The sequence below is a fragment of the Lathyrus oleraceus genome, chromosome 1 (assembly GCF_024323335.1).
Source record: "Lathyrus oleraceus cultivar Zhongwan6 chromosome 1, CAAS_Psat_ZW6_1.0, whole genome shotgun sequence".
Taxonomy (NCBI): domain Eukaryota; kingdom Viridiplantae; phylum Streptophyta; class Magnoliopsida; order Fabales; family Fabaceae; genus Lathyrus; species Lathyrus oleraceus.
In genome coordinates, this window is record NC_066579.1 from 435984191 (window position 1) to 436056279 (window position 72089).

Genomic DNA, 72089 nt, shown 5'->3' on the forward strand with positions numbered 1-72089 from the left:
CTGGACGTTTCAGCATCTTAATTATGTCTTCGACAGATCTTGAAATCTTCGCATCTAACTCGATCGCAGCTTAGTTAGCCTAGGACGAAATAATCTCCACATAACCATAAAATCTTCGTCGGTCTTCAACTCAATAAGGTTGTATTTCACCATTTCAATAGTATCAATACAATCTTTATGAAACTCAATCTTTTTCACCTTTTTGTTATCAGTATCAGGAAACAATTTATTCAACGTGGATATCAACACAGCGAGAGATATGGTGATATTCAGAAGCCGGAACTCCACAGGAGGTGCAATTCCGTTGAAGTACACTTCTGCCTTAATAAAAAACTGAGAAAAAGATATTTTGAGATGTTTTTCTCAACAACATGTAACCCCTATTTATACAAATTTAAATTCATTATAGACCATATAAAACGGTCGGTGCAATCACAGCCCTCCAGAACTGTCGGCAAAATCCTAACCGTTTGAAATCTTATAAAATTGAACTACCGAAAATTTTACTTTGATTGAAGTTTCCGATATAACATGGTAATTTTAAAAAATACCGGTAACACTGAAACGTCTCAGAGTTTTTAAAAATTTCAATATTCGTTCATATCGGAAATTATGCATACACTACCAGAAATTTTGGTTGTACCGGAATTTTTGATTTGCCTATCAAAAATTTTATACACAAATTTGATTCAAAATTTTAGCAGGGACACTTTTGAAATTATGAAATTTTGTAGGGGTGTCAGGTACAAAAGAGGGGGTGGCTAAATGACACTAAAGAACACTAAAGAATGATACTAAATGGACTTAGGTTGTGGCGTGTCATCCTTTCTATGAGATATGGGCCGATCTCATTGGAAATAGATGATATCTTTCCTTTCTCTTGAGCCATCTCTCTCATACTTCATCTAATAAGTGAGAATTGACAAAAATTAGTTAAATAAAAAGTATTTTTTAAAAAGTGAGAAAGAAGATAATGAGTGGCTAAGATGATAATTGAACGCAATTTATTCTTATAATATTTTTAACAACAACAACAACTAACTTTTAAAAGTTACATCTATACTTTCCTAACTAGCATCAAACACTTTTAACAAGTATGCACTTAACAAAATAATTCTAGTAATTACAAGAGAAAAGATTACTATAAGGAAACAATCTTAAAACTTTTTTCTGTTCTTGTAATCCATCGTAGATAATGGTGTTGTACTTCATGCAATTGCTTTCATTATCACTATTTTTATTATATTAAGTTTGAATTTCAACACTTTACATCCAATATAAATCTTTATGGTATTTACATCCTAATTGGTTGGTGAGGGTTTTATCTGAATCATTGATGTTTCATGTAGATTGATGACTGACAATGTATTGACAATTGTTATTTTATAAATGAATGACAAAGATTCGTTACTTATAAATAAAATACGCTAAAATAGTTTACCCCTAGGTTGACCGCTCAACCAGGGAAATATGTTGTGAATAAAATATTTAAAAAATTGCACTAAAATATTTTTCCCCTCGGTTGACAACTCAACTGAGGGAATATGTTAAAAAATAATATATTTAAAAAATGCGCTAACATGCACGTTTGGGGTTCGAAGGTGGTTTATCAAAACTTTTTCCCTCGATTGTCAGCTTAATTGACATAATTGATATTTTTTTTAAATTAAAATGTGACGTGAGTATGGTTTATAACTCGTTTGTTCGTTGCCTGAGGTGAAAGCTTTGTAAAAAAATATATTTTTTGTTGTGGTGTTTTTTTAGAAGTGGTATGCATGCAAGTCATTTAGTTTACTCTTGCTCTTTCATTATATGGTTGAAGAAATATTACATGTGTTTTAACATGTATGAGCTTTAGGGTTAGTCTTACTAGTGATTCCTAAAACTATTGTTTAGAAATTATCATAAAGTAGGTAGATCCCTAAAGTTTTTGTTTAAAAATCTAGTTGTTCAAGGGTTTTTCTTGGGGAAAGGAATTGTTTAAGTTTGAGGATGTGATGACAGAATGTCACACTATATTTTTAATGATTAATTTTTTTTTAGTTCCTTTACAAGTGATGTGTTTTTATTTTGTAGGCCTTAATAAATAATCCGAAGAATCATGGAAAAGAACAATCAATGCAAAAATCATTCTAACTAGACAAATTTTAGTGTTTTAGTGTGGAAGTTATGATGAAGAAGCAATGAGGGGAAAGGAACACAGAGAATATAAGAAAATTAGAGAAGACCACTAAGAGTAGACAAATCATGGCACACTTATCGATAGAAACAACATAATTCTCCAGTCAAAGACAAAGTTGCACTTCTTAACCATAACGACAATATCCTAAGATTCTTTCACCAAAGGAATTCAATTTTAATGGTGTGAATCCCGGCGCAGAAAGGATATAGTGCAACCCGATTTTGTGGGTTTTCTGATTTATTTATTAATAGAGAAAAATGTTAGGGTTTAAGGGATCAAATTGTATATGGTGTAAAGTGATTTTCCGAGTTAGAGAAGAGTGAGAACAAAGGCCATCAAGAGGTTTTGGGTCTTCATCATTGTAAGTTTAATTAATCGCTTTCTAATTGAATAACCCATGAATCTCTTAAGGATGATTTGTTAGTTCTCTTAGGTTAAGTTCCCTCTAGAGGATTCTACCCCCACACATGTGATTATATGTAACTTTCTTTGATTTCATTTGTATGAATATCTAATTATATATAACTTTCAATGATTTCTCTTGGTTATGGGGTTATGGGGAAATGTGTTTCTGGTTGTGATGTTCTTATTTATGAGCTTTAAGCGATTCCCCACGCGTATCATCGTAAGAGACTGATCGATGAATTAGCAAGTGTACTAATTTACCAATACAGTAATATCGGGAAATCCTGAAATATCGATCTCAAGGAATGCGTTATATTTTAGAGTTCAATTTTAACTTTAGTTGAACAACAAGGTATTATGTGGTTTTGAGTTTGATTGTTTACTAAAAGATAAAATGAAGACAAATTTAATAGAGTAGAAAATAATAAGAGAAAAGCATGTTAGGAATGAGAGTTTGAACTTGAACTCGTTAAATATCTAAAACTGTCCTTGTAACGACCTACTTTATTCCTACAAATTAGTGGTTCTTTAGCTTTTTTATTCCTAAGTTATTAGTGAATAAAACTATGACTATTTAAATAAATTCCTATGGCCATAGTAACTTGAAAATGAACTCAAGCAATTGATAATCAAGAATAATACAGTTTCTAGTTGATATCACGAGTCCTAGGTTACTGTTGAAAGTCATTCCTAAAAAATAACTGTAAATCAATTCTCAATTTGTCAAAAAAAGTAAATCGTTAATATATAGGAACAAAACACTACAAAAAAAAAAGGAAATTGTGGCGGTTTGAAATATCATATTATGGCGTCTTAACCGCCATAATCAACAAAAATGGTGGTTTTAAAATGGTGGCTCTTGGATCGTTAATTGTGGCAGTTTGAACCGCCGCATTTTTCATATTTGACAAAAAAATAAATAAAACATTACGGTGGTTTTAACCACCCTACTAGAATCTCATAATTGTCATGAACCTTACTTGTTGATTACTTTTCGACAAGTGTACCGATAGTGTCATAGTAATAAAAGATCGAATTCACTAGGACTGTGTTGGAATAAACCAACAATAGTGTAATATAAAGGAAAAACAGTTAATTGGGGGGGGGGGGGGTGTTTCAAGTTTTAGAATGGAAAACAGGTTACGAGTTTAAAACAAAAGTATTAAGAGAATTAGGTTGTGTATTAGAATCCCCTTATCCATAATTTGCACACTTAGTTATACTTTTCCCTATTATTTGATCATTCCTTCTCATATTTGATCGAATTTCACTTATTTTTCTCCGATTCTTAGACTAAATATATGCAATGACGGACTGTCATCACTTGTGTAGAAAATATATTTGCAACATTTATTTATATATTGTTATGACAAAAAGTTATGGTATATATATATATATATATATATATATATATATATATATATATATATATATATATATATATATATATACCCAATTGGTCTTACGGTTCTCAAGGAAAACTTTATTAGACATCAAAGTTTTACTGTAAAAAACTCATATTTCTTCTATATTCATGTAGATGAATAAAGTAGATATATTATCAAAGAACTTATCATACTTGAACACTACATCATAAAGTAAATCATGCAATCAGTGTTCTATCCTATTATCTATTCTAGGAAATTATATATTTTTCTTTCTCTCATATAATCAGTGTTCTATCCTATTATCTATTATAGGGAATCACGTTCTCTTTGCAAACGCCATTGAACGAATTCAAAAATTCTAGATCTAGATTCTAGTGGTTTAGATCCAGATCTTCGATTTTCTACTTTACAACTTCCACAGACCACCGAATCAAGAGTGAATCAACATCAAACTCACGTGTTTTTCTTTCTTGATCTTTCGTGACCTTTTCAAATTTCATAATTGAGAAATGTTCAGAGGCAAACACATGAATTTATCGTTGTCGATCCGATCAAATACTGCTTCCATTTATGTCTATCGGAGACTAGATCTCCAATTTCCTTAAGAACTCCACAAATTAATGAGAAGAAGACTCTCAAACACAAATCTAGGTTACGTCAGGGTATAATGGTAAATTTCATGAAGACCAGACCAAAGATTCACAACCCATCTCCCAACTTAGCATCATCCTCACATTTTCCATCTACAAGGAGACCGATGAATAACAATTTCCAATCGCCCCTCAGAGTCCCTGTTTCAAAGGAAAGAATGGACAAGCTTATCAAGGAGCATTGACAATGTCCAACTATCATTCCGAGTCCAAGAAAAGTCAACCCTTAGGTTGAATCGACTTGAGGTAGATACTCGCTCTAGAATAGGAAGGGAACCAGGAAATATTTCCCCCATAAATCGTATAACGACTCACCGAAGTATTGGACAAGAAAATTCAATGAGGCTAGAAATAAATGGTCGGCCTCAAGCAAAATTCACAAAGCAACGGATCCTCTAACACACGTCAGCAGGAAAATGTAAGGCAGGGTATCTCCTCCCTCGTCCAACTCAGGGAGATGCCTTTAAGAAAGGAGTCTCACTCTGGATCCCTAAGTAGGGTCTTCCACCTCGGAGCCCTACGAAGAGACAGGTGCCAAAGACTCTGGATGTGATCCAACCAAATGAGATACCTCTGAGCGCAAAGAAGTTTCAACCAACATTCCAGGAAGGATATCGGCCAGAAACTTTAGACACGTTTCGACCACTCTATGGTCGCCGATGAAGATTATCTACCTCAAAATTTCATTATTTATCTGTAACGAATTCAATTCATTATTAACCTAAAAAATGTATATATCTTTCTACCTTATAGTGTGCTTCTTTGTCTCTTTCTTCTAGAAAGCCCGAAACGAGGAAATAAGGATAAAGTGTATGATTACATTTCTGATACAAACTTAATGCACTTCTGCAATTCTGATATGACTTTAGCGTATTCCGAGCTCACGGTGTATCTGATAAATAATCAACGCAATTATGCGAGTCTGATACGACTTAAAATGTGCCATTTGTAGGAATGTGTATCTGATACACAATTAACGCATTTATGCAATTCTGACATGACTTAATCAAATTCCATGTCCAATAGTGTATCTGATACAAATTTAAGACATTCATGTGATTCTAATATGGCTTGAAACAAACTCGAAGTCTGGTTGTGTTATCGATACGAACTTAACACATTCATGCAATTTCAATATGGCTTAAACACATTTTGTGCCCTATTGTGCATCCCATATAGACTTAAAGCACTTCTGCAATTCAGATATGGCTTATATGCACATCTCACCTTTGAAGCTTATTAAACCCACTTCAGCATAGCTGCCCTCTGAATCTAGCCAATCATAGGGCGTAGTCGGTGGAGCCTAAAGATGTCTACCTCGATTCGAGCCAAGTCTCGAGGGCTGGGACGAGGATTCTACCCTTGGTCGAGGAATATTCCTCTACGACACATAGAATGGTACAACATATAACTATATAAATTCGACTTCACCGACCCTAGGTATTACCAGGGAAAAGCAAGAAAATTTTAGAGACACGCTCACCATATTATTACATAGAAGTGCGTTGTTTCTTTCGTAAAGCAAAAGACAGTAAAGGATTTTAGGCCAAAAATAGATATCCCGCCATAACTAGCGAATACCGATGGTTCGATCTAAACTATGAAGTGAATAAAAACTTCAAATTGCAAAAAGCATGCCCAAAATTACAGGAATTCGTAAACAACGACAATGTTATAAAAAAGATCGCCATAAGGATCTAAAGTTAAAAATACTTGAAACATCGAGGTAAAATATTTCATTACGAACTTAAAATTATTACACCCATGGCAAAAAGCCTGGGAAATGTTACAGGAAATAAGCACTACAAAAAAATTAAAATCAAGTCGGAACATCTAGATCTAAGGCACCGTGATCACCTCCCTAAATTAAATCGGGAGCGGACTTAAATGGGTGCATCTCCTTGCCTGATCCAGAACTCTTTCTCGGAGTGTGAGAACGTCCCTCATAGTGTTTTGAAAAGCATCATGAATCGCATGCCTCAGGACGACCACCTCGTCCTGAAGAGCTTTCAATGCCTTTGCATCTTTCCTATACTTTTCCACCTAGCGAGCATTTTCCTCAATGGAATTAGAAACGACCTTTTATCGCTTCTCTACATCCCGGAGGGAACCCCTTAGTTCAGTCATGCGAGCCTCCATGGTAGAAGGTGAGCCATGTACTTTCACTACCTCTCGCAAAGATTAGTATCGTTAACTTCTTCCTGCAAGAACACTAGCTCCTTCTTAAGATTAGTGCACTTTAGCCCCATGGCTTCAACCTTCCCTTTCTAAGCATCCATATCTTTGAAGGGACTAATGAGGTCCAATACATCACCCTGTACAACAGAAATAAGAGAAAAATAGAAGTATATTTGAACATGTTGAGAGCAAGCTCAAAAGCCATTTACATCTTATCCCCCTAAGGGAAATTCTAGACGAAGGATAAATTTGACATCGGGACAATAGCAACATCCTCCTCAAGAGTGCGTGGAAGTTGGGAAGAGAAAATATTTGATATCTTTAAGAAATGTTTCACCCCCCAGAAGTGTCATCCAGAGCAACATGAGTCTGTATTGGAGAACACTCAATCCTAGGAGATTGTTGTTCCATTTCCTGAGCCCTTTTGGTCGAAACCGAAGGAAAAGTTAGTTCCCCCACCATCAATGTGGTTGAAACTTTCATAAGATAATCTACCTCGAGCACATGTGTCAAAGCTTCTATAGTCGAGGTAGGAGAAAGGGCCAAAGGAGACGCGGGGGCAGAAGAAAAAGTTATAGTATTCAACGCAACCTGAATATTTTGAGCATCGATAAGGTTGTATAACATGTTAGCTTGCTAATATTATCCCCCATCTCCTCAAAATCAACTACACTTAAGATAACACGAGTATCAATTAGCCTCTTCATCACATCGAAAGAAGGAACCTCATTATGGCCGAACTCATCTTCGTAGTCAAGCCCTTGAAACCAAGATTGTCTTTCCTTCTTCACTATCACCTCATTCGGAGAATGAGAAATTGGTTTGGTATAATAGGAGAAAGAATACCAATTAAAGTGAAGCTTGGAAATATTTTGGGTACCTAACCCGACAAGGGAGGGGAGGATCAACATGAAGGTAACATAAAACAGAGTGAAGGGCTTCACCAATAAAAAACATCTTAGAAAACTGCCCCAATCTAGAGTAAAGGGGTTGAACCACTGTTGGACTGGGTGGAAGTAAATGAGCCCCTGATTGTGAAAGTTACCTGGGGAAGTACACCTCAGATGGAAAAGATCGAAGAATAAATTAAAGAGAGCTTCTAAGACTTGTGCTCAGAGCACAGTTGGAAGACTCTTATATATGCCCATGATCCCAGATGAAGTTGGGAAGATGAAATCTTCAAATGTAGGAGAACTTAAAGCTCAAATTTAGAAAACGGAAGTCGAAGTCCCATTCTTCTAAATAGACACTCATATAACGGGATCATGCAGTCATCGAAAGAGAAACATAGCCTTTTTTCCTCTGACACTGGAAGGACCAACCACTCTGAAGGGTCATTGACCATAATGTTAGCCTCGACAAGGGCAACCTCAATACTCAAAGTTAAGGAAGTACTCGCTACTTTGCATCTACCTAATCATATATTTGCGCATTCGATCGACATCGAAGATTTAAATTCTCCAGCACCTCAGTGTCGGTAGGCTCACAACCTACATTTCACATGTGATTCTGAATGAAATCTCTAGCATGCTCCCTCAATTGCAAATTGACATGTACCTCCTCTTTTGACAATATAGGAGGGGGAATAAGGACCTCGACGTGGGTTATTCTTCCGCCAACATTTGAAATAAGAGCATCTAATGACCCAAAAGAAGAAGTTTCTTTCACCAAAGAAGTCCCAAGCGTCCCTTCTGACCTAGAATCGTCAAATATGGATATAATTTTTAGTCCTACCTAATCATTATTAAGTGAAGGATGTTGAGAATCATGAGACGAACCAGATGAAGCTTCCACTTCTGAATCACTAACTAAATCTACAGTGTTGTCACTCATCCTAACTAAGAAAACAATAAATACTGAAGGAGAAACTTGAGTTAGAATAGTACCTGATTATAAGAAATTGATGAAGCAAGAGGAATGAAAAAGGCAAAAGCTTTAAGCGGATATTTAAACTATTTCTAGTGATATTATTAAGGAAGAAGGAACGAAGAAGTTTCCCTAGAGAAGTAACTAAAATCTGGAAATCTAAAAGGTTGCGAAAACTTCAAAAAATTTAACTCACTCTCTTTATAAGCAATATCAGCTGAAAGATCAAGACCAAATATGAGCACAAATTATAAGATTAATGACTAGAATTCCACTTATGGAAACATACGAAACTCAAGTGCACCTAAGCCCTTCATGAACTGCACCACATCTTAGCTGATCACGTCATCGCATGTGTCATGAATTGGGGACGATATGTACAAGATTAATGACTAGAATTCCACTTATGGAACACACGAAACTCAAGTGCACCTAAGCACTTCATGAACTGCACCACATCCTAGCTGGTCATGTCATCGCATGTGTCAGGAATTGGTGACGATGTGTATCAATGTTGAAACCTCATTAAATGCATTTGTTCCCCATTACTTTTCAAAAAAATTGATCCCCAAAAGATTCGGTTCTATTCCACACTGAACTACGACATGGGGGTCAGTCAATAATGCTTAAGACTTTCCCTGGCTCTTTTAGTGTTCGACAAAGCCTTAGGGGCAACTATTCTAGACCGGCTAAAGACCCAATACATCTCAAGCCCGTTCTACTCAATCCAAAATATAAAAACAATTCACATTCCATTAGAAGGTACACAATCTTTGGTATTCAATTTTACTTTACTCATATTGAGTCTTAAACTGATTTAAGCGTTGAAGTATTAATCATGCAGGTCCACCCCACCACCATAAAGGAGATCAGAGTAACTGTTCAAGATAAACAGTTATCAAACTCTCACCATATCTGGTTCCCGAATGGAACACAAGGTATTGATAGCTCGACATTGGGAACCTCAGGAGACTCATGCCATTGGAGGGCCTCCTCTTTTAAAGTCCCCACCATGAACTCTTGTTTCAGTGAGTTCATCGCTCCAATAATGGTCATTTGTGTGCTAATGACAATGATATGCTATCGAGGGTTGTTCTTTCCATTGAACGTTATCATATTCCACGATTTGAAGTTGTTTGGAATTAGAACGTTCTATATTTAACATAGAGTGGCTTTAGATATATGATTTCTTCTTGCTCATCAATGATCGGTGGAAGTTATTGTTGATGTTGGTCACAGACATTGTTACATTGTCCTACAATGTTACATTTTGACGACGCAACTCCTCACAGCGGATAGCATTTCCGAAATGGTAGCTAGTTCATTTTTGAACTGGTGGCAAACCTGACCATTGTGAATTAACTGGTTTTGGTAGCGTGATTTCTATGAATGTAGTGAAATTAATATGATAAATATTAACCTCTAATAGAGGAGATTTTATTAAGGAAATTCCAATGATTTTAAATTGTGTTGATTAAGTGAAGTCTATCATACCACTATTTTGAACAATATACTTATCATTTATTTCAATAGTGTAACTTTTTATAATTCAAAATAGTCTCTTCTTTATGATTTTAATTTAAATTTTTTAATTATATATTTATTAAAATAATAAAATTTTCATTTTTTTAAAAGAAAAACATATTTTTCAAATTAATATATTATTTATTCCTATAATTTTCAAATGTTAAATCGAGATAAGAGTATAACTTGATTATCAAATGTGGGTGTTTTTCCTTTGGGGCAGAGTGTAGAGTCGCTGTTGATAATCCAGTGATACCAAAGACTTTCTAGCGTTAGAGGCCATATATAAACTATTATATGACAATGAATTTGCGAGAACAAACAAATAACAGAGGTTATAAAATTGAGGTAATATACAATATATATTGCCTTTCTTGAAAGGAACTGCAAAAAGATAGCAACCAAAAGGAACAAGATACATAGGACTTATCAATATGCATAGACTTGACTCATCATAAAAATATTATGTGCATAGACTCGTAGACTAACAAAGGATTGAGAAATGGTCTTGCATTCTTGTTAAAGAAAATATTGAAGATATGTTGTTTCACACTAGATTGTACCTTCGTTATTATGACCCATTTTTTGATGAATTTTATTTAAAATATATATTATTTTTTTATTTGATTATAATTATTAAATGTATTTTTATATTAAAAAGGAGTGCAATGTTTTTCTATAATAGTTAATCTATAATGTTCGGTTCAAAAATAGAAATGATCGGGAAAACGATGAGACAATGTTTTATCTTTCGATACGACGGAGAGGAGGTTCACCTGCAAAGTTAACAATCTAACATTCAAGAAATGAGAGAATAATGAGTGATGTATGAATGATGAATTATTTGAATACCTTAGAATAACACATTTTATTTCTTACATAATGGGAGTGATTAAAACCGTCCTCGTGAGTGTGTTGTGCAATGCGGACAATTGATCTGATTGTTAAATTATCACAAGTATAGGAGTTATTTACTCTAATTGAGAATGGAGGAACATATCTTTGAGGACATAAAGTCATATTTATTATGTGGAAAAGAAAATGTCAATTCAATAGTGATCATTGGTGAAGAAAAAACTACGCACAATTAACTAATTTGTATGTATTTATAGTGCACTAGACTTTTATAAAATGAGAACTCATATTGTAGTATTAAATCATCCTATAGTAATCCAATAGTATGAGTTAACATTATTTCTTCTCATTCGTACACTTTTGTCTTGTGTTAACATTATTTCTTCTCATTCGTACACTTTTGTCTTGTGTTAATATTATTTCATGTTATTACATGATTGACTTCATCCTCAGTTTTCACGTGGAGAAATTACCCTAATGAACTTCTCAATCTCAAATTTTGTTGTCATGGTAATTTCAATTGAACCGGTTTGCACAATTTCACCACAAATAACAAAGTATATGTGGACAATATTGTATATTTTACCGCACACTAGAACAAATCTGATATATGTTAACAATCAATGTAAAAGTATACAGTAACACGTATGAATAGTAACTGTGAACAATATTCGAAGCGGAATAAGGAACAATACAAATAACTCTGATACCACTGTTGAGTAACAAAGTAAGATGAAATAATATGAACACAACTAAAATAAGAGACAAAAGTGTAGGAATGAGAAAAAATAATGTTATCTCAAACTCTTGGAGGATTATAAAATGATTTAATTCACTAAGTTGTCTCTTATTTTAGATGTGTTAATATTATTTCATGTTACTATGTTATCCAACAATGATATCAAAACTATTAGTATTGATCCCTATTCTGGTGCAAATATTATTTATGATTACTATTCATACGTGTTATTGTATACTTTTATAGTGATTGTTAACATATATCAGATTTGTTCTACTGTGTAGTAAAAATATACAATATCGTACACGTATATTTTGTTATTCACGATGAAATAGTGCAAGCCGGTTCAATTAAAATTACCATGACAACAAAATTTGAGATTGAGAAGTTCATTGGGAGTAATTTCTCCTAGTGGAAACTGAAGATAAAGGCAATCCTGAGGAAGGGAAATTGCTTAGAAGCGATAGAAGATATGGCTGAAGATATATCTTATGAGAAATGGAATGAGATGGATAACAACGATGTTGCCAATTTGCACTTAGCATTAGCAAATTCAATTTTATCTTGCCTTGCAGTAGAGAATGAACTGCAATGGGAGTAGAAAAATGACAACACTTCTAAAGATATCACTACTTCTCATATAGATGGAAAGTCTATAAAAGATGATTCTTTTAAAGCAGAACTAGAGCACCAGGTACAAGAACTAGGAGATCCCGATGGTGTTGAAGTTCGACGATCAACACGTCAGAAAAGGAAACTAAATTGGCAGTCAGACCATTTTATGGCAAGCCATGATGCATATTATCTTATAACAGAAGATTCAACCTTTCAAGAGGTTGTGCGTTGCTCAAATGCTTCTTTGTGGATGGTAGCAATGCAAGAAGAAATGGAAGCCTTACATAGAAATAAGACATGAGAACTTGTTGTACTTTCAGAGGGTCAGAAAGCCATCGACAACAAATGGGCCTATGAGATTAAGCATGATGGTAATGATCAAGTGAAAAGATATCATGAAAAAGTGGTGGTTAAAATATATCCTCAAAAGAAAGGAATTGATTTCAATGAAATATTATCTCTGGTGGTTAGACTTACCATTGATAGAGTAGTGTTAGCTATGTGTTGCTTATGATTTGCATCTTAAACAATTGGGTGTAAATACTACTTTTCTTCATGGAGAATTTTAAGAAGAAATATATATGCTCCAACCAAAAGGTTTTGAAGAAAAAGGAAAATAAAAATCGGTTTGTAGGTTGACCACATCTTTGTATGGTTTAAAGCAAGCGTCAAGGTATTGGTACAAGAGATTTGGTTCCTTCATTATTAGCCTTGGGTACAACAGGCTGAGCTCAGACCATTGTCCTTTTTACAAGAGATTTGAGGAAAATGATTTCATCATTTTGCTATTATATGTGGATGACATATTTGTGGTAGACCCCAACAAAGATCGAACCCAAGAATTGAAGGCACAATTAGCTAGGGAGTTCAAAATTAAGGACTTGGGACCCTCAAACAAGATTCTAGGGATGCAAGTTCACTATGACATAAAAGATAGGAAGATTTGTCTCTCTTAGAAGAATTTCCTTTGAAAAGTCTTGCAACGATTCAACATGCAAGACTGTAAGTCAATCTCTACTCTATTTCCTGTCAACTATAAATTATCCTCGGGTATATGTCTTAGCAATGAAGCGGAGATGATTTAAATGTGTCAAGTACCGTATGCATCAGATGTGGGAAGCCTTATGTAAGCAATGATTTTTACTAGAGCAAATATTGCTCAAGCAGTTGGGACGATCAGCTGGTTTATGGCAGATCCGGATAAAGAGCATAGGAATGTTGTGAAGAGGATCATGAAATACATTAAAGGAACCTCAGATGTTGCATTATGTTTTGGAGGACTTGAGTTTGTTGTCAGAGGATACGTTGATTCAAATTATGTAGGTGATCTTGACAAAAGAAAATATACTATTGGTTATGTGTTTACACTTGCAGGAGGAACGGTAAGCTGGTTATCCAAATTGCGGATTGTTGTAGCTCTATTTACTACAAAAGCTGAATATATGGTAGCTACCCAAGCATGCAAGGAAGCTATATGGATTCAAATGTTATTGGAAGATCTCAGACACAAACAACAGAAAATTATTGTGTATTGGGCAATTAGAGTGCCTTGCACATTCCAAGAAATCCAGCTTTCATTCTATGACAAAACACATAGGAGTTTAATACCATTTTGTTCGCGAAGTAGTATAGGAATGAAGTGTGGACATGCAGAAGATTCACACTAAAGACAACTAAGCAAATATCATGATAAAGTCAATCAACGCTGACAAGTTTATTTGGTGTACGTCCTCTCTTGGCGTAACAACATGGAATTGACAAGTTGAAAAATAAATAAATTTGGAAGCAAATGAAATGACTTTAAGTGGGAGATTGTGAGGACGTAAAGTCATATTTGTTATGTGGAAAAGAAAAGATCAACTCAATAGTAATAATTGGTGAAGAGAAAACTATGTACAATTGACTAATATGTATCCATTTATAGTACATGAGACTCTTATAAATTGAAAGCTTATATTGTAGTATTAAATCCTTCTATATTCATCCAAGAGTTTGAGTTAACATTATTTCTTCTCATTCTTACACATCTGTCTCCTATTTTAACTATGTTAATATTATTTCATGTTACTCTGTTACCCAACAATATTCTCGTGTTCGTTTTCACTCTGGGTCATTTGTCTTGGATAATGTGAGCGCAGTCTAGAACAGTATTGATCGACAAAAATTTGATCTCTCTTCTGATCAGGTGAATTAGAATGAGATTTTATCTATGACCGTTCAATTTTTTGTTAATTTTTTAAAATCTTATTTAGAATTTGAAATCATATCAATTTAAGGCCCATTTAACAAATAGTTGGAAAAACATTAAACCAAATTTTATTGAGTTACTTATAAAATCAATACCGCCTCTTAAATGAAGTGGCTATAAAAATGCAAATAAGAGTTTTGGATAATTGTCATGAAACGAGAGTATGCAAACTTTTAAGATTGGCTCTGAAAGGTATTTGCTTCACTTTTTAACTTTTGAGATTGGCTCTAAATTATAAAAAGATTTAATAAAGTATAATATGATCATTTTTAAAATTAATAAGTGCATAGTTTGTATATTGTTATCATACCTTAATTTTGTTCCACCAAATTTTTCCTAATTCATGTGTACCTTGCATCCATTGCATTTTTAAAAATAAAATCAAAGTCAAAATGGAGGTCAATAATGAAAGACTTAGTACATGTTGAGAACAAGGATCGTTTGACCACTTTCATCTTTTCATTGCATTTTGCATTTCGAACTCTTAAGATCATGTTTGAAAAATAAATAGAAAATGCACATTTGTTTTATTTACTATTATCCCTTGCCTTTTCTTATATCCTCATCATTTCATTCTACCATAAATCATATTAATAAGTCATTTAAGTCATGTGACTCATGTACATTTTAATATATGTTCCATCATTTACACCCTCCCATTATCATTCCAAATTAAAACTCAAGGTATATGGAATTCATGTCATAACCATGTTCAGATCACATCACTCATAACCAAATTATTTTTGAACCATCATCTCACCATAAACAAATCATTCTACTTTTGAAATCATGAAATGAAGTTCAACTTTAAGTAAAAGGTGAAGTTCCAAGTGAAAACCATAAACAATATCATACATTCCATCGTCACCTTATCATTATCATATCATACATCATAAAGGAGAAAAAACAATTTAAAATAAAAATAGAGGTGAATTGAAAGAAAATAATTTGAATTAAAGTGAAGATAGTGTTTTCATTACATTGACAATAGGCAAATTACATGGCCTCAATTCACCAACATACATAAATTACACATTACATCTATAACATCCCTTTACCATCTATTTATACATACAACCAAAAATGGAAACAGAGAAATAATTGGAGTGGAGTTGGTTTTGTTGGATTTTGATTTAGGGGAGTCGTGGCCGGAATCTAGGAATTGAACATGATGTATTCATTTGGTCATTTGTGTTCTTCCCATAACCACTGTGTAGATCAAAAAAATTGAGAAAAGAAGTTTGTAAATTGTGATTGTGGGAAATACGAACAGAGAGAAAAGAGAATCTCTGGAATGCCACTAAAGATAAGATAGTAAAATATTGGAGCCAAAATTCAAAATATGACACGCTGTATCAAAATATATTAGATAATTTAATCTAGTTTATTCTTTCGTAGATGAAAGAGACTAGGTGGACGTAATTGTCCTCCATAGTATCGAGTATTTTTATGATAGTCGTATTTAGCCTTCTACGCGAATACTCATCATTGAAGAAATATGACTTAATTCTCCACACAAATTTCATTAATAATTTGGATAAAAAAAATTAATTGGACATAATTATCCTCCTTTGTCCCGAGCATTTGAATGATGGTCGTACTTAGCCTACCGTTCAAGTACTTGTCATCCACTCAAAAACATACTCAACCACTCAAACTTATCTTCTTCTCACCCCACGCGATCGAAAACTTTCTCACAAATAAACAATTTTTTTATCTGTTTTACTGCGATACAAACAAACACTTAAGCCCCCACCACGAGAATGCAAGCAACATTTAACAGCTAGAATGTGACTTAAATATTCGTTCACAAAATCAACCAACAAATACGTGGTTTTCTACCCATAACTGCGTAGTTTTGAGTTCCCCATCGCATCAGGGGATACGTAAGAGCGAGATTCAACATCTCGTCAAGTACCATGACAAAAAACCAAAAAAAAAATCTTTGTCTTGCACATAACTATGTAGCTTTGAATTACTCATCGCACTTGAGAATACGTAGGAGCAAGATTCACAATCTTATCAGGTACCCTATTAAAATACTATTTTGCAATCTTTTCTTTTCAATATTTTAATAACCAGAAGAAAACAATCACGAAAGCTAACATTCAATTCTCAAATCTAACTAAATGGTTCTCGTTGAGTACAACATATGTAATAGGTGATAATACATTCCCTTCGCGTAACCCACTTTTGGATCTGAATTCGGTTGCGACAATCAGTTTCTTTTTCTTTGAAGGTTTTATAGTTATATATTTTTTTCTTTTGAAATAAATAAAATTTGGTGACGATTTTGTTATCATCTCGAGCGTGCAAACGCATATGGTCCTTTTCGCGTTGCGACAATTGTTAGATAATGAGACATATTAATAGCTTTAGACAATAGTGATATTTTAGAAAAGATATAAGTGAATTATTTAAATAATTGATAAGTATAAAATAATTGAAAATTGACTCCATTTATACATCAATTTGAGTGGTATATATATGGATTAAGTAGAATTAGTTATCTTCTCAAGGAACAAACATAACTATACTTTTTTCAAAAGATTTTTTCATCCTCAATTTCCTTAGTGAAGCTTGATACGTAACTCTGATCATCCATGTTCTAATACATACCTTTACAATATGACAAGCAATTAGTTTGAAAAATAATGCACTGGAAATCCAAATCAATGGTTTATGTGTTAGCGAAGTGGAAACTGAAAAAGTTTGCATTGGTTGAAAGAAAATACAATTGGATTTGACTTGTGATGAGAAAGAGTTTTGGGGGGAAATTGTAATGGTCGATTTTAATTGAGTTATGTTTTAAAATTATTTTGAGTTTTATAAGTTTTTATGTGTGTTCTAACAAATTGCCATAGACAAATGTAATTTTGGATATGTCGGTCATTTTGTACCGAGAACATAAGCATGTTCAAATTCCCAAAACATATGAGTACACTTTGAACCTAACCTATGAATGAATTTACAGTCTTCATATATATTATGTGTTCTGCGATGAATTTAAACAAGTACTGCATGTTAAAAATTGCAGGAGATCCACTAAGGGAGCCTTGTTGTATGCTAACCGCAATCTGGTGCACTTTGGTGGCTTAGCGAGAATTCTTGTAGCTAAGCGGGGATGTCTAAAAACCATTTCTACTCTGATGATATGAGGGCATGCCAAACTTTTTTAGAGGGGGTGAAATGGAAGAAATATCAAATTAGGGCCTACGCAAAAAATGTGGGATGCTCTCCAAACTCTCTATGAGGGAACATATGACATCAAGGATTCTAAAATCAATATGTTTATAGAGGAGTTCGAACTATTTTGCATGGAACCCGAAAAATCCATGAATTTCATGCAAACTAGATACCTTCATTTAAACAAAAAATTACGCAACTTGGGTGAAAAACCTTTTCTAACAAAGATTGTAGCAATAAAATATTGAGATCTATGTGTAGGGAGTGGAAATCAAAGGTTATCGCTATTAAAGAATCTAACAATCTTAGTACTTTTGATATTACAAAATTGTTTGGAAACTTAGTCGAGCATGAAAATAAACTGAAATGACTCGTTGATAGCGAAGTAAAGATGAAAAAGAAAGAGAAAGGTAAAGAAGAGAAACAAGATATTTCTTTGAAAGCTTCGTCATATAAGAAGTCAAAGGAAGAAAGTGACAACTCTGACAAAGAAGTTTCTAAAAAGGAAGATATGAGTTTATTCGTCAGATGCTACAATAGATACTTAAAGAGAAACAAGCTAAAGCATACAGACAAAGGACTGGTAAATTTCAGAAATACACACCCGCCTAAGAAAGAAGATAAGAAAAAGGATAATGATAACACATGTTATGAGTGCGGAAAATCAGGACATTTTAGAACCAACTGTCTAAGTCTCACCAAACATCATAATAAAAAAGATAAAGAATTCTACAAGATGAAAGGAAAAAGCTTCAAAGTTTGTATAGCCTATATCGCGTGGGGAAGAAGAGGATGAGAGCTCATCCTCTGATTCTTGCTCAATTTCAGATGATGAGTGTTCCAACCTGTGGTTGATAGCATATAAGAAAGGTGAAACTTCAAAGATATATACTTCTGATTTTGATAATGAATATTCTTATAGTGAATTGTTGAAGGCGGTCAATGATATGTATACTTTTAAGAATATTTCTCTCCAAAAAGAAATGATTTTAAAACTTGAAGAGCATATAAACAATCTTAATCACACTTTGGATACTCTTAAGGAAGCACATACATCTCTAGTTGATGATCGTTATCATGTTTCACTTTAGTTGAAAAGATGGAAATAGTGGATTGTGTTAAGTGTCAATTTTTAAAAAGTGAAATTGAAACTCTCAAAGGATAACTAACACATTATAATTCACCATCTTGTACTTGTTCCAGATCTTCGAGTGATAGAGGGACGACTTTCAAGAAAAATCCTCATGTCACTAGAATAAATAGAAAAAACATTTCATCTAAAGTTATTTGTTATTCTTGTGGTGATAAGGGTTACATTAGACCTCTTTGTCATATTAGGGATGTTCAAGTTCCCAATGGTAAAATGACACAAATTCCTAAGTGTACCTCAACTAATCTCAAAGGACTCAACTAAAATTGGGTACCTAGTTATATCTATTGTTGTTTTGTGCACGAGTGTCTAGGAATCTTTATGATTTCTCAAGACAAGTAAAGAAAGATGGATTTAATCATATTTTTAATCGTATTGTATTCTTTTTGCTTTATTAGTGTTGTTATTTGCTAACGTTACTTGTGCGAAAAGTTTAGTCTTAGATCATCGTAATTGATATGATCGTTTCATTCTCCTTTCGTGTAGTTTCACTTTATTTATCTTATTTTCTTTTAATTGTTTTCATTACATTATGATCATTCAACTATATTTCATTTGCATCAAAATCATGATTTAGTTGCATTAAAATCTTTTTCATTAAATTCACCCTGTATCAAACGATTTTTGCATTAAAGTTTTTTTTAAAGCAAAACATGTTCATTCTAGTTCTAATTTACCTTGACGATATTATTTTCGGTTCTACTAAAGAATCTCTTTGTCAAGATTTTTCTAGTTTGACGTGGAGAATTTGAGATATCTCTTTTGGGAGAGCTGACATATTTCTTAGGATTGCAAATCAAGCAAACCGAAGAATTCACTTTCATAAGTCAAACAAAATACTGCTCAGAGCTTCTCAAGAAAATCAATATGAAAGATTCGAGAAGCATCTTAACACCAATGGCATAAAATATGCTTATTGACAAAGATAAAAGAGGAGAGGATTTTGACATAACCATGTATAGAGGTATAATCAAATCCTTACTCTATTTAACCGTGAGTATGCCAGATATCATGTTTATCGTGAGCATGTGTGCTAGATATCAAACATCACTAATGAATCCCATTTAATATAATAAAATGTATTTTGATGTATCTTAATGAAACCTCCCATCAGGGTCTTTCGTATCTTAAAGGTAGAGCTTGTAGCTTGGTAGGTTTTTATGATTCTTATTTTGCGGGGTGCAAGTCGGATAGGAAAATAACTAGTGGTACTTGTTACTTATTTGGAAGATGTTTAGTTTTTTTGGTACAATAAGAAGCAGCGTAGTGTTGCTCTTTCTACCGCCAAGGCTTAATATGTAGCCGCTGGTAGTTGTTGTGCAAAAATTGTATGGCTAAAGCAACAATTGCTAGATTATGATTAAAAACTTGGCTGCATTCTGATTAAGTGCGATAGTACTAGTGCAATAAGTCTCACTAAGAATCAATTACTTCATTTACCGACGAAACATATTGAGATCCGACACCATTTTCTTAGGGATCATTTAGAAAAAGGTGATTTTGTTTTTTAATTTGTTCACACTAAAAGTCAACTTGCTGACATTTTTACAAAATCACTGTCATTGTATCCCTTTCACAAGATTCGCAGGGATTTGGGAGTCTTAGAGTCTTCGTGCTTTAAATAGAATACATATTTTTTAAAATTTAATTTGTTATATTTTGATTTCACTAACACTATCTTGTATCAAATCATAGCTCTTATTGACCACAATGGTACGTCTCTATAACTTGTGTATCTGATTTTATATCAATGTATGTGTTTGTTCTAGAGTTATGCATTGTTTATTATTAACTTCTTCATTATACCCATTTCATCTCTAACATAAATTCTTGATCTATCTACTTTGCATTTAAGTCTCTTTAAATGTGTATTCCTAATTATGTGCATTTGATCATTTGTATACTTGTTCGTGAATTATTTATGTTGTTAATTAATTCCTTTACATAATAGTTTTAGTCACTCAATTATTTGTTGTTAAATGTTGGTATTACATGTCTATTTGCATTTCGTTGCATGTAGCATGTCTATCTTCGTGTTCTATATCTGATACTTGTTGTTGTATATTTTTCTTAGTTGTTTAGCTCATATGTTATTATGTAATTATTTGTTTGTGGTTGTTCATTTGATTTTTAGACGCATTCCGATCTATATCTTTTTGATGTTGTCAAAAGGGAAGAAATTGTAATGTGAGTCTATAATTGCTTTATGTGTGTTATTTTGTGGCTTGTATGCAATGTTTCAGGGGAAACATAAGTGTTTTTGTGTTTTGTTCAAAGTTGGCTTAATTCCAAGTGAAATTTTGTCAACCATAAAAAAGGGAGAGAATGTACTTACATGTCTCTAATACATTTTGAGGTAGCACCCCAATACAATTATGTTGTTGCTTTTCTTATCTCTTTCATTTTTAATTACTTCGATTATTGAGTCTCCTTCATGATTGCACTTATCTTGAATTGGTTTTGAAATGATTTGTTTTTAGCATGCATAAACCAATATTTATGTTTGAACTTGATCAAGATGCTTTTAGTCAATTGCATCAATCATTGGAATAAGAACCATATATGTTACTAATTCAAGTTAGGTTGAAAAAAAATCTCAAAGTGTTTTGAAAATTATGAAAAATTGAAATTTTGTGTGTTTGATTCGAATCAAGCACATATTCTAACTTGAATAAAATAGAACAGAGGTCAACCAAAAAATTTCAAACACCCTGATTCATCATCATTTACACTTGATTTGAATCAACATTTACACTTGATTTAAATCATACTTTTTTTGGGTCACCTCTAGATGATTTAATTTGAATTATACTTTACACCTGATTTGAATTAGAAAGTTTTCTCACATTTTCCAGTTAGATCTGCTTAAATTGATTTGAATCGGAATTAACACTTGATTCAAATCAAGGGGTCTTTGATTCGAATCAGACTTTGTTCTAGACTCGAATCAACTATAAAATGGGTCAAAACTCTATTTTCTTCTTATTTCACTTCACTTGCTCTTTTGATTCAAATCATGAATTGGTCTTGATTCGAATCTAACTAACTTTTCAACAATTTTTTAGTGCTTAATCTCAAGCACATATAAAAATCCTTTTTGTCATCTTTTTCATTAAAAAATAGTTCATAATCAACAATATGATTTTCTGTGAAACCAACACCCTCGATTTTTTAAAGTTCAAAGCCCTTGCAACGAAACTCATACATATTCAACTTCGATTTGATTTTAGATATTGTTAACGATAGATTGGTTATTGATTGAAGGAGACACTGTCTTGAAACTAGTTATTCTTAAAGATTTGGTTGAGATTCTCAGGTAGCTTGAAAGATTGAGGTTTTTGTCGTTGGTGCTAAAAAATTCCAATGAAAAGAAGTAGGTTCTTCTCTCCAGATAGACTTAGTAGTGATTGCATGGAAGGCTATAGATAAGACATAGTTCTTCTCAAATCTATGGAAAACTTGTCACTCAAGGGATCAGTAGGATCAATGGGTGATTGCTATACACGAAAGCTTGAAGCAAATTAGTGATATTTGAAGATTCACAAAGCATTAATTAAGAAAAGATTACACATAAGAGTTTGGCATTACGTTGTCTACAAGTAAAGATCCTGATATTGGTTTTATTTTTCTCAGCATTATTGTGGATTGGTGAATGTATGTGTTAGATGTGAATATAGAAGTAGAAAGACAATCTAGAGGGGAAGGGGGTGAATAAACCCTTGTTAAAAAATGAAGAGCTTTTTCAAAAATTTATCAGAGAGTTTTAAAAGATGCGAGCAGAAGGTTTGATGCAAAAAATATGAAAATTATATTTTTTGAAACTTGATCATGTTAACACTAATTTGATTCACAAACTCCAAAGATGAATGTGATGATACACAAGTTATACAATTAATTCGGTTGTATAATTCACGAGGTATGTTTATATAACGATTAAATATAGTGAATTCTAACCTCAATTATTTCTAATAATTTATTCGCCAATTCAACTCGATAAGGTATCCAAGTCTAACAAAACCTAAGCTTACGTAATAAATCTCTACCAATTGAATAAACGATGAACTATGCTAGAATTGAAATATCTAAGCATGCAAATACTACTAAAATTAAATGCAAGAGAGAGAGAGAGAGAGAGAGAGAGAGAGATGACACCGATATTTATAGTGCTTCGATGTTTGTCATTGCTTTTCATATGTGGACTCTTAAATGGTTTCCCATTGGAACCTACATTGTTCCTTTTTATTGACAAATATTTGCAAGAGTTCATACAATCCCAATCCACAATAATACTGAGAAAATTAAAATCTCCTACCTGGATCTTGACTTGTATCACTAAACTCTTCTAGTATCACTAATCTTCTCCAAGCCTTCGTGTGTAGAAATCAACCCCTTGATTCTAACGAATCCTTAAGCGATGAATTGTCCGAAGATTTGAGAAGAACTACGCCTTGTTTGTAGTCTTCCGCACAGTCACTACCAAGGCAATATGGAGAAAAGAACCTACTTTTTTCAATAGAATTTGTCAGCACCATTGTCAATCACCTCAATCTTGTAAAATTACCGAAAAATCTCAATCAAATCTTCAAGAACGATTAGTTTCAAGATCGTGCCTCCTTCAGTCAATTACAATTCTCTTGTTATCATGATGTGAATCAAATTAAAGTTGAAGATGCAAGAATTTCGTTGTAAGAACCTGGAACTTTAAAAAATAGAGGTTATTGACTTTTCGCACTGAATTACACAAAATGAATGTCAATCTCTTTATTCATTTCTTGAGAAATGATGACAAAAATGGTTTTATATGTACTTAGATCAAGAACTAAAAATGGTTAAAAAAGTCAGCTACATTTGAATCAAGAGCATTTCATGATTGGAATAAAATGAACAAGTGAAGTGGAATAAACGAAAAATAGAGTTTTAACCCATTTTTCAGTTGATTCGAATTAAGAGTAAAGTGTGATTCTGATCAAATACCCCGTGATTCATATCATGTCTTAAATTTTATTTGAATCAAACTGACTGAGCTAATTGAAAAAATGTGAAAAATTGTATTATTCGAATCATGTGTAAAGTTTGACTCGAATCAATTGTGGTAGAGGTAACCTAGAGTTTTATGATTCGAATCATGTGTAAAATGTCGAATAAAATGTTTTTGAATTTTTTTGGTTTGCTTGTGTCCAAAATGATTTGAATCAGGATTTGTGCTTGATTCAAACCAAACACCCAAAATCCCAAAATTTCAAAATTTTCAAAAGAGTTTGAGATTTTTCTTTCCACCTAACTTGAATCAATTCTATATATGACTCTTATTCCACTGACTCATGAAATTGATTAAAAGTATCATGATCAAGTTCAAACCTAACCAATGTTTTATCCATGCTAAAAACGAATCATTTCAAAACTTGACCCAAAGAGGTGCATTCATGAAGGAGACTCGAATAATCGAAAGTAAATCAAAGTGAAAACGTTAAGCCAAACAACAAAATAAATGTATTGGGGTGCTCCCCATAAATGTATTAGGGACATTCAACTACGGTATGAATTCTTGCAAATATTTGTCAAATAAAAAGGAACAATGTATGTTCCAATGGAAAACCATTCATGAGTGCACGTAGAAAAAATGAGGACAAACGCTGAAGCACTACAAATTTCGGTGTCATCTGTCTCCCTTACTCTTGAATTTAATTTTCGTAGGACTTGAATGCTTAGGTATTTCAATTCTAGCGTACTTTATCGTTTATTCAATTGGTAGCAGTTTATTACTTAAGGTTAGGTTGTGTTAGAATTTGTGCCTAATCTAGCTGAATTGGTGATTAAATTCTGAGAAACAATTGAGGTTAGAATTAATTGAAATTGAATTATAGTATAATCAAATCTCTTGAAATATACAATTGAATCAATTGAATAACTTATGCATCATCAATAAAACAATCGTTTTGTATTTGATAATTGATTAAGTGTTAACGTGATCAAGTTTCAATAAAAGTATAATTTTCATATTTTCGCTTCAAAACTTCCGCGCACATTTTTTGAAAAATCTCTAATACTCTTTTTGAAAAAGCAGTTGATTTTTTCTATTCCCTATTCACACCTAACACAAACTAATCCAAAAGAGCATTTTAAATGTTGTTGTTACTATTAAAATCATATTTTTAAAATCCAAGAAAAAATAAATAGAAAATATAGAGGAAGAGAAGTCGTAGGTGGAAAGCTGCGAGATTTTCCAAAAATCTTTACCCCCAAAGGAATGAAATCATGGTGTAGTCATGTTACCTTAAGAGGATGGAAATGGTATTTGGAGGTCACCAATATTTTACTTGTTTTTTTAATTTGACGATAATAATTATAGTTTCAATTCTCTTCTTTGATTTTGAGTCTGTTAGAGTCTAGTGAGGTATCAAATCCTTCATTTAATAAGTTGTAGAAATACGTCTTCTAGATATCCTTTATATTTTTTTCCTAAACTAAGATTTTGCTTCTCCATCTTTAGCACACTTCACTTGATCCAAATCTCTTATCTTTATTTCTCTTCCTTTAAGAAGCCTAATATTTTTCTCCCTCTTGGTTCCTAGAGATTGGTATAAACCTTCAAAATCTTGGGTTCTTGCTTTACTCACCGCCTTCTTGGTCTCTTTCTTAGTTTTCTTATTATTTTCCCAGCTTTCGACATTTTTACACATATCCTTTATATCCTTTTCCTAAACTAAGATTTTGCTTTCTCCGTCTTTAACACACTTCACTTGATTCAAATCTATTGTCTTTATTTCTCTTCCTTTAAGAAGCCTGCTATTTTTCTCCCTCTTGGTTCCTAGAGATTGATATAAATCTTCAAAATTTTGGGTTCTTTCTTCACTCGCTGCCTTCTTGGTCTCTTTCTTAGTTTTCTTATTATATTCCCAACTTTCGACATGTTTACACATGTACCATTCTTTAATTTTTTATACTCAAACTCTAATATGAACAGTTTCATTCCACCACCATGATTATTTACCCTTAAGTTCAAGACCTCTTGATTCACCCAAAGTCTCCTTAGCTACTTTTCCAATATCTTAGGCCATATTGTTCCACTTATTATCTGCACTTCCTTGTGACTATTTGAAACCTCCCTCAAAGATCTTGTGCTGGAAACTCTCTTACTTTTCACCTTTCAAATTCCATCACTTGATTCATGGAGCTCCCATGTGATCTCTTTTATTCACTCTTCTCTTGACTCTTACATCCATAAGCAATACTCTATGTTGATCAGTTAAGTTTTCTGTCTATATAACTTTACAGTCTAATCAAACCTTCATATCTGACTTTCTAATAAGAAATAAATCTATCAGAGAATATTCCACCCTATTCTTATATTTAATAAGATGCTCATCTTTTTTTTTCTAAAGTAGGTATTAGCTAAAGTACGATCAAAAGGCAAAAAAAACTCCAAGATGGATTTATCCTCTGTATTTATCTCCCCGAGACCATACCCTCATGCACGCCCTCAAAGTTTTCTGTTGTGCTCCATACAAGTCCATTTAGACCCCTTTAGAGAAAAATCTCTAATCCTCAGGGTATATCATGAAATAAATCTTCTAAATCATTTATAAAAAAATTTAAGGTGTTCTGCTTACCCAACCTAAGGTGCATAAGCACTAATAGCATTAAAGGTGTCTTGTTTCACTATAAATTTTAGGACTATGATCCGATCTCCTACTCTTTTCATGTCCACAATATCCTTCTTTCACTATTTGTCTAAGATATCTCCACCCCATTTCTCGATCTAACTTTGCAGGTATATGAAGGCTTAAAATTCGAGTTGTCTAATTCTTTCATCTTTTCACCTGTGTACTTAGTTTCTTGTAGACACACGAAATTGATTTTTCTCCTAACCATACCGTCCACTATTTCCATAGATTTTCCAGTAAGTGTGAATATATTCCATGTTCCAAACAAATCCTACTCTCAAGAATAAACTACTTTATCCACACTCATGAAAATATGAAAACCATTGTTTATTTTCATTGCATCTAGGTGGCGAAGTAGTGACCCTTACTCTTTTAACACTGTATTTGAGACATACATCGCGTGTCTTCCGGACAACGGTCTGACATTCACATTATTATACAATTAATCCATGTCATTTGAGATTAAAATAAAAATTCCGATTGTCGGCTCCTAACACAAATCTCTCCTTAGTAACAATTATCTCATTAAAAACCTTTCTAGAAAACTCAAAAAGATAAAACCAAAAATAAGGTAAAACAAAGAGTACAGTACATTAAAATTGACACAAGTAAGTCCTACTATGACTGAATATAAATCTAAGATAGTAAGTAGACACTTTTAAAGTTATCGAAAACAAAAAAGGGATTAAATAACAATAGGATGTTTTCAAAATACAAGGTAATGTATAATTTGTAATTTACTACTTAACTTTATTTCTTGAACTCCTTTCTCATTGGATGAATGAGGTCTTAATTTTGAGTAATAATGAGGATACATCTTTTATATTAATTCGTTCCTCTGGTGAATCTTCACAGCATCTCAATGCTAAAGCTAAAATTTCATACATTTCTTTCTCATGTTGTGAGACTAAATTGTAATCCACAACTTCCATAATTGAACTCAGCATTGACTCACTAATCCAGCTTTTCAAAGTTAATTTGTCTGAAAACATTTCATTTGTTGGCTTCTTTCCTGTGAAAATTTCCATCAGCATTATCCCATAGCTATACACATCACCTTTAACTGAAATGACTCCCTTAGATCCATATTCTGTATGTCAACATTAATGGTTAGGCAGGTTGGCCTAAAATGGTAAAAATGTGAACGCGTCGAATGATAAATAAAAACTTGATTAGATATAATATGAATTTGAAGTGAAGAAATTACCTGGTGCAGCATAGCCAAAAGTAGCTAAAGTCTCGGTATGAGTTTTGGAATGTCCTTCATCCAAGAGCTTGGAAATGCCAAAATCACTTACATGTGCAACCATATCTTCATCCAGTAACACATTACTAGGCTTCAAATCACAATGAACCACCGGTATTGAAGAACCATGATGGAGATACTCTAATGCAGATGCAACATCTATCATTATATTCAACCTTTGTGAGAAACTTAAACAATAGTTATCAGAGTATAACAATTTTTCTACACTTCCATTTGACATAAACTCCATCACCAAAGATTTGAAATCTTCATTTGAACAACTGGTAAGAACCTCAACAAGATTTCGATGTCGAAGATTGCGCATTGCATTGCATTCTGCATCAAAACTTTTTGAGGTTGCTTCCAATGTCAAGTCAAACACTTTAACTGCTACCATCTTTCCACTAGAAAGATTTCCTTGATACACAGATCCAAAGCCCCCTTTTCCAAGTAAATTACTCTCATTGAATCCATTTGTTGCTTTCACAAGTTCATAATAGGAAATCCTGCCTGGAGCCCCTAAAGTTGATAACTCCTTTTCGATTGGATTTTTAACCATTTTCCTTTTATGCATTAGAATTATTATGCATACAAGAACCAAAAAGCACAAGACAGCAATTATGGATGAACTGCATATGATTAATAACTTATTTTTCCCATTTTTATTACATGGAGGTACTTGTAAGAAAGGATTGCCACAAAGTGCTTTATTATGAATGAAAGATTGAGCTGCAAAGCTTTTGAAAGGTCCTCCATTTGGAATCTCTCCTTGCAATCTATTGTATGACAGATTAAGGTGTTTAAGATAAGAAAGTGACTCTAAAGATTTTGGGATCACACCGGTAATAAGATTTTGAGACAAGTCCAAGAAGCTCAAACTTACCATTTCACCAAGTGATGTTGGGATATGTCCCTCCAATTTGTTGTTTGCTAAGGAGAGAGTTTCTAAAGTTGTCAAAAGACTTATGGTTGTTGGAATGTTGTTTGAAATTTGATTTCCTGACAGGTCTAATAGCACAAGAGCTCTCAAATTCTTAATCTCAGATGGAAGATTTCCAGTTATAGCATTAAGGGATAAGCTTACCTCTAAAATATCTTTGAGATTCCAAAAGGAGGACGGTATTGTAGAGGTTAACCTGTTAGATCCAATGTGAAACTTCCTAAGAGAAGTCATATTTCCTAAACATGTTGGTAACACTCCAAAAAACTCGTTGCTTGTTAAATTCAACTCACTCAAACTCCTAACTTCACAAACCTCATCAATTATAGATCCTTCAAGTCCATTGTAGTCAAGACCTAATGATTGAAGTTTTTGCAACTCTTTAATTGTACTAGGGATTTGTCCATTTAAATCATTCTTACTCAGAGATAATCGAACCAAGTTGCTCATGTTTCCGATTTCTACTGGAATGTTTCCTTTAATTCCACAAGAATTTGCCCAAAAATGTTCTACAGATAAGTTTCCAATGGACTTGGGAAGCTTTAATGGTAAGCTATTCTCTGAAATTTCAACAAGTTTCAAATATCTGCAACTTGTTAGTGAAGTTAGGAAGTTAAATTCAAGAGATTCATCTATTGTCAAATTATTTCCACCTATGATTAGTGATTTAAGGTCTCCTAAATTTCCAAATGAATTGGGTATAATTCCACTAAATCCATTCGAACTCAAGTCAATTATGACGAGATTTGAAGCATTAGATATACTATTTGGAATATTTCCAACAAACTTATTTCTATACATATGTAGTTGTATTAGGCTTGGAAGGCCTAATCCCATATTTGATGGAAGCATGCCTGAGAGAGAATTTTCTTCAAGACGAAAATATTCCAATGTTGAGATGTTGAAGACTTTTGAAGAAATAGATCCACTCAATCTGTTATTTCCTACTTGAAGATACTTAAGTTCATTGAGATTGCCAATCTCCATTGGTATCGAACCTAAAAATCACACGAATGAGAAGCATCACAGTATTGTGATGCATGAAATGCTTAACCATAAAATGAAGATAGAAAATTAAAAGTATACCTGAAAAAAAGTTATCATGTAAAGATAAAATTTGTAACAATGTGCAATTGCCAATCGATCGTGGAATGGTTCCTTCCAAATGATTACCGAATAGAGTAAATTTTTCAAGTTGAGGAAGTTGATGACACATCTCATCTGGGAGAGTTCCATTTAAATCGTTTACGTCAAGATTGATCTCTTTCAAAGAAGAGATGTTGAAGAGGGAGACTGGAATTTCACCTGTATATGTAACATAAAATATGAAATTATTATTCAAAAAACACTTATTGTGTTAGGAAAATCATCTTACCCTCCAAGTTGGTGCTAGTAAGATACAAAGATTGAAGGTTTGTCAAGTTTCCAATGTCTGCTGGCATAGGTCCTTTGTCAAAATTATTGAAAGATAGCTCCAAATCTACCAATTCTTTGCAATATCGCCATACATTCGGCATCTTACCAGAAAAATCATTAACATAAAGATAGAGTAATCTAAGATTTGGAAGTCCTTGACAAACATTTGATGGAAGAATTCCAGAGAGATTATTGAAACCAAGACCCAATATTTGCAAAGATGAGTTGTTCAACATTAATATGTTGCCAGTGAGGAGATTATATTGAAGGTTCAATGTTATCAGCTGTGGAAGATCACCAATTCCTTTTGGAATTTCTCCTTTAGTTCAATATAGACAAAATAAACATATTTAGGATGACTCGTTAAACATAATACGCATCACAACAACTGTAATGACTCCAATTGCAGACGCAACTGTAATTTAAAACCATGGATGTGAGTATATCATACCTGATAAAGAGTTATTTGAAAGACGGATTTCTTGAAGTAAAGACATGTTGAAAATATTTGATGGTATGATTCCAGAGAGTTTGTTATTTCTAACATCCAAAATTCTCAACCTATGAAGTTTACCAACAACATGTGGAATAGTTCCTTCAAGGAAATTTGATTTCCAACTTAGATACTCCAACATTGACAAATTGGATATAGATTGAGGAATAACTCCAACAATATTATTATATCCAAAATCCAAATATTGAAGTTTTGATAAGTCCCCTATCTTTAAAGGAATTTCTCCAACAAAATCATTGTAACTCAAATCAAACCACTTCAATCTCTTCAAATGAAGTAACTCATGTGGTAACTCACCATGGAAACTATTGCCTTGTAGATCAAGAACAAGAAGGAAAGAGAGATTTCCCAATTGAGGAGAAATGGTACCTTGAAGGGCCATGTTACTAAGATTCAATGCATTTACTCTTCCATGATGTTCATCACAAGTAACACCAACCCAATTGCATGAAGAGAAAGTAGAAGAATTAGAGGAAATTGACCAATTACTAAGCATATGATAAGGGTCCAAAGTAATAGATGATTTGAATGAAAGAAGTGCAAATTCATCGGTGGTGATGTTTTTTTTAGTACTCATAGCTAAGCAAGTGAAGAAGTAATAATAGAGTGAGACAGAGAGAATACAGAGCCAATTAGAGTATAGTTTGGCCATTTTCAATATAATATATGCATGAGTCTAAGAATGGATGAGTATATTTATATGAAAATGGCTAAGATGATACTAAGGGCATATGTTAAGTAGTCAAAGGTAAATATTTTGTTTAAGAATTTGTATTGAAAATCTTAATTTTTAAACTTTTAAAAAGTAATATACAATTTCTTGGAAGGAACTGCAAAAAGATAGCAACCAGAACAAACAAGATATATAGTATTTATCAATAGCCAGACATGACTTATCATAAAAATAATATCTTCATAGACTCGTAGACTAACCAAGGATTGGGAAATGGTCTCACATCCTTGTTAAAATACAATTTAAATTTATCACTGAAATTGAAATTCCCAACTACGTTCTAGCAAATATATTAGACGGTTACGATATCATCGATTATTTAAAAGAGGATAAAAGAGAATTTGTGAATGATATGATGAAGTTCTACATGACACCGAAGTTTATAATGACAACATTGAAAGATCGAATTCTAGAGATACATATCTTTTTATTATTAGAGGTTCATACACAAAAATACAACACCTGAATTATTATTAGAGGTTCATACACAAAAATACAACACCTGATGAGTTTAATTCATAATGAGAATTATGTGTATTGGACAAATAATAAAGAGGACTCTAGTGTTGCGAGTGACATATTTTGGACACATTCTGTTCAGTTAAACTTCTAAACATGTTTTCTTTTGTATTGATCTCCGACAATACGTACAAAGCAAATAGTCACCAATTCCCACTAATTGAGATTATTGGTGTCAGATATAGAGTTGACATTCTCTATTATGTTTCCTTGCTTGGGACATGAATGACAAGGAAATTTCATATGAGCACTAGAAAAACATAGGGAGTTGTTTAAAGTAGTGTCACACACTAGAAACACTGTGCCAAAGAAAATCTTACACAACACTTTTTCTTAACCTTAGACAACGATTTAAAGTGCTTTAAAGTGTTGTTTATTTTGTAGCGTTGTAAGTATAGGAAGTGTTTTTTTTAAATATAAAAGTGTTGGCTTAATTGAAATTTGGGCAACGCTTTCTATTAAAAGTGTTGGCGTAACTTCTCTTTATGCATCACTTTTGAATAAAAGCGTTGGGGTAAGGCATTATTAGGCAGGACTTTCAGCTAAAAGCGCTGGCATAAGTTCTCTCTAGACATCACTTTCAGCTAAAAATGATGGCACAAGTTATCATTGGACATATCTTTCTAATAAAAGCGTTGGGATAAGGCATCCTTAGGCAGCGCTCTCAACTAAAAATATGACACAAGTCATCATTAAGTGGTGTTTTTTTTATATTAATAAACAGTATCTTATATGTACTTTACCCAATAGTTTTATTTTCCTCAAGCCATCATTAGGACTTGTTTATTTTTTCTTGAGTTAAAGTTTGAGATAGATTCTCGTGAAATATATAATTATGAAACAACGCAAGAGTTACAATTTTAAAATACTTGTTCACAAAATCACTTTTCGGTATTTTTTGCGGTGTAACTTTCTTCGAAAGCGGGTTTAGAAATAAATTATTAGATATTTCCAAAATATTATTTGGAAGATGGATTTTTGTATATATTAATTATATGTAGAATTAAAAAGCAAATGGCCTAATGTCCTGGTGGTAAGGGGCTTGAAATTTTATGTAAGGGTTTGTGGTTTGAATCCTATTGGTGCCTTTTTGAATAAAGTTTATTATACTAATAGTAATAAAAAACGAAATCAAAATGAACCAATGTGTAGTTCGAACTCGTATCCTTTTGATGGGGGCGAATAAAAATAAATACATCCATTTTTTTATACATTTTTAATTTCTCTAAATCATCATTTACTTTATTAATGCATGAGTAAAGTATAAGAAACATTGTTCTGTAACCCATTATCAAAAAAATAAGTTTAATGTGTTTGTGCAATTTACATTAAGGTATTCAAAGTATCCTAAAGGGAATTCACCGTTAATCCCTATTGTATCTGATATATAATAATTGGTTGGGGTGAATTGAACCTAAAGATTAGTGCGAAATTCACACGCTTTGAATTTTCAAGTGTGATATTCATCAACATCTTCTTAGTTCTAGTGCTGCTACATATTTTCAACAACCACAATATCCAACAATCTTTAGATTCAATTATTACTTAAACAATGGCAACGTCACTCAAAGAAATGACATCTAATTTTGTAAAATTAGAAAAGTTCGATGGAGGTAACTTTATCCGTTGACAGAAAAAGATGAAATGTTTGCTTAGAACTTTGAAAGTGGTATATGTTCTAAATACAACAAAACCGATAGAAAGGGAAGAAGAAACAATCTCAGAAACAAGAGGGAGGCAAGAATTGGACAATGATGATTACATTTACATGTGTCATATTCTTAATGGTATGTCAGATTCATTGTTCAATATTTATCAAAGCAGTCAATTAACAAAAGATTTGTGGGATAAACTAGAGTCAAGATACATGCAAGAAGATGTTATAATTAAGAAGTTTCTTGTTTCCCAATTCAATAATTATAAAATGGTAAATAATAGACCTGTTATGGAACAATTACATGAAATTAAACGTATTCTTAATAATTATAAACAACACAAAATGCACATGGATGAAACCATCGTTGTGTCTTCCATAATAGACAAACTCTCACCTTCATGGAAGGATATAAAAGGACCCTCAAACATAAAAAAGAGGATATATCTCTTGAACAATTGGGTAATCACCTTCGGTTATAAGAAGAGTATCGCAAAAAAGAAGATACTAAAGACCAATTTACTCATGAGAAAATACATGGTGTGGAAGATGGAAAATCTAACAAGTCCAATGATAATATGGACATAGATGATGAAAAGGTTCATGACAACAATGGAAATGGACAAAGAAAAAGAAAAGGAGGAAGTTGCTTTCATTGTGGCAAACCGGAACATTTTTAAAGTGAATGTAGGTTCTTGAAAAAGATGAACAAAGTGAAGCAGTCAAGTGCACAAAATGAACATCTTGTTGCATAGAAGTAACTTCTAGAAATTACTCACTTTTAAGAATGTATATTCGGTGTTGAAAAATTTATAATTAAGTGTGTTGTACGTAATAAAGTGTGGATTTATTTGGTTTGCATAATTTATTGTGTGGTATATTTATATGAAAGTGAATTTAAATTTATTTACAAAGAAATTGAATATAAAATTTGGTTGTTAATATTTTCATAAATATTGATCATAAAGTATTGAATTTTCCTTTAATAAAAGTTGTGACATAAATAAATATACTTATAATGAGTTTAATATATTTTGGAATAATGTCATTTGATTTATCTTTAAAATGGAAAATATTGTTTTCTTTATTTTATAAAATTCATTGATGTGTTATGACTTAAAACTCAATCTTATTTAAAGTATAATGATTGATAATTTCAAGTGTATGTATGTATGTTTTGTATGTCATGTAAATGATAAAATTCTATTTAAGAGAATTAAATTAATCTAGCTATTTAGATTTAATTTTCATATGTGTTTATGATTTACATGATTGAATGTTTGATAAAATATATGATCATGATTGTTTAAGATATAGAAGTTTGATAATCATGTTTATTATAATTATTTTACATGCTTGTTGTATTAATATGTTGTGTTCAAATTGAAAGAAAAGTGAAACTTTAAATATTATTGATTGTTATTAAATGGTTTAATAACAAATGTTGAATGATTTAAAATGTTAGTATGATATACAAAGTAACAAATGTTATGTGATAGGCATCTCGCATGAACAATTACATATGCATAAACCATGCCTACATGCTATAAGCGAGGATTCGGTAACCACTCATGGAAGTCCGTAATAATCCCCAACAAAGCAATTTGAAATCACTCATTTCATGTCAATCTTATTCAACCCTTTGGTTGAAATTTGTTGTTTATGTTAAGCTTCATCAACCCATTGGTTGAAGTTAGTTCTCTTAATCTGAATCAACCCAGTGGTTGAGGATGATCGTATCACTCATCGACCTTCGTCAACCCATTAGTTGGAGTTGGTTCTCTTGTGTTGATCTGAATCAATCTATTGGTTAAGGAGGATCTATTTTCTTTCATTGACCTTCGTCAATCCATTGGTTGTAGTTGGTTATTCTTCATATGAATCAATCTATTGATTGGGGATGATATGTTTTCTTTCATTAACCTTCGTCAATATATTGGTTGAAGTTGGTTATTCTTCATCTAAACCAATTCATTGGTTGAGGAGGATTTATTTTTATTTCATTAACCTTCGTCAATCCATTGGTGGAAGTTGGTTTTTTTTCATCTAAATCAATTCATTGGTTGAGGACGATTTGTGCGTTGACCTTTATTAAAGTATAGGTTGAAGTTGGTTATTTTTTCATCAAAATCAATCCTTTGATTGAGGATGATTTGTTCATGACCTTAGTTAATCCTTTGGTTGAAGTCAATTATTTTTCATAGGAATCGATCCTTTGATTGAGGACAATTTGTTCGTTGACCTTCATCAATCCATTGGTTGAAGTTGGTTATTTTTCATATGAATCAATCCATTGGTTGAGGATGATTTGTTCATGGACATTCGTCAATCTATTGGTTGAAGTTGGTTATTTTTCATTTGAATTAATCCATTGGTTGAGGATGACTTGTTCGTTGACCTTCATCAATCCATTGGTCGAAGCTGGTTGTTTCAAGTTCTTCTAATCCGAATCAACCTATTGGTTGAGAATGATCTTTTTGCCGATGACCTCCATCAATCCATTGGTTGGTATTGGTGTGTCTTCTTTTGTTGATTTGAATCAACACATTAGTTGAGGACGATTTATCGTTAACCTCCGTCAATACATCAATTGATGTTGGATGTCTTTTGTTGATCTGAATCAACATATTAGTTAAGGATGGTTTGTCGGTGCCATTGCCTTTACCCAGTGAGTCTTCCCATTTACTTCATTTGTCTTCCCATTGGAATTCCTTGAAAAGTTATATCAGTTAATCTCCTCAGAGTTTGATTCATATTTCATATCCCCAACAATAGAATCCATGCATTCATAACATAACGTGCCATCTCATTGCACCAAAGGAAAAAAATTGGGTTTTTCGTATTTAATTATCTTCAACCACGAACGTATGAAGATCGTTGTCATTCATACCTTCAGGTTCAAGGTAATTAAATAGGGGCAGCTGTCATACCCTAATTTTGTCCGAAAATTTTAAACTTTCATGCATTCAATCTTATTTTGTTTTGCGTAGAATAAAATTTAAGTTTTACACACAAATCGGTTGAATCGATTTTTAATTGCATGTAAAATTAGCGAGCAAAAAATTTCTAGATCGGGCTTGCATTTGTTTGTTTTATTGATCTACAATTCACGTAGTTTAGCCGGACTTGCTCGTTAAACTTTTTCGATCCCATTTACGTTCGCAATTTGATCAGTCTAAGCCTTTTCAACCGAGCGTTTTTCACCATAAAATTTGATTTCTATCTGTCTATTTTACAGAAGTATATTTCTCATAGATTATTTTAATGCATTTATTTTATTTTTTTCACGCATTTTCACGCCTGATTTTTATTCAATTTAGTTCCTTTTGTTTTTGTTTTTTTTATCAAAATATCAACAAAAAAAATAGAGACAAATAAATAATCATTTAATTTTTATTTTCTTTATCAAAAAAAATATTTCAATTGTTTTGAATTTGATTCTTTTAAATTTATTTTTTATCTTAAACATATCCTTGTGTGTTTTTTGGCAATGCATTTAATTATGAAAATCCTAATTTGCTTATTATTTTGTGCTAACTTTCTTGACCAATGGACTGAAGTTAATCACTAACTCACAATTGTTACCATTATTTTCACTTGGATCACTATGGATGTTTCTCTCTCATAACTGAATTACAATCTCATTTCAATAAAATTAACTTCAACAAACACACTTAGATGCAATCTTAACCCTTGATTAAACATTTATTTTTCACATGGATCACTAATCGGTACAATCCTAACCATTCATCATTTTCATTTTTCATATTCTAACTTTCTCAAAAATTCACCCTCACATTTCACACAAATTTGAATTCATTCACATTCATGCTAGCCTATTTAAATAACATCATATCACCACACAAAAAAAGGAGAAGGAGAAATGAGTAAAAAGGATAGCATATTCACTACTTGAATTTTCCTCAAAAATAGAAAATAATTGAATAATTTGAAAGAGGAGAAAGAGAGGGTTGAAGAGTGATTCATATCACATTGATCGATACCTGCTTGGAGCTTCGTCGGAGGGTGGTCGGGATTTACAAACTCATCGGTTTTCTTTGCATTCTTGAGGATTTTCACGTGGATAAACTTTGATTCTTGTTTTTTACTAGACTTCTTGACATAAACTTGTTGTTGCACTTAGTATGTAATCCATTAATCATTTGTGCAAAATAGCTCGGAAAATGAATTTTTAGAAAATTGATATTCTTGTGCATCTCACTATAAACGACTAATTTTCGAAAATTTTAGTTGTTGATTTTTGAGCATGAAATTATGTTCGTGAGATCGATTAGATGAATTTTTATTATTCATTTAGGCGATTTCGTGAAAAATTGAGACAATTGCATCTGGATCAAATAGATTAGTAGTGTGTATTTTCCAAATTGTTCATATTGTTAATGCATTCTTACTTCCTACACTACTATTCATGCTTAACAAAAGTGGAAGATGAAGCATGGCCCATGTGGCCCTACCATTTTTTTTTCATTTTCTTTTTATTTTATTTTATTACTTTCTATTTTCTTTTTTTTTTATTATTTAATTTTTTTTAATTAATTTGATTAATTGATTAAATACAAACTTAAATAGTTTTTTTTCCCCTTTAAGTTGACATATTTTTGTTTTTGTCACTATGTCTTTTTTTTATGGATAAAGTTCTTATATGTTGAATTTTATTTGCTTTTAGTTCATAAAATTAAAATCCAGAGGTTTCTTATGGATTTTAACTTTAGGGACTAACACCAAAAGAATTTTAGGATTCATGGATTATTTTTAGAAAAAAAAGATACAGGAACAAAAATAAATAAAAACGCCAACTTATAGGACCAAAAAACTATTTAAGCCTTAAATGTATCTTAATTTATTAACCTTTTAAATTGATTTTTAATTAATTGACTAATTGATTAAATATATTTTAATTGATTAATTTTGTTAATTGATTTTTAATTAACTTGATTCATTGGTCATATCTATTTTAATTGATTAACTTTGTTAATTGATTTTTAATTAGCTTGATTAATTGATTAATTTGGTTAATTGATTTTTAATTAACTTGATTAATTAAGTAATTTCATTTTAATGGATTAATTAGGGTTAATTGATTTTTAATTAAATAATTTGACCACATAAAATCAACCTTTCAAAATCAAATTAAATACTTGATCAACATCAAGTTGGTTTTCAAATTATCTGACCACGTTATAAACCACTTTCCTAATTAAATGTTACATTAAAAAATCTTTTCATAATAAAATCGAATGAAGAGGAACATTAGAGTCTCGCGTTACATGAAAACCTCGAATCATTGGCTTCGGGACACACGTCTTTGAATAACAATTTATTCTTTCTTTTATCCCAAAACACTTAATTCAAACTTGGATTAAAAAAGGAACATTATAGTATAGGGTTCTATGAAAACCTTGAGCAATCGGTCCAGAGACACACGTTTTGGTCCTACCACACGTTTGTTATCCATCAAACAAATGTCATAAACACTTTGAATGAAAAAAGAACATTGGTGTCTCCTTTATATGAAAACCTCGAATAATCGGCCCTGAGGCATACGTCTTGGTCCTACCGAGCATTCATCATTCTCCTAAAAATAATTCAACACATCAAATCCATTTTTCTTGCCTCTGTGCGATCGAAAACCTTTTTAAAAAGAACATTGTTTAGTCTGTTCTATCGCAATACAAACAAACGTTTTAAGCCTCCCATTGCAAGCACAAGCAACGTTTAACTGATAGAGCGCGATTTAAACATTCGTTCGATAAAATCAACCAATCAATACATAACTTTTTACGCAGAACTACGTAGTCTTGAGTTCTCTATCGCACCTAGGGATACATAGAAGCGGGATTTTGAAATCTTGTCAGGCACGTTAACAAAAAAACCTAAAAAAGTTTTTTCTTTCTTTCTTTCATAAACACATGATAAGTAAAAGAAAACAATAACATAAGCTAACATTCAATCGCAAATTTAACTTAATGGTACTTGTTGAGTACAACGAACGTGAGGGGTGCTAATATCTTCCCCTTGCGTAACGACTCTTGAACTAGAGTTTGGTTGCGACGACCATCTTCTTTTTCTTTCGAAGGTTTTATCTATATTTTCTCTTTCCTATTTTTGAACAAATAAAATTTGGTGGTGACTTTATTCAATAGTTTTCCAAGAACGCGCGAACTCCTCGCGAATGATAATATTTTTTTATATGAACACAACCAAGTCGTGCATTAAGAAAACATAATAGCAAACATGTAACTATTTAATATGTGCATTATGAAATGGAAGTTATTGTTTTTAATTTAGTGTTATACTAATATATTTAAATTTAAGAGTTAAGTTTTCTCATTAGAACCTTAAAAACATGTTCCTGAATAGCAAATGAGATTTGTGTAAAAATTGGAATGCGGTCAAAGTCATGTTGATACTTCAACTAGGTTCAATCAAGAAATCATTTAGAAAAAATCATCATGAACATTAAGAATCAACATATTACTCATTTTTACGCAATATTGTATGGTTTCGTGTCAAGAAAATGCAAACATCACATTGCAAGAGAGAATAAAAGAGTGAAGTGAGTAGGTGTTTATAAGGTTGCATATCATAAAAGAGTGAAGTGAGTAGGTGTTTATAAGGTTGCATATGGATACTGCATTATATGGCGGGAAATGCTTGTAGCATGACATAATATTTAATACCATATTAATTTACATAAATATTTAACAATAAAATTATAAAATACTTATACTTCTATCAAACTCATACACATAAAGTTGCCTCGTATAAAGGCATTGGCCTCTCCTAAAAAGTGATACCCAAGCTCGAGGAACACGAAAATATACTTCACATCAATGTAATGATTGTAATGATAGGGCTTATTAACATAAATGGTACATCCAACCAGATATAACATATCATATCTACCATGTGTCACCAACACCGTATATTTTTCTCTTGTAGGCAAGGCTCGTGTAACATGGAACATGCACAACACATCACCTAATGTGACTGTAATCTCTTTGAATGAAAGATGGAAGGAAGAAATCTTGTTTTTCCATCTTTCTGTAAGAGAATATAACAGTGGACTGCCTAGCATGGTGTGCTAACAACCCATCAACGAAAATAATAGAAACCCCCTCAAGTATCTCCATAACAAAGAATTTCTTCAACTTCATCCCATGGATGGAACCTTTAATATGACTGATCTTGAAAAATTAAATCATAAGATACTAGTTATTTTAATTAACACATAATGCATAAAATATAATTATATAACTACATATACCTCTCATTGGCATAGATGCAATGCTACATGTTGATTGTACTAAGTCAACATAGACATGTCAGATGGTCATCCTCGGAATCCAATTGCCACCTAAGTCAAAATAATTAAATAATCTTCAAAAGAAGACTATAACACCTAATGAATTGCGTTACAATTAAAACTCACTCACTCTCTTTCTTTCCAAGAATTGAGCAAGACTTATCAGTCGTAATTTAGTTGAGGTTGAAATAATTCTTTTCTAAAAAATCTCAAATAAATAGCATTTCCCATTCAAGAGATTAACATTTAAAAAATATTCAAGGTTTTTTTGAGATAGATTTTATGTGAATGATGAACACTCTAAAAGTTGATTTTATGTGTTATAGATAAGACACAAAAAAGTGTAAAAATAACACTTTGATTCGAGTCAAAGAGAAAATGAGTGATTCGAATCTAGTGAGAGAATGCTTTGAATCAAAAAAAGAAGAAACTCATAACATAGCTAAATTGATTATTGACATTAGAATCATGAAAGACATGAGAGCAGCTAAACAGATTATTGACATTAGAATCATGCGTGACTGAAAGGAGAAGAAACATTGGATGTCACAGGAACATCTTATTGAAAGAATGTTGTAAAGATTCCAAACGGAAAGTTCTAAGGCGGTAAGCACTCCTCTTGCTACTCATTTGAAGTTTAGTTCTAATCAAAGTCCTTCAAGTGATGATGAAATGTTTTATATAAAAAGTGTTCCTTACGCGTCTATCGTGGGTAGTTTGATGTGTGCAATGGTGTGTAAAAGATCAAATATAACTCATGTTGTTGGTACAATCAATAGATATTTGTCAAATTCAGGTAGAGAGCATGGAATGTTGCAAAATGGATTTTAAGGTAACTTCGTGATACTACTTGTGTGAGGCTTTGTTTTGAAGGAGATAAGACTGCTCTAGAGGGGTACTCTGACTCTGGTATGTCTAGAGACATTAATTCTAAAAATTCCACTTTGCGCTACATGATTAAATTTGAAGGGGAAGTTGTGACTTGGTAGTCAAGATTGCAAAAGTGTGTAGCATTTTCTACTACAAATGCATAGTTCATTGCCATTACTAAAGCATGCAAAAAGTTACTATGGTTGAAGATATTTTTGTAGGAGTTTGGGTTTGTTCAAGACAAATATGTGTTATTTGTTGATAGTGAAAATACTATTTATATTGGTAAGAATCCGACTTTTCAAAAGTTCAAACACATTAATGTGAGATATTATTAAATACATGATGTTTTGGATGTTAAGTTGTCAGAATTAGCTAAATTTCACATGAATGATAATAGTTTTAATGTGATGACTAAAACATTATCAAGAGGAAAATTTAAAGTTTATCGTGATATTGCCGGTATGGCAATTTCTTCCAAATAATTGTGAGGAGGAGATTTGTTGGATTTGTAACTTGAACTTCCTCCACATATGATGATTAAAATACTGATGTTCTGCAATGTTTTTGTTTGTTTATATATTTGTTTTTTATCCTTATAGATTTAAAAAATTTATATTTACTAGTTTATTTTTGAGAATTAATTTCCCATACATTCTCATATTTAAAAATATAGAATTATGAAATGAAAACAAGCCAACTGTGTTATGTTTTTTGGAATAAGAATGGGGCCAGCTTCCTGCAGAATAAAACCAAGTCAAGTGTTCACACCAGTATGAATCAAAGGAAACGATAAAGTAAAGATAGCGTAAGTAAATTGATGTTGTTATTTGAAAACGTTAAAAGTTGTCACATGCTTATGTTTGTCTGATATGACACGAAGACAGGAATACGTACACTCAAATAACATTTCTAAGGCATCAATATGCTGTGAATGTGCTAACAAAAGCTCAAGTTACAAATGTGAATGTGAGAAAGATTTCAAAATCCAAATTGGAATCTTCTTCTTACATGGTTTAGGTTTAAATGTGTACACTTGGACTTTAGGTTTCTTCCCTCTTTTTTTTGTATATATCCATCATCTAGTCGTTATTTTTAAAATCTTAATTCAAAATAAATAAGTCAATGAGTCAAACATGATGGCAGAGAATCATTGCTCACAGCTACAAAAAGTCTAATTCTCTTGACTCTTCACATGGTAAATTAAATTTCTTAAAATCTATTTTCATTTGTGAAGAAAAAACTTAAATCTGTATATTATAATATTATATATCCTCATCACTGCTTCGACTCATAAATATATTATATTCAACAATGGCCAAACTATACTCTAACTGGCTCTATATTCTCTCTTTCTCACTCTATTTTTACTTCTTCACTTGCTTAGTTATGAGTACTAAAAAAAACATCACCACCGATGAATTTGCACTTCTTTCATTCAAATCATCTATTACTTTGGACCCTTATCATGTTCTTAGTAATTGGTCAATTTCCTCTAATTCTTCTACTTTCTCTTCATGCAATTGGGTTGGTGTTACTTGTGATGAACATCATGGAAGAGTAAATGCATTGAATCTTAGTAACATGGCCCTTCAAGGTACCATTTCTCCTCAGTTGGGAAATCTCTCTTTCCTTCTTGTTCTTGATCTACAAGGCAATGGTTTCCATGGTGAGTTACCACGAGAGTTACTTCATTTGAAGAGATTGAAGTGGTTGGATTTGAGTTACAATGATTTTGTTGGAGACATTCCTTTAAGGATAGGGGACTTATCAAAACTTCAATATTTGGATCTTGGATATAATAATATTGTTGGAGTTATTCCTCAATCTATATCCAATTTCTCAATGTTGGAGTATCTAAACTGGAAATCAAATTTCATTGAAGGAACTATTCCACATGTTATTGGTAAACTTGAAAGGTTGAGAATTTTGGATGTTAGAAATAACAAACTCTCTGGAATCATACCATCAACAATTTTCAACATGTCTTCGCTTCAAGAAATCCGTCTATCAAATAATTCTTTATCAGGTATGATATGTTCACCCCCATGATTTTAAATTACAGTTGCGTCTGCAATTGAAACAATCATTACGGTCGTTGTGATTCGTATTATGTTTAAAGAGTCGTCCTAAATATGTTTATTTTGTCTATATTGAACTAAAGGAGAAATTCCAAAAGGAATTGGTGATCTTCCACAGCTGATAACATTGAACCTTCAATATAATCTCCTCACCGGCAACATATTAATGTTGAACAACTCATCTTTGCAAATATTGGATCTTGGTTTCAATAATCTCTCTGGAATTCTTCCATCAAATGTTTGTCAAGGACTTCCAAATCTTAGATTACTCTATCTTTATGTTAATGATTTTTCTGGTAAGATGCCGAATGTATGGCGATATTGCAAAGAATTGGTAGATTTGGAGCTATCTTTCAATAATTTTGACAAAGGACCTATGCCAGCTGACATTGGAAACTTGACAAACCTTCAATCTTTGTATCTTACTAGCACCAACTTGGAAGGTAAGATAATTTTTCTAACACAATAAGTGTTTATTTATTAAGTGTTTATTGAATAATACTTTCATATTTTATATTACATATACAGGTGAAATTCCAGTCTCCCTCTTCAACATCTCTTCTTTGATAGAGATCAACCTTGATGGAAACCATTTAAATGGAACTCTTCCGGGCGAGATGTGTCTTCAACTTCCTCAACTTGAAAAATTTACTCTATTCGGTAATCGTTTGGAAGGAACCATTCCACGATCGATTGGCAATTGCACATTGTTGCAAATATTAACATTACAGGATAACTTTTTTTCAGGTAAATCCTCAAATTTCTATCTTCATTTTTTGGTTAAGCATTTCATGCATCATTTTACTCTCATGCTTCATCTCATGATATGTGATTTTAGGTTTGATACCTATGGAGATTGGCAATCTCAATCAACTTCAGTTTCTTCAATTGGGAAATAACAGTTTGAGTGGATATGTTCCTTCAAATGTCTTCAACATTTCAAGATTGGAAAATCTTCATCTTGAACTAAATTCTCTCTCGGGTATGCTTCCATCAAATATGGGATTAGGCCTTCCAAACCTACAACAACTACACATGTATGGAAATAGGTTTGTTGGAAATATTCCAAATAGCATATCCAATGCCTCAAATCTCGTCATAATTGACTTGAGTTCGAATGAATTTAGCGGAGTTATACCCAACTCATTTGGAAATTTAAGAGACCTTGAATCACTCGTCATAGGTGGCAATAATTTGACAATAGACGAGTCTCTTGAATTCAACTTCTTAACTTCGCTGACAATAGGGGTGTTCGTGGTTCATGAACTGAACTGAACCAAACCACATTTATAGTTCAGTTCAGTTTATAATAACCATTTTACAAAAAATGCAGTTAATTGTTAAAATGGTTTCAATTCAGTTTAAAATTACTTTATAACCGGTTTGTATTTATAAACTAGTTTATAATCAGTTTGCAATTATAAACCAATTTTATAATTTGAACTGTTTTAAAATCAATTTTTTTAATTTCATAAAAAATAATTAATTTAAAAAAAAATGAAAATATTTATTTTTTTAAAAAAACTTTTATTTATAAAAATTATTTAAAATTTTTATTTTTTTGAAAAAAAATCTGAATAGATATTTCGAAAATTTCATGGAAAAAAAATATTTTAATTTTAATTTTTCGGGGAAAAAAATTCAGAATAAATTTTTTTCGAATTTTATTTTGGGAAAAATAAATAAAAATTATTTTATTTTTGTATTTCATAAAATTTGGGAAAAAATTTCACTATAAAAATAATTTTATTCTGAAATTTTTATTTTTCAAAAAAAAATATTTTTTCAGAATTTTTTTATTTTGGAAAACAATAATTTTTTATTTTTTTGAAAAAAAAAATATTTCAAATTAAATTATATTTTTTTAATGAATAAAAAAAATTATTTTCAGAAAAAAATTATTTTTTATTTTATGGAATACAAAATATTTTATTTTCAGATTTTTTTCTAAAAAAACTATATTTTTTTATAATTTTATTTTAATTTTTAATAAAATATTTTTAATTTTTCATAATTATAAATATTTTTAATTTCTATTTTTTTTCACTCTCAATAATTTTTCTTTTTTTTATTAAAAAAATTATAACTAAAGCAGTTTATAAAAGAAAACTAATTATGAACCGGTTTTAAACTGAATTATAATTGGTTAATTTAAATGGTTCAGTTCATTAACCATTCAAGTGGTTTAGTTATTTTATGGTTCAATGCAATTCAGTTTAGACATATAATTTGGTTAACCATATTTTTGCACACCCCTAGCTGACAAGTTGCAGAAACTTGAAACATCTTGAAATTTCAGAGAATACTTTGCCATTAAAACTTCCCAAGTCCATTGGAAACCTATCTTTAGAACACCTTTGGGCAAATTCTTGTGGAATTAAAGGAAACATTCCACTAGAAATCGGAAACATGAGCAACTTGGTTCGATTATCTCTGAGTAAGAATGATTTAATTGGACAAATCCCTAGTACAATTAAAGAGTTACAGAAACTTCAATCTTTAGGCCTTGACTACAATGGACTTGAAGGATCTATAATTGATGAGCTTTGTGAAATTAGGAGTTTGAGTGAGTTGAATTTAACAAGTAACAAGTTTTTTGGAGTGTTACCAACATGTTTGGGAAATATGACTTCTCTTAGAAAGTTTCACATTGGATCTAACAGGTTATCCTCTTCAATACCTTCCTCCTTTTGGAATCTCAAAGATATTTTAGAGGTAAACTTATCCTCTAATGCTTTAATTGGAAATCTTCCATTTGAGATTAAGAATTTGAGAGCTCTTGTGCTATTAGATTTGTCAGAAAATCAAATTTCAAACAACATTCCAACAACCATAAGTTTCTTGACAACTCTAGAAACTCTCTCCTTAGCAAATAACAAATTGGAAGGACTTATTCCAAAATCACTTGGTGAAATGGTAAGTTTGAGCTTCTTGGACTTGTCTCACAATCATATAACCGGTATGATCCCGAAATCTTTGGAGTCACTATCTTATCTTAAATACATGAATGTTTCATACAACAGATTGCAAGGAGAGATTCCGAATGGAGGACCTTTCAAGAAGTTTACATCTCAATCTTTCATGAGTAATGAAGCACTTTGTGGTAGTACTCACTTTCAAGTACCTCCATGTGATGAAAAAATTAGGAAAAAGTCAATGAAAAAGATGATATTAATCATATGCATATCATCCATAATTGTTGTGTTAGGCCTTGTGGCTATTGCATGCATAATAGTTCAAATGTTCAAAAGGAAAAAAGTTGAAAATCCAGTTGAAAGAGATTTATCAACTAATTTAGGGGTTTCAAAAAGGATCTCCTATAATGAACTTGTGCAAGCAACTGATGGATTTAGTGAGAGTAACTTGCTTGGAAAGGGTGGTTTTGGATCTGTGTATCAAGGAATGCTTTCTAGTGGGAAGATGGTAGCAGTTAAAGTACTTGACTTGAAATTGGAAGTTGCATCAAGAAGTTTTGATGCGGAATGCAAGGCAATGCGCAATCTTCGGCATCGAAATCTTGTTGAGATTATTACTAGTTGTTCAAATGTCAATTTCAAATCTTTGGTGATGGAGTTTATGTCAAATGGGAGTTTGGAAAAATGGTTATACTCAGATAACTATTTTTTGGATTTCTTGCAAAGGTTGAATATAATGATAGATGTTGCATCTGCATTGGAGTATCTCCATCATGGTTCTTCAATACCAGTGGTTCATTGTGATCTGAAGCCTAGTAATGTGTTACTTGATAAAAATATGGTGGCACATGTGAGTGATTTTGGCATTTCTAGACTCTTGGATGAAGGACATTCTAAAACTCATACAGGGACTCTAGCCACTCTTGGCTATGTTGCACCAGGTAATTATTCTCTTCTAACTCATAAGTTGATTATAATAGTTTGAACTCATATTCAGAATCGCCCTAAGCTTTCAAAAGCAATGTGTAAGATAGTTAGGGTCTAAATGTGCGAAGCAAATAAGGGCCTTTTTTAACTACAATTTAATCGTATCAGATTTGAGACTCATGCAGTAGTCCGCCTTACACACCCTTAAAGACACCTGCTTAAAGTTAGTAGCCAAATTTATATCTAACTAAATAGATACTTTGCAAAAACGAATACTCTCCTTCCTAACAATTTGTAAATCATTTTCATTGTATTTGAGAAATATTTAATAACTAGTTGTTAATATTGACATGTAGAGTATGGTTCTAAGGGAGTCATTTCGGTTAAAGGAGATGTATATAGCTATGGAATAATGCTAATGGAAATCTTCACAGCAAAGAAGCCAACAAATGAAATGTTTGCAGAAGAATTAACATTGAAAACTTGGATTAGTGAATCAATGGCCAGTTCAACCATGGAAGTTGTGGATTTCAATTTAGTCTCTCAACATGATAAAGAAATTCATGAATTTTTAGCTCATGTGTCGTCTATTTTGGCTTTAGCATTGAGGTGTTGCGAAGACTCACCTGAGGCACGGATTAATATGATTGATGTAAGTGCATCATTAATCAAAATCAAGACCTTATTCATCCATTGAAAGACAAAATCATGAAATAAAACTACATATTGAATTATAAATCGCATATTACCTGAAAAAAATCCCTTTATTCTTCTATGTTTCCAATAATATTTGAATATAAATGCAACATAAAACATTATTTAATTTCATATTATATGTGGTTACACATAAAAGTAAAGAATTTGTTAGCTGAAATAGACAACAAAACAATTTAGTGTTGGCCATGTTCTCTCAACCAATCTAAAGCTAGGCGAGTGCAAGTTCAATCAAATGTGAAGAAGATGAATCTTAATCAATTATAATTAGGTCTACAAAGATCATGGAAGTGATAGAATCATTCAAAACTCAGTAGGAATTCATAATTGAAAATTTTACCCATGCTCTATGTTTATAGAGTCACTAACCAAAGAAAGCAAAAAGAAAGGAAACACATTTTGAGGCAGTCTCACATGCGTGGATAAGAAAAAGTGGAAAATACCATGAATTTATAGAATCATGTATGTTAAAAAGAGTGAGAGTGAGAGATATTTGAATAAAATTGTGTGTTTGAATAATATTACGGAGATTGTAATATATAGTGAATATGATATTTTGGACGGAACTCTAATCTTATAGGGATAGTTTCATCTTTCGACAGAGTTGCGTATGTTGTAGTCGAAGTTTGTTCAAGCATGCAGGAGTTGAAGATGTGCATGTTGTAGTCGAAGCATGTTCTAACATGCAATTGTATAAGTTAGCTTGTTGCTTAAGTTAGCTTAGTGTTTAAGTTAGTTTATAGTCTATAAATAGACTGCTCTCTCAGGTTTTTGAGAGAGGGTTAAACGTTGATTGTTGTTATTCACTTGTAACCTTTTCCCTAATTGAAAAAGTGAATAGAAAAACGGTTTTAAGCAATTATTGTTCTTCTTCTTCCTTCTTCTCTCTCTTTCGTAAACCTAAAAGGGTTTCTTGCGTTTTTATTTATTCTTGGCGCGGCATTTGTCACAACAAACTGGTGCGGTGAGCGTGGACTAGATGCCGTCAACAAAGTATGATATTGAGAAATTCACTTGTGTGAATGATTTCGGTTTGTGGCGCTTGAAGATGCAAGCCCTACTGGTTCAATAGGGTTTGTTAGAAGCGTTGAAAGGATCAAAAAAGATGGATGTTTCCCTAACAAAGAAGGAGAAGACGACGATGGATGTTGAGCCTTGGTGATAACACTACTACGGAAAACACATATCACAACGGTGTGATTGTATGTATGATGATTTCCACCACGGTCGTGGGAATGTGATTATAAGTCAAGTAGCGCGCTACCTACGACAACAGTTACTTTAAAAAACCGTCATTGTATGTCCCAACCTATCACAACGGTTATTTTAAACAACCGTTGTTGTATGTCTTTTACTCCCTCCGTTCCTTTTTAAGTGTCATTTTTTAACTTTTTACACATACCAAGAAAACTAATCATTATTGTTACTTTTCGAACAATAATTCTTCTTTTACCTATAATACCCTTAATTATTTATTACATTCATTTTACTTTTTCTCACTCTTTAATAATCCCCAAGGGGTAATTTTGACAAAAATGCAATTAATACTACCTTAAACTTTGCAAGTGACAACAATAAGAACCACAACAAGAATAACAACAAGAACAACAAAAACAACAACAACAACATCATCAGTAACAACAACAACAACAAAAAGAACAACAACAAGAACAACGACAACTAACATTGCTAACTTGAATCCATGCTTTCCTTGTCTCATTCAAGTTGGAGATGAGAGGTGATGGAGTTCTAAAATTTGTTAATGAAAGAAATGATATTTTCGAGTTTTGTTTATGGAAGAAATGATGTTTTCGAGCTTGGTTTAGTGGAGAAATAAAGTGTCGTAAATGGAAGAACATGTATGGAGGTAGAAGATGAAGTTCGTCTAAGTTGGAAGTTCATCTAAGTTTTAGGTTTCACTCAGATCACTAAAGGTAGTGTCTTCAGCGCTCATACTTACTAGATGAACGATAAAGATTTATTTAAGAACTGCGAAGAAACTTAATAAGCAGACTTAAAAATAAATAAAAACAAAATGGTAGGTTCCACCTATCATAACGGGTACTTTAAACAACCATTGTCGTGTGTCTCAACCTATCACAACGGTTACTTTAAACAACATTTGTTGTATGTCTTTTAGTAAATAAATAAAAATTAAATTGTAGGTGTTAGGATTCAAACTCATGACCAGACGCCACTTTTCACCATAGTTGGAGGTTTCAACCGTGGTGAATAATGGATTAAAAATAAATAAAAAACAAAATTGTAGGTGCTAGGATTCGAACGCATGACCATGCGCCACTTTTCACCGCGGTTGATACCTATGATCGTTGTGAAATTTCTTTTAGTAAATACAAAAAAACGTCAAAAAAAAGTTATTACCACAGTTAACAGGAAGATCGTTGTAAAATGGGTGTTATGAAAGGTCTATTTTGTAGTAATATAAGGTTCTTCGGAAGGTCTAGAAGGACAAGACGACAACATGTGTGTGAAGAAAACTTGAAGGGTTGTACATGACAAAATCCCTGGTAAATCGTTTGTACCTGAAGCAGGTTTGCATTCATTCAAGATGAGTGAAGATAGAGTCTTGATGGAGCAGTTGGATATGTTCAACAAGCTGATTCTTGATCTGGAGAATGTCGAGGTTAGCATCGATGATGAAGATCAAGCGTTGTTATTGTTGTGTTCTTTTACCTAAGTCTCATGCTCATTTTAAAGAAACTCTTTGTATGAAAGAGATTCCCTAAACTTTGAAGAAGTTCAATCAACCTTGTACTCTAAGGATTTGAATGATGGAAAGAAGCATAAGTTATCGTTTGTGGGTAAAGGTTTGTCCGTTAAAGGGAAATTCTTGAAGAAAGATGGAAGGTTTGAGAAGAAGAAGGGTAAAGGTCAGTAAAAGTCTTATAATGGTGATACCCCTAGAACTAGATGTTACCACTGTAAGAAGGAAGGTCATACAAGAAACGTTTGCCTTGAACGTCTAAAATATCATGGTTGTAAGGATAATGGGAATGCAATCATTGTTCAAGATGATTTTAAATCGTCTGATGTTTTGGTAATTTCGAGCAGCAATTCTTGCAAGGAATGGATCATGGATTCATGTTGCATTTGGCACATGACTCCAAACAAATATGTGTTTGAGGAATTAGGAGATCAAGATGGTGGATCAGTTTTGCTGGGAAACAATAGAGCCTGAAAGATATCAGGAATTGGATCTATGAGATTCAAGTTCCATGATGAGTAAATAAAGCTAGTGACTGATGTAAGGTATGTATCTGATCTAAAGAGAAATTTGATTTATCTTGGTGAATTCAACAAGAAGGGACATGTTTTCAAAGGAGGGCATTGCATCCTCAGAGTCATGAAGGGTTCGAAGGAAGTCTTGAGAGGCAGGAAGAAACAAGGCTTGTATACCCTCAAGACTGAGGTTGTAAGTGGATCAGCAGATTTTGCCTACATGAAACCTGTGTCGAAGACAGAACTCTGGCACATGAGATTGAGCCATGTCAGTGGAATGGGTCTTGTTGAATTGGGGAAACAGAATCTCCTAGGAGGTGACAAGGTAGAAAAGCTATAATTTTGTGAACCTTGTGTGTTTCGTAAATCCTGCATAGTCAACTTTAACAAAGGCAAACAAAGAACACATGGATCCCTTGATTACACTCATGTTGATATTTAGGGGCCTGCAAGGAATCCTTCACACTCAGGTGCAAATTATTTTCAATCCATAGTTTCTGATTATTCCAGAAAGTTGGGTATTCATCCATAAGACTCTGTTCGAAAATCATACTGGAAGGAAGGTTAAGAGGTTAAGAACCGATAATGGCTTTGAGTTCTACAATGAAGCTTTTGACAGTTACTGTAGTATGTCTGGTATTGTAGGGCACAAGACTACTGCGTGTACTCCTCATCAAAATTTCATGGATGAGAGATTCAATCGAACAATACTGGAAAAGGTTAGATGTTGTTGGTTAGTGCTAGATTGAAGTAGGTGTTTTGGGTCGAGGCTGTTGTGACTGCAACATACCTGATAAATAAGTTTCCCATGACTGCCTTAGGGATGAAGACACATGAAGAAGTCCGGTCATAACATCCATCCAATCTCAACAAACTTAGAGTATTTGGTTGTGTAACATATGCTCACATTAGGCAAGACAAAGTCAAACCTAAAGCTATGATATGCATGTTCCTTAGGTATCATGAATGAGTCAATGCCTATAGATTATGGTGCCTAGGACTAGGTCAGATAAGGTGTATCACAAGTCGTGATGTAGTTTTCAGTGAAGCATAAATGGCGTTCAATAAAACTGATGATGTTGGTCGAAATATGATTATCTTTGTAGAGGAGCTGGAACAGGAAGAGATTCTTGTTAAGGTAGAGCATATTTATGCTGAATTGCATAACTTATATGAAGTTGAAGAACAAGCATAAGTTGTTGATGAAGATGAGGAGATTGATAATGAATACCTACTGGAAAGAGACAGGTTTAGCACAATTCTAATCATACGATTGACAAGCATCTCTCTCTTCACAAAGCAATACAACAAAGCAAGGGCTACATCAACAACGTATCAATCATGAATCAAGTTGTACGATACGAGCCTTAAGTAATGGAGAAGAAGTGGGACTGGAGTATTCCTACCCCCATTATGAGTATCTTTGGGTATGAGACGTATGACTCATCGCTCATCGTATTCACCTCTATTCATAGACTTTAGTGCAATTCGGATCGAACGATTGATAAGGTCTTCATCAACACAAGAAACAACTACAAAGGTTCTCCTCTCTCCACTTGAAAGTTAAGACGAGAGTTACATGCCATGAGCCTTAAGTGGTAAAGAAGGAATGAGACTGGAGCTTTCCTACGCTCATTCTGGATATCTTTGGGTGCGAGACGTTTGGCTCGTTGCTTATCGTATCCACCTTTACCCATCGACTTTAGTGTGATTCTTATCAAACAACTATCAAGTCTTCTCCATTCTAATCATTTCAATTCGATCATTCAATCTCATTCTTTTGCCTCCAATCATTCTTGTTTTCAGCCCTAGTGGGCTGAACTACAAAAGCTCTGATTTCCTTATTGCACTATAAGGATACGTAGGCAGGAGAACCCAGTTTCTTCGCGAGATACCCTATTTATCAATCAATCATTCTCCATTCATTCATCTTTTGAGATCAATCATACTTCTTCTTGGACTCCTTGTCTATCCTTTTAGGATGACTTAACGACAGTCCACCTCGTCAATCAAGAGTTGTTTGGCCCTGTCACCCAAACATTTAATTCATTCTATTTCGGCTAAGAACCACAACAAGAATAACAACAAGAACAACAAAAACAACAACAACAACAACAACAACAACATCATCAGTAACAACAACAACAACAACAACAGAAAGAACAACAACAAGAACAACAACAAGAACAACGACAACTAACATTGCTAACTTGAATCCATGCTTTCCTTGTCTCATTCAAGTTGGAGATGAGAGGTGATGGAGTTCTAAAATTTGTTAATGAAAGAAATGATATTTTCGAGTTTTGTTTATGGAAGAAATGATGTTTTCGAGCTTGGTTTAGTGGAGAAATAAAGTGTCGTAAATGGAAGAACATGTATGGAGGTAGAAGATGAAGTTCGTCTAAGTTGGAAGTTCATCTAAGTTTTAGGTTTCACTCAGATCACTAAAGGTAGTGTCTTCAGCGCTCATACTTACTAGATGAACGATAAAGATTTATTTAAGAACAGCGAAGAAACTTAATAAGCAGGCTTAAAAATAAATAAAAACAAAATTGTAGGTTCCACCTATCATAACGGGTACTTTAAACAACCATTGTCGTGTGTCTCAACCTATCACAACGGTTACTTTAAACCATATTTGTTGTATGTCTTTTAGTAAATAAATAAAAATTAAATTGTAGGTGTTAGGATTCAAACTCATGACCAGACGCCACTTTTCACCATAGTTGGAGGTTTCAACCGTGGTGAATAATGGATTAAAAATAAATAAAAAACAAAATTGTAGGTGCTAGGATTCGAACGCATGACCATGCGCCACTTTTCACCGCGGTTGATACCTATGACCGTTGTGAAATATCTTTTAGTAAATACAAAAAAAAACGTCAAAAAAAAGTTATTACCACAGTTAACAGGAAGATCGTTGTAAAATGGGTGTTATGAAAGGTCTATTTTGTAGTAATATAAGGTTCTTCGGAAGGTCTAGAAGGACAAGACGACAACATGTGTGTGAAGAAAACTTGAAGGGTTGTACAAGACAAAATCCCTAGTAAATCGTCTGTACCTGAAGCAGGTTTGCATTCATTTAAGATGAGTGAAGATAGAGTCTTGATGGAGCAGTTGGATATGTTCAACAAGCTGATTTTGATCTGGAGAATGTCGAGGTTAGCATCGATGATGAAGATCAAGCGTTGTTATTGTTGTGTTCTTTTACCTAAGTCTCATGCTCATTTTAAAGAAACTCTTTGTATGAAAGAGATTCCCTAAACTTTGAAGAAGTTCAATCAACCTTGTACTCTAAGGATTTGAATGATGGAAAGAAGCATAAGTTATCGTTTGTGGGTAAAGGTTTGTCCGTTAAAGGGAAATTCTTGAAGAAAGATGGAAGGTTTGAGAAGAAGAAGGGTAAAGGTCAGTAAAAGTCTTATAATGGTGATACCCCTAGAACTAGATGTTACCACTGTAAGAAGGAAGGTCATACAAGAAACGTTTGCCTTGAACGTCTAAAATATCATGGTTGTAAGGATAATGGGAATGCAATCATTGTTCAAGATGATTTTAAATCGTCTGATGTTTTGGTAATTTCGAGCAGCAATTCTTGCAAGGAATGGATCATGGATTCATGTTGCATTTGGCACATGACTCCAAACAAATATGTGTTTGAGGAATTAGGAGATCAAGATGGTGGATCAGTTTTGCTGGGAAACAATAGAGCCTGAAAGATATCAGGAATTGGATCTATGAGATTCAAGTTCCATGATGAGTAAATAAAGCTAGTGACTGATGTAAGGTATGTATCTGATCTAAAGAGAAATTTGATTTATCTTGGTGAATTCAACAAGAAGGGACATGTTTTCAAAGGAGGGCATTGCATCCTCAGAGTCATGAAGGGTTCGAAGGAAGTCTTGAGAGGCAGGAAGAAACAAGGCTTGTATACCCTCAAGACTGAGGTTGTAAGTGGATCAGCAGATTTTGCCTACATGAAACCTATGTCGAAGACAGAACTCTGGCACATGAGATTGAGCCATGTCAGTGGAATGGGTCTTGTTGAATTGGGGAAACAGAATCTCCTAGGAGGTGACAAGGTAGAAAAGCTATAATTTTGTGAACCTTGTGTGTTTCGTAAATCCTGCATAGTCAACTTTAACAAAGGCAAACAAAGAACACATGGATCCCTTGATTACACTCATGTTGATATTTAGGGCCTGCAAGGAATCCTTCACACTCATGTGCAAATTATTTTCAATCCATAGTTTCTGATTATTCCAGAAAGTTGGGTATTCATCCATAAGACTCTGTTCGAAAATCAGACTGGAAGGAAGGTCAAGAGGTTGAGAACCGATAATGGCTTTGAGTTCTACAATGAAGCTTTTGACAGTTACTGTAGTATGTCTGGTATTGTAGGGCACAAGACTACTGCATGTACTCCTCATCAAAATTTCATGGATGAGAGATTCAATCGAACAATACTGGAAAAGGGTAGATGTTGTTGGTTAGTGCTAGATTGAAGTAGGTGTTTTGGGTCGAGGCTGTTGTGACTGCAACATACCTGATAAATAGGTTTCCCCTGACTGCCTTAGGGATGAAGACACATGAAGAAGTCCGGTCATAACATCCATCCAATCTCAACAAACTTAGAGTATTTGGTTGTGTAACATATGCTCACATTAGGCAAGACAAAGTCGAACCTAAAGCTCTGATATGCATGTTCCTTAGGTATCATGAATGAGTCAATGCCTATAGATTATGGTGCCTAGGACTAGGTCAGATAAGGTGTATCACAAGTCGTGATGTAGTTTTCAGTGAAGCATAAATGGTGTTCAATAAAACTGATGATGTTGGTCGAAATATGATTATCTTTGTAGAGGAGCTGGAACAGGAAGAGATTCATGTTAAGGTAGAGCATATTGATGCTGAATTGCATAACCTATATGAAGTTGAAGAACAAGCATAAGTTGTTGATGAAGATGAGGAGATTGATAATGAATACCTACAGGAAAGAGACAGGTTAAGAAAATCATCAAGCCACCTCAGAGACTTGGTTATGCAGATCTCATAGCTTTTGCCTTAATCTCTCAAGCGAGGTTATTGATAAAGAACCTAGAGACTACAAGAATGTTTTGAGGAGTCGAGATGACCACCAGGTGAGTTGGAAGATAAATCATAGAAACCCTCTTGGCTATCAACGAGTCTTTTGAAAGCCTCGACGGGATTATCTTGGTTACCAGCAATTGTTGAAGCATACACCTCCTTAAAACTATCTTGATATCGAGACAGATACCTTGGAGTAGGGGAAGAATGATTGTGTTCTTGAAAGTTGTCTCTCCCAGGAGATCCTATAAATGTTTGGACGTGGTTTGGCACAACAACGTTGAGAGTCTTTTCGACATGAAGAACCACAAGTGTTCCTTGTGTAGGAATGGTTCTCATAAGAGCTTTCAGCATCAGAGCCTTATCCTGGTTGGATGGTGGAGTGGGTGCAGTTATGCCTTGACCTTTCCCTTCAACATGAGACTTAGTGAATGGACTTTAAGCAGTCTACACAATTGGCTCCAGGAACCAACCACCAATTTTCCTTGCTTGGTCCATCACTTCATTATTCCTAGTGTCACTATAAAAATTTTCAGATGGTGTCAACGAAGTTGTTATGTATTCGATGCTCGGATACTCAGGATGACTGCCTAATTCATTTAGCTGAGGCGGAGGGCCTTTAGGGTTAGCATCGATCGACTACCAAAATAATTCTTGAATTGAGATGGTTCAAAGAGAAAAATAAGATCATAAAGAGGCAAAGTTACTTGTTCAGTGTTTGAAGAATGGATGAAAGATGTATCCTCAGTTCCATTAGTCGATTGTTGTGAGGTAGTGCCACCCATTTTTTGTAAATGGGGCACATTACTCTCATTGGTACCATCGTCTGCGAAGACCGTTACACCCTTGTGCATTACCCTATTTTTCTTCCCAGCAGAAGATTTAACATGGGGTTTGCCCGCCCCTAGTTGTGCAGCAGCAGCCTCACCAATATGGATGCATGTATTTGTTGTTTGTGTTGGAGAAATGGGAGGATGAGATTGTGGACCATCATCTCTGATGTCAAACTCACTCTCTTTATGGGGAGACTAACGTGGTTTGACAGTATTAGAAAAGGTTAAATCAAGTCAAGACAGATAGGAGAGTAGAGGACACAAACCAAAACCTCTTCATCGTAGGAATGACGTCATCGCCCAAATTTTTTGTCATTGATGGCCCTGTAGCAGTAGAGGCCTTTTCTACCTTTTTAGCCTGAAAGAGAAACTTCGATCAAAACGTCAACACTGAAGAAAATAAGAAAGGAAGCTTAGTCTTTTTACCTTTGAACTCATAGTAGTACGGGTGTCTTACGAACCAACAGTCGAGGCATTTAGATTAGTGAGAACCACTGCAAAAAGACCAGGCAAGAATGTGTTAGAATCTAAAAACATCCAAGGTAAGACAAAGTAAATGTTCTCAGACCCAGTCGAAAGAAGTTACCTTGATCTCTTAGGGGGTAGAAAACATCAATCAGACGTTGTGCCATGAGGGTGTGGTATGACACGTTCTGGTAATTGAGTGCCCACTATTCCTCAAAATCTTAGGTACAGTGGTAGGAGAGTGAATATTCGAAGGGATGTAGAAAAACTTCTTTCTTTTTGCAAAACTCAAGGTAGCTTGTAATCCATTTCTCGGCATCATTGTTGGTAGAAAAGAATAAGTATTGGCCTTCAGGAATGAAGCACTTAGGAAGCAGTTGGATTAGACCAAAGTTCCTAGCCACTAGGTTTGGTTGGTAAGGAGCCTCCCTTATACCTATCTTAGTAGAGGTAAGTCTCGACAATGGAACAGTGGGACTAAATCAGGAAACAAAAGTAGCATGTATGTCTTTCTTCTCTTGTGGGGATGGATTGGGAAAAGGTTTCTTGAAAAAATTAGGACCATACTATTGACTAGAAAATGGTGCCATGGTCGAGGTGAAAGTCTTGCACCTATAAAACATATGAAAATAATCCTCAAAGACCTCCAAAGAGACAACTTTCTCATTGTCCAGAGTAAGATTTGCAAGCCTAATACCTTCAACTCCCACTTATGTGCTAGGAGGAACTCTGGTCTTAACGGAGGGTTTGAAGGTGGCATTAAGCCACAGTTGTAAAATCCATATAGGGACACCTATCTGAAGGTTGTCGGGGTTCGCCATTTCCTTCAAATCTTCGCATGCCAACCCCAATGATTCATAGAGGCAAAGAAGGATTAACCTGCTCAAGCATATTTTCCTCACTTCATGGAGTTGGGTGGCCAATAAGACATACCTTTTCGGTACCCAAATATATCAAGCGCAGAAGACATACCTGGAAAGCCAATAAGTCAGGAAAGCAATGTGTTCCTGATCATTGGCCACCCAACTCCATGAACCTCGATGGTCCTCCATGAATGAGCTGTAAGCGGTTCTAACGAAGTTAAACCCAAGTTTTGTCTTTTTTTTTCTTGAAGGCTCAAAGTCTTCTCTAGTTGGTCGAAGAACAACTACGAGACTGATATCGAAGAGAGTCAGGGTTATCATCCCACAAGGCAAATGGAACATGTTGGTCGATGTGTCCCAGAAGCACATAGCAGAAATGAGCATGTGGGAATTGTAAGAGGGACCCACTCTTAACAGCTGGATTAGGTAAAAAAATGCCCAAATCCCTCCAAAAATGTTTCTTTTTCTCTTCAACCCTATTCATCCATTTAAGGTATTTAGTGTTCTTAGTTGGAGGGGAAGAATGAAATACTATGTTTTTGAAGAAGTTGAAATTGAAGGATTTGTCAATGAACACCAAGGATTCGTAATCAGGATAAGTTGGAAAGAAGTCCTTCACCATGTGAGTTTTATTGATATGCCTGGGTAGTGGACCCAAAAATGCATGCACAAAGCTAGTAAGAGTGTAAGGGATGAGGGAAGCACGATACCATTATTTTCTTCTTCCATCCTCTATGGGAGGTTCAGGGACATACGTTCGATCATTGGCATACAGTGGTGCATCAACCTCAGTAGCGATAGGTGGATTAGATTGAGTTGGAAGTGTCATTATGGTAAATGAAGTTCCTTTTGAAAGAGCTTTCTAGAGAAAAGGGGGGCTGCAAAGGAAAGAAAATTCTCATGGTGGTTTCGTTGTCTGTTTCAGAATATGGAAGTGAGAAGAAATCTGGAGGTAGCATGTTAAATACCCAAAGGAAAAACGGTTCAGTTTTTCCCACCTAGTGTCCTTAGCCACGTGGTGTGTTTGAGCTGACAGATGGCACCATAAAGGTCACGGGGAAAGATGAAAATAGAATTAAGAGATTTTTTCTTGATTTCATTTTTATTTAAAGCTCCTAGGAAATAGGAGGTGATCATGATAGTTTGCATGCACGTCTGTGATGTTATATTTTGGTGTAAAATGGTCATAATGACCAGAATAATAATTAATGACTTTGACCTTTTGTTGAAGTGACGTGTACAGACTAGGCAAATAGTGTTTAAGGGCTTTAAAAACACCACATTTCTTCCATCTGATCATATGATCGAAAGTGGCCTTTTGGGGGGACATTTGTTAACCTGGGATTTTTTACTTAGTAGGAAAAGTCAAATAGATGTTGCATTTAGTGAAATGTTAAGTGTTAGCATTGATGGACAGGGGTCGACAGTGTGTTTTCTATGAAATTTACTAAACAAAAACAAGTTTCAATTTACTTAAAGGATTAAACTCGAAAAGATCCCAAGACATATTTGTGTGAATCATAAGCTTTAAACAATTTTGACATCAATGTCGAAATGCAAAGTTTGAGAATAATGACTGGAATTTAAACTGAAGTCGAAATGTAAAGAACTTCAAATAAAGTGACTCAAAGTAATTTAATTTGAGAAAATGATTTGAACATAAAGACTTTAATTTATAAAAAGTGGAATGCATACGTACTTTATTGATTCTTTTCTTACACACACGAATACTTTGAGCTTTGTAGAATTTGTGTACAATTAATTACAAACCCTTAAAACCCAAAGTGAATGCTACTTATATACTAATCGTAAATTAACTGTCTACTACGGTCGACTAAGCAAAATATGACACGTCTTCGTCTTCATGAAACTTTCGTCTTCGACAAGCTTCCACGTGTCCTTCAATAATTGTTTAATCTTATTCATTTACACCTCATTCGACTACGTAGAGTAAAGTCTCGGGAACTCTGAATTTCACTATGTCCCAAAAAACCAACAAACTTCTTGACCTCTTTCTACTTACAATTTCGATAAAACTAGGGCCACTTCTTGGCAAGTCAAATTAGTCGAGATCTTCATGGCCATAACTGGCCATTTCGTTTTTCCCAACATTAACATTGCATGATCCTTATCTCATTTCTTACAATTGATGCTTGTGTCAAAAATTTGAGATAACACAGTGATGACACGTTAACTGAGGCATCTCGGCTGACATCTTGAGATGTAGTTTGGAAGAATCTCAAGAACAGATCTTGAGAATTGGTTTGAAGGAGTCTCCGGAACAGGCATGGGTACACCATGTCAAGGAGAGGACTCTCGACAGACTCCAAAGACTTAGAAAATTGAGGAAACCAAAGACAGAAGAGACTTAGTACTACCATTAACTACCTTCGACGAGCAGATAGTTACTAGTCACTAATAGCAGTTAGAGAACGTGGGATAATAGTTTTAACAGTTTCAAAGCCTTGATGACATGGTAATACGTAGGAAGATAAGTTGCATGCATTCGAAGACATGTCAATGCTTTAGGTGTAAACTGTCGAAGATAGTTATTCTTAGTTTAGTATATATAGCACTCTCATATGTTGTAATCAATGTCGCAAATCTCATATAGTTTCTCTATAGAACTGAAGTACCCAAGCCAAAGAGTGAAACAGTTTGTGAGTAATATATGAGTTTACATCTTTTTTTCGCTGTACTCCCTCCGGCCTTATTTATAAGCAAAAAATTTCAAAATATTATGGCCTTAAATATAAGCAAATGTCAACAAATCTAGTTGCATTTAATGTTTTTATCCCAAAATTAACCCTGCATTAATTACTTTATAATATTATGGATGAAAATTTAATTAAGGGTATATTAGTAATTGTATTATATCTTTTAATTGAAATAAAAAAAATTGAATGCACTTAACTACCATTCTTAATAAACCTGAAAAATGTATTTTTTTTATATAAATTCGGCCGTAGTAGTACTTTTTATGTTTCCTTAGTGAAAACATCCTTTTATTTTGTCTTTTATTGCATTTATTTTAATGTTGTTCATTCTAATTTTTTTGCACTTTAGTTTAAACTTTATTGTCTTTAAAGTTTACTTTTACACTCTCACATTTGTAGTCACATCCTACATGTATATTATTGTAAAAAAAAATTGTACAAAACGAATCCTAAGACTTTTCGAATTAATCTTAAAGACTTTCAAATTTGTGATTATTCGCTAAAAGCACCTGCAAATAGTATCGTAAAATGATGGATGAATATTTTGGTAAATTCCAATGTATCTTGTTTATATATATATATATATATATATATATATATATATATATATATATATATATATATATATATATATATATATATATATATATATATATATATATATATATATATATATATATATATATATATATATATATATATATATATATAATTTAATTGAAATACACTGACAGAGTAAAAAGATTTTACACCGTCAGTTAATCCTAAACGTTGGATATTAAAATATGTTTGACTTTTATTTTAAAAATTTATAAAATAATACAAACGGGTGATGGTGATGAATTGACAATGTAAATCTTTTTATACCGACAATGCATACTAATTAATCTTTTATATATATATATATATATATATATATATATATATATATATATATATATATATATATATATATATATATATTATTGCAGAGAACTGAGGTTTTTATTGCAGTTCCACATTCAATATACTTTTAAGGATTTAATTGAAAATACATTGACAGTTAATCCTAGATGTTGGATGTTGAAATAAGTTTGAATTTTATTTTTAAAAGCTATAAAATAATACAAACAGATAATAGTGATGAATGGTGATGAATCGACAGTGTAAATCTTTTTATACTTGACGGTGCATAGTAACTAATTCCTCCTTTTAAATAAAAATTTAAATGGTTAAATCAAAATCAAACCACTATGAAAATGGCAAATCGATGCGGCCAAACTTTAAATATTGAGAAACCTTTCTTTCGCTAACGGATGCTGTAATTTTGCTTAAGGACTCACACTGAGAATAATGAACCTTCAACATAATCAGCTTTCTGGCTACATATCATAATAATGTTCAACAACTCACTAAGCTCACTGAAATATACTTTAAGACAAATGAATTCAGTGGAAAAATATGAACAAACATGAACATGACAATTAAATGCAATAACTTACTAGATGCAAAACTTTCATTGCGTCATATGGATGTAACTTAACTCACACAGACGGGAAGCAATTTTCAACTAATGTTTGCCTAAAGACAAATAGGCAAGAGGAATAATAACTTTCAGAAACGGTGCAAAATTGGATAATTAATGTTATGAATCCCTACAACACTAGCACTTTAGCACTTCAAAAATAAGTCAACAGCAACACAAATGTGACCAATGTAGAAATATTCAATGCAAAACCTAAAAAAAACACATGAATCTTATTATTGATCTATAAATTGAAATCGAACTGAAATTTCTTTTATAAGTTTTTCTCTACTTATACAACTCTTTATCCATAAATAATTAAAGTGGCAAAGTATTTCGTTTTGCTAGTACATGTACTAGTACGTTACAATGCACATGGAAGATAACATGACATTGTGGTTGCATTGCATCAGCAATAAATTTTGCAGGACTTGACATCATTTCAAAATTTTGGCACGTAATGCTTATCTTTATCCATTACCTTTACAACTCAGTCATATTTTATGTATAATCTTTTGACACTCAACAAACGTACGACAATATCAAAGTAGTAAAAGAGTCCACTGAGACCAAATATCTTATTACTGATTTCAATCTTATTGTTATTTAGCTAAAGGGATCGAAAAAGAGTTTCGCGTTGAATTTTACATTTGCAAATAAAATAATTAAAAAGAGTTTCGCGTTGAATTTTACATTTGCAAATAAAATAATTAAAACGAGCAGAGTTTAGGATCTTTGATTCGTGTTTCTAAACCTCTTGCAGATTCTGGTTTATTACGAGAGTGATGTTAATTTCGTAGAAAAAATGGAAAATATGAACAACATCCATTTTCGCCGGCGTGTTATCCTACTCTACTCAAATATGCTATCCACTTTCGTCAACGTAGTATATTTGTTCATAATCAATTTCTAAGCGGCCATTAAAAAGAAGTATTTTCTCTGTCGAGTCTTGAGACACTTTTGTCGCCTCAACTCGGCAGTTTGGCATTTCTAATTCTGATGTCATACTACATTCTTCCAGCGCTTAGATGACATCTAGAACGCCTCTACTTTCGCTACGGATTAATCTGTGAAAAACAGAAACGCCAAAACTATATTTCACTACATTCTCGTAACAAATTTACCTAGAATATACATGAGGTATGTCATGAGACAGTCCTAATGATCCTAAATCCCTAATGATCTACCCTGATATCACGATTAAAATAATATAAACAAAACCATACAGAGCATACATGACTATTATAACAACAATTAAAGAGAATAGAACATGAATAAGAAGACAAAGATAATACACTACTACAAAAATTACCTTTCGTAACGTTATTTCACCTCGGCCAAAGTATCCACCGTGGTAGAATCTATTCACTTAGGCGTTTTCATCTTATTTTCATTTTTAAGACACTTTTCACCACAATTGAAACTTCCAACCGTGGTGAAAAGTGGCGTCTGATCATGAGTTCGAATCCTAGCACCTACAACTTTGTTTTTTATTTATTTTAAGTCACTTTTTACCACGGTTGGAACTTCCAACCATGATGAAAATTGACACATGGTCATGAGTTCGAATCCTAGCATCCACAATTTTGTTTTTATTTATTTTTAAGCTACTTTTTACCACGGCCGAAACTTCCAACCGTGGTGAAAAGTCACTCAGGGTCATGAAAAAATATATGCGTGTTTATTGAGTGTCTCCACCGTCTTTAAACAAATCTTTATCGTCCATTTTGTGAGTATCAAGACTCAAGACTCTACCATTAGTGATCCACGTGAAATTTAAAACTTAGATGAACTTCCAACTTAGACGAACCTCATCTTCTACCTCCAAACATCATCTTCCATTTACTACACTTTATTTATCCACTAAACCAAACTCGAAAACATCATTTGTTCCATAAACAAAACTCAAAAGCATCATTTCTTTCATTAACAAATTTCAGAACTTCATCACCTCTTCTCCAACTTGAATGAGACAAGAAAAACATGGATTCAATTTAGCAATGTTAGTAGTTATTGTTCTTGTTCTTCTTTTTGTTGTTGCTGTTATTATTATTGTTGTTGTTCTCGTTGTTATTCTTGTTGTTATTCTTGTTGTTCTTGTTTTTTTTTGTTATTATTATTGTTCTTGTTTTTCTTCTTTTTGTTATTATTGTTGTTGTTGTTCTTGTTGTAATTCGTGTTGCTCTTGCTTTTATTCTTGTTATTCATGTTGTTATTTTTGTTGTTCTACTGTTGTATTTTTTATTTATAAAAATACATATAACAATGGTTGTTTAAAGTAACTGTTGTGATAGGTTGTGACATACAATAATGATTGTTTAAAGTAACCGTTGTGATAGGTTGCGTGCTACTTGACTTATAATCATGATCGCAACACCGTTGTGGAAAGAATCATACATACAATCACACCTTACCTCACAACGGTTGGTCGGACGTGGTTGTATCCCTTTTCCAACCGTTATGAGAGGTGTTTTCCGTAGTAGTAATAGCTTGATTAAACCTGCTTCTATGAAGACTTCAAGTACATCAACAATGCTGAGAAAATAAAATACGATAAACGGAATTCTAGGGTAAATAAGTGTATGTTTCTCTCCTAAGGCCTTGCATTTTATAAAGGTTATTACACATGATTACAAGTATTAAGACGTGCCTTTTAATCTTCAGAGACGTTTTTCAATCAATTACATCATCTAGAATGTGAAGGGATGGAAAATAAATGACTAAAAACCAAAGAATTCGCCTTGCTTAAGGGGTTGCTATAGCCTGTAGCAGACGCTACGGACTACCCGTAGCATGCCCCTAGATTTTCTATGGGGAGCCAACTGGGGGCCACTACGGATCTTAGTCCAGGCTACTACCATTATGAGTAAGCCCCCCTATATTTTGTATGGAAAAACTTCAAAACTCCGATCTTTTGCACCTTTTTTCCTTTCTTGACTTCTCTTTTGCCTGGAACGACTCTTTTATCTTGAAAACTGATGAAACACATGAAAAGACATAAAAAGAGGAAAAACAAAGCTTAAAATATCAATACTTCAACATGAAATTACTAAAAAAAATCTAAATAACCACTTATCAAATTCCCTCATACTTGACTCGTTGCTTGTACTCAAGCAACTTGGCTTCCATATGCAAAATTTACACAAAGTCGATCATTAGTTTAAAGCTCATAAAGGTGTTATCACTAATACTCATACGTGAAACTTAGTTCGAATCGTCCAAGGGTTAATTTTCCCGATAATTAGTTTGACACCAAGAACCTAGACTAAAGGCTCCCTACTATAAGAACCTAGACTAAAGGCTCCATCCTATATACCAATTCAACTATGGCCTTATCCTTAAGTCATTGCACCATATTTTCTTTCTTTTCAAATATTCAGAACAATCAACTTAAGGTAACGAGAATAATGTTAATCATCACATACATGTAAGGTTGAGTTGATGATTTATTATTATATTTTTAACTTATTCACAACACATAAGCGAACTAACTTTTAGGAAATGAAACCTTTTGAGGGTGCATCCGACTTACTCTGATTAGTTTCCTTTTACTCACAGTCATACATAATTTCACAATTTTATTTATTGGCATTGAGCATCAACCACCATTTGGTTAAATAATCGGATGAAGGTTACCCAACTTAATAGGCACGGTTGCCTTTTACTGCCTATAATTTTTTCATTTTTCAATTTTTAACCTTTTTTTCTCATTCAACAAATTCCAATATGTGAATAAAAGATATGCCAAACTATCATAAACCAATTAATTCGAAAATACTTCTCAATAATTCAAAGACTATAAGACAAAGTGAGTTAAATTGATACCTAGTTTAGGAGGCTTTAGGTGTTCAGACAATACCGATTTTATCAAAAAATATTCAGTGTCCTTAACCTTAGCATCTCCTTTCTCAAACTCGATATACTTTCTCAGCAAAAACCCAATCATGAACCTTTTCAAACAAAAATTAAACAGTCAAATTTGGGAAATTCATATAGTGTTATACATAACCAACTAAACGAGAATAAAACAAAAAAATTAAAGCAAATAAAATAAAGAAAGAAAAAATAAAATAAAATAAAATACCTCCCACACTTAAACCAAACATTATCCATAATGTTTTAGGTAAAAGTACAATAGGGAAAAAAACTCACACATAGACCTCACTATGGAGAGGTGAGTTGTAATATAAGATGTTGCAACATCAACTAGACATCAGTAAGCATGACCCCCTGTCATTATTGTTCTTGCTCTTGTTTCGCTTTCTCTTCTTTAATATATTGCATCCACTCCAACCGGTCCTAAGTATGGCTTAAACCCCCGGTTTCTTGATAGGTAGGTGGGGGAGGTGGTTCAACAAAGTCTTCATCCATATTTTTCCCTATCATTAGAATAAAAATCAGGGATGTCCTCCTCCTCGTATAAATCCTCAAGAAATCGGATACCCTGGTCATACAACAAGTTGTGTTTGTTATCCACCCTCACTCGTCGAGGGTTTGGCAAATCGAGTATGGACCTTTCACGAATCATAATAGTGAAAGTATCCCCAAAATATTCAATCATGCCCATAGCTATGAGAGACTCCATATCGAGTATGGATTTTCCCGCCACAGAATGAAAATTATCTTCATTAGAAACACACACCAGGTGCTCAACGATGGGGGTAATTAATCCCCTGATCGCAATGTCGCCAATTGACATTTTTGACACCTTTTTAAGGTGGGTGGCTGAAAAAGCAATAATATTTCCAAGCTCATAATTAACAATGACATGCATAAAATAAGCTCTCTTTGGATTACTACATGAGTATTATCTCATCGGCCAAAGATTGTGAGGGCAAGGGCTTTTTGGATGTAACAAAAATAGGGGTTTCGGATAATGTTAGCATTGGCTTCAGCAGAGTCGTAGAATTGCTCCCCTGAAACAACCGCCCACATTTGTGCGACATCAAGTTTATCATGGACATCTCCTGGCCCATCATCAGGAAAATAGAGGATTTGTGTCAAGGCCTCCATAGATAGCGCTCGGATTTCATTGAATAGGCGGAGTTTGAGGGTACCATAATAGTACCTCACCCCATTGATCTATTTTTTCAACAATTTAAACGCTAGAGTTCTCGTAAACTCTAGAGTTATTCTTTCAAATGGGGGTAATCCCTATGCATAAAGTCATGTAAACTTATTGTCTTAAACAACCTCTCTACTTCAATTTTCAACCCTAGAGTAACCAAAGTTTTATCGTCAACATATCTTGTCTGAGTCAACATCCACTGAGTAAGCACCACATATCTGGTTTCTTGGTCTACTTTTTGAACGCAATGCCATGAGGATGGGTTTATTGAAATCCCTTTTTTGTGCCCTGTAGGTCCCTGGTTGATTTCCCTTCTCAGTTCTCTTTAGTGCCATTTTTGTAGAAGCTTCAAAAATTGGAAAATTTATATTTAGGTTTTTGTTGGTTTTTAGTGAAAGTTTAAGGAAATGGAGGTTAATGGTGATGGTTTTAGGTGTGTGGGGTTTGTTTTGGGGGTGTGGGTCTAAGGGCACTATATAGTGTAGGCCAGGCTACGGGGTGCCTGTAGTAGGCCCCTAAAATTATTTAGGGTGGCGCTTTAGTGGAGATACGAGTCGTAGCCTGCAATACAGGCAGATTGTAGTCCACCCCTAGATTTTATGGGGTGATTGATCCATTTCCAAATTTTTTTCTTCTTATCTAATCATCCTTAATCCCCTCCATGTGAGTCTTTAAATCACCTAAAATCAAACATCAATCACATAAAACAAACATTATTAGTAACAAAAAATTGTGGATTGTCTCCTACTTAGCGCTTTGTTTAAAGTCGTTTAGCTCGAGTGTCTTTGATTGCAACACTCATGGGGATTCCTTTAGTGTAAACATCCTATTTTTTCAACCACATCACCAGTAATATAGTGTTTTAGTCTCTTCCATTCACTACAAAGGATCTTGTAGACACTCTTAAGACTTCAACTGCTCTAGATGGCATTACCCTCTTCACTTGGAAAGGACCAGATCATGTTGAACAATGTTTTCCAGGGAACAACTTCAACATGGAATTGAATAGCAAGATAAGCTCTTCTTCCCTGAATTATCTCCTTAGAACGTGGTTGTCATGTCATTTCTTAGTCCTCTCTTGATACAACTTTGCACTCTCATACGCATCCAGCCGTAGTTCTTCTAGATCACTCAACTGTAATTTTCTCTTTTCACCTACGACCTCATAATCCATATTGAGGGCTTTAATAGCCCAATAGGGTTTATGATCTATCTCTACATTTAAATAACAAGATTTTCCATACGCAACTAAAATGGGGTGGTTCCAATGTAGGCAGTTTGATATGCCCATAACACATCATCGATTTTAAAGGTCCAGTCCTTCCTAGAGGGGGAGATTTTATTTTCTAAGATTGTTTAAATCTCCTTATCGGAGGCCTCTATGTGGCCACCCGTTTGTGGATGATAGGGTGTTGCAACCATATATGTTACTCTATACTTTTTCAAAATGCTCACAAATTTCCTAGCAATGAAGTGTGACCCCATATCGCTTATCACTAGCCTGGGGAAACCAAACCATGAGAATATAACCTTTTTGAACATTTTACTAACAACCCATGCATCATTGGTAGAAGATGCAGTCTCCTCAATCCATTTCGACACATAATCGACTAAAATGAGTATATATTGGTTTCCCATGGATGAAGGAAAGGGTCGCATAAAATCGATCCCCCAAAAGTCAAATATCTCAACTTCTAATATGTTGTTAAGAGGCATCTCATTTCTCTTAAATATGTTTCCAGTATGTTGGCACTGATCACACCTCTTTATAAAAGAGTGCATATATTTAAAAAGGTTGGGCCAATAAAACCCAATTTGGAGAATCTTTGCCACTGTTTTTTTAGTATTGTCATGTCCACTATAGGAGAAAGCATGGAAATGATTCATAACATCTCTTCTTCTAGGATAAACCTCCAGAATATTCCATAGGCACATCCCAATAGCATTGCTTAAGATCCAAAACAAATTCTTCCTACTTTGATTATTCATATCCGAGGTAAGACTCTGATAACTAGGTAGTTGACAAAGTCATCATACTTTGGTGTTTATTTTTGAATCAAGACAAACAATTTATCATTTGGGAAAGAGCCATCAAGAGGTAACTCTTCCTTCTTAAAATAAATTAATCTGAATAAATTACCAGTGACCATATTTTCCGTCCCTTTCTTATCACTTATTTCTATGTCAAATTTCTGTAACAACATAACAAAATGAACCAGCTTTGACTTTGCATCCTTTTTTCTCAAGAGGTATCTAATGGCCGCGTGATCGATGTAACACCTTAAACCACAACATGCAATTTATAAAGTAATCAAAGTATCTTTCTCAAAAAGAATGTCACATTTTTCTCAATTAAACATCTTCCTCAAAATTTTACTTAATAGCAGCATAAATTAAAAAATTAAAAAAAACTTCATTGTCTCATAAAAATAGAAATCATTTTAACTTAATGAAATATTAACTTAGGTAACATAACATCTCACAGACTAAAACAAGTAAATGATCTCACCCCAAGTGTTACACTGTTAGAGCAACACAAGGTAACTAAACGATGTGAAAAATAGTAAGCTAAGAAGGCCACTAGTCATCTTCCACACAAGCAGCAACGATGAAGCTTTGGCTATGGGGTTTCGTATCTATTCCTTGCAAAAGCTTCTTCTACATTTCTCTCTATTCTGCCTCGTTCCCATCCAAAATATGTACTGACTCAAATATCTCTCAACTTCCCTATTTAAATAAAAAGCCAAATTTTATTTTATTAATTCTCTTTATTCCCCTTATTTTTCACCAATCCCACTTCTCTCCTTAATTTTTATTATATTTTTATTTCCCTCCCCAAAACCAATTATTTCATTATTCCTATTATTTAAAAATTAATCAAAAATTCTAATAATTCTACAAATACTTCAATAATTCCCAAAAATACTAATTAAATTAAATAAAACACTCTAACATTCAAATAAAACAAAATAAAGCATTTTAAACTCAATTAAAAAATTAAATAAAAAATTAAGGTGTTACAACTCTCTCTCACTTAAAGAATTTTCACCCTAAAAAATTACCTAAAGGAAACAACTCTTGATAATACTCTCTACTCTGGTTATCTACCCCCTCGTCACGCTGACCTCAACGGATCCTCCCCCACTTGTTTCAAACTCACTCCTGTTGGCTAGTGTCGCATCTCGAAAAATACGATTCCTCGCGATGGTCGCGCAATTTTTTTTAATAATAATTATGTTCGAACAGAGTCGCCACCGAACTTTATTTATCCCAATGAAGGGGTAATAAAATATCGATAAAACCTTTAGGAAACGGAATAATGGTCGTCGCAACCATATTCAGGTTTGGGAGTGGATTACGTAAGGGGAAGGTATTAGCACCCCTTACGTCCGTTCTACTCAACGGGAACCTTTTAGTTCTAATGTGCGTTTCGAGTGTTAATTTATGTTTGTTTGTTATCTTTGGGTTATAAAATTATTAAAAATAGAAATGGATGAGAACCTCAGAAAGGGAAAGGGGAGGTTTTTTATTAGCGTGCTCCCGAAGATACATCAATCTCCTGCCTACGTATCCTTAAATAAGGAAATCAGAGCATTCGTAGTTTGGGGAACTATGGTTGGTTGGTGTTTTTTAATGAACAACTGTTTAGATCGCATCCTAAAGGCTAAACGCTGGCTTGTTTACTCTCGGCGGAGGCTTAAGCGCTAGTTTGTTGTGTGTATTAGAAAGGTTTAACAGTGTTCTTTCTGAAAAGAGTTTTGGTCACATGGGGGTGATAAGTTGAATTAATATGTTTGTTATTTTG

At 33.3% G+C, this 72089-nt stretch overlaps 2 protein-coding genes across 2 annotated transcripts; one reads left to right on the forward strand and one right to left on the reverse strand.

Moving 5' to 3' along the window:
• Positions 1-27417: 27417 nt before the first annotated feature.
• Positions 27418-31476, reverse strand: LOC127080695 (receptor kinase-like protein Xa21). The gene is made up of 5 exons (XM_051021004.1): positions 30704-31476; positions 30212-30571; positions 29923-30141; positions 27858-29834; positions 27418-27740 (listed from the first exon to the last, which is right to left on the reverse strand). The coding sequence occupies exons 1-5, from the start codon at positions 31416-31418 to the stop codon at positions 27421-27423; spliced, it is 3591 nt and encodes a 1196-aa protein (XP_050876961.1). The 5' UTR covers positions 31419-31476; the 3' UTR covers positions 27418-27420.
• Positions 31477-43013: 11537 nt separating this feature from the next.
• LOC127080706 (probable LRR receptor-like serine/threonine-protein kinase At3g47570) lies at positions 43014-48523 on the forward strand. Its single transcript, XM_051021011.1, has 6 exons — positions 43014-43898; positions 44034-44393; positions 44479-44697; positions 44789-45198; positions 46210-47806; positions 48149-48523. Exons 1-6 carry the CDS (start codon positions 43184-43186, stop codon positions 48487-48489), a joined length of 3642 nt encoding a protein of 1213 aa, XP_050876968.1. The 5' UTR covers positions 43014-43183; the 3' UTR covers positions 48490-48523.
• The last annotated feature ends 23566 nt before the right edge of the window (positions 48524-72089 follow it).

Bases quoted from the DNA above. Each gene is read 5' to 3' on its own strand.
- LOC127080695 (XM_051021004.1), bottom strand. From the start codon at position 31,418: ATGGCCAAACTATACTCTAATTGGCTCTGTATTCTCTCTGTCTCACTC. The intron at 30,572-30,703 runs GTATGATATACT...ATTGAACTAAAG, and splicing joins TTCAAATAACTCTTTATCAG to GAGAAATTCCAAAAGGAATT. The intron at 30,142-30,211 runs GTAAGATGATTT...TTACATATACAG, and splicing joins TACTAGCACCAACTTGGAGG to GTGAAATTCCAGTCTCCCTC.
- LOC127080706 (XM_051021011.1), top strand. From the start codon at position 43,184: ATGGCCAAACTATACTCTAACTGGCTCTATATTCTCTCTTTCTCACTC. The intron at 43,899-44,033 runs GTATGATATGTT...ATTGAACTAAAG, and splicing joins ATCAAATAATTCTTTATCAG to GAGAAATTCCAAAAGGAATT. The intron at 44,698-44,788 runs GTAAATCCTCAA...ATGTGATTTTAG, and splicing joins ACAGGATAACTTTTTTTCAG to GTTTGATACCTATGGAGATT.